Source organism: Helianthus annuus, chromosome 2 (assembly GCF_002127325.2).
Source record: "Helianthus annuus cultivar XRQ/B chromosome 2, HanXRQr2.0-SUNRISE, whole genome shotgun sequence".
NCBI lineage: Eukaryota > Viridiplantae > Streptophyta > Magnoliopsida > Asterales > Asteraceae > Helianthus > Helianthus annuus.
The window spans coordinates 16,770,635-16,842,723 of record NC_035434.2 but is presented as its reverse complement, the minus strand read 5'-3'; the positions used below and the strand labels follow the sequence as shown (position 1 = coordinate 16,842,723).

Sequence of the window (72,089 nt, the reverse complement as noted above, 5' to 3'; positions counted from 1 at the left end):
CGTCCCTTCCGTCGCCTCACCCACGTGAGTGACAAACCACTTTTCAAAATTATAGCCATTGTAACGGCTAGTTTTTATTAAAAAAAATAATTTTAACACTGTATATACATTATTTCATACCCATTTTTTACACCAACTCATTCAAACTCTCTCAATTTCTTATAAAATACTCGCCAACTTTTTAAAAGTCATGAATCCATACAATCCAAACAACTCAAATCCAAATCCAAACCCGAATCCAAAAATGTTCTCGGGTCGTCACCTGGCTACAATCCAACAAACGATCCGAATTGGTTGTTATCCCAATTTTCTTTTTTGGGTTACCAACGATCCCCCATTGCTTTCACCTAATTGAACCAAATGCATTTGGAGTTCTTAGGTTTTTTCAAGCAATCTTGTATTTATTTTAAGTTCAGGTTTTATTTTTTAGTGTAATGTAATCTATATTATTAATATTAGTATTTAACTTAATTTTACTTTTATATATGTTTAATATTAATTAACAAAAAAGATTGTAAAAAAAATAAAGTCTCATCACCACACCCGAGACTCATCGCATAGATGAGGAGATGACCCCTCGATGACGTGCCGCTTACGTAGCGGTCAGAACCACTAGCCTTAGTCCATCTGTAATGGGGCGGCACATCACGGGGAAAGTGGGCATGCGCCCCATAGTGCCTCGGAACACCGCTACAGGCGTCGCTATGGGGTTGTGAAAATTAATAATTAGCTAATGATGAGTAGGGGCTTTATCACTACGCGCTCTAGTGATATAACGCCCCATAAAACCCTTGTATGATGTTGTCACACCCCCAAAATCCACCTGCGGAGTACTACCGCTTGGAGGCGTGACATGACCAGGATCAAGCCACCAATCATATAGAACAACGTAAATAGTAAAAGTAAATGCAATTTAACCAAACCCATCCATGTGAAAGGTGTTCAAAACATAAATATAAATTCAACGTTTAGCGGAAGCATGTAAGTAAAAGCCCGACTTAAGTAAAGTATGAAATGTCAAATGTTTAATTAGAGCATTCACGATCCTTGTCCACAACGACCGCGCCTCCCAGTGCAAGCTCCATGTATACCTAACGACCTGCAAGGCATGTAACAGAGAGTCAACAACTAGTTGAGCGAGTTCACAGTAAGTAAGTTCGTAATAGTAAGTTCTTTTCGTAACATGTGGCTCTACTAGGCCGATAGTATGTTCTATTAGTGGGGGCTTCCCATATTTGTATATACACTAGACTATTCGTAACCATAAGTGTTCTTCTTAACCCGAGAACAGTAGTACGTACAAACTTTACGTAGGTTTTACGTAAGTGTCCTTCATAACCCTAGGACAGTAGTAGGTATGAGTTTACGTAGGTTTTACGTAAGTGTCCCTCGAACCCTGAGGACAGTGGTAAGCACAAGTATTACGTAGGTTTTACGTAAGGGTCCTTCACAACCGAGGACGATGGTAGATAGTCTAGTAACAGTGTAAATCCAAATAATTCGTCAATCCTTTTTCCTTCAATCCCATTCCCTACCCATTGGGAATCCCATGCCTTGGTAAGGGTGTGAACTCACCTTGGTTTGCTCGGTATGCTAAAGTAAGTGCTCACAAGTAATCAGTCAAGTCCTATAGTTACGCACGTATCTAATCAGTTTCAGTTCGTAATAATTTACATGCCATTTATGTCACATAGTGTATCCATGCCAGCATCATCAAGTAGCATATACAGTTAGTTCATGCTCATACAATCATACTCGATATAACTGAGTTCTTGGTAAATTCTAACATAGTTAATCAGTTATCATGCTTGATGGGGTTAACAAGCTTAACAAGGTTAATAATAAACTAACAGTGTTAAATAAACTAACAGAGTTGCACATTTAACGGAGTTCTTATTTAACAAGGTTACATGTATATCTTAACATCTAACAGAATAATTCAACTAAACAAACATAACAGTTGGGCCGAAATCCACCTTGTTGGCGAAAACACTTGGGCCGAAATCCCAAAGTGTTTTCGTCGAGGCCCATCAATCATCAACAGTTACACCCTACAATAACCCTAAGCATCGCTTACAGTTACATGACCAAGCATCACGAAATCACTCAATCAAATCATCGATGTATTTACAAAGCAGTGACACATAATCATACAACACTCAATTAACGAATTCCTCAACATGATCAGTGGCCTAAAATGCTTAGATCTATTCATAAAATCATTATTCAACAATATGTTTATCATCATTACCCACTAACAATTAATATTAAATCATCAATCATCATGCCAACCGAGTTGTCAGTTTATGTTTGCCACCCAAAACATGATAACTCTCAATAAATAATACTCAAAGACCAAGTGTGGATGGTTTTCATGATGCTATTGGACAAACACCAACTTACTACAATCCTATTGGACCAAGAGCTATTGTTACCTCACCTCCCCTTATACATCACAACCTAAGAATCATATATTAAAATAATAAATCATGGCCGACAAGTCCCATGTTGAAGCGATTCCATTGAACCGAAAATATCATGCCACCAAACCAAAGCATGCTATCCTGTGAATTACTAAATCATTAACTCATGCAGACAAGTTCGTTGCTTTGTGTAATGCCGCCCATTAATGTCCAATGAATCCAATAGTTGTCAGAATTATTAACCTTATCCAAACACCCCATCAATGGCCGACATATGCTATGCTTCCATGCTATTTATTGGACCGATTAAAATAGTGGACTGCAAGTTTATTCATGCAATGTATGTCACAATTATTCATAATGAATCAACCAGTTACCATTCTATTTAAATCCATTACTACTAAATCTATTCATACTAGGTTACCAGCTTTGTCATAAGAGCCCTAGTTCATCAGTTTGCGAATATGATAAAAAAAACAAACATGTAATCCACTTTTGCATAAAAGAATACACACAACAACCATCCAAGAATTTTAATTAATGGGTCGTCATACTTACCGGGATAAGGAGGGTGCGAACGGAAAGCCTCGGAGATGAAGGAGGAGGCTGCCGTCACCGATCAGAGAAGGAGGAAGTGGATTAGGGTTTTGGAGTTCTTGTGTGTGTGTGCAATATGTGATAAGTCACACACAAACGTGTGCACGTATACGCATAAAAGGACAGACCAAACCCAACATTCATTCGGGAAAATCTTGGGCTGCGACCGGTTTAGTGTTGCGGAGGGATTGGGCCGAGAGTCCATTAACTATCTAGATAGTTGTGTATAGTTACAAACGAAGTGTACGGTCCGAAAGTTTTTGTGTGATCCGAGATGAAGTGTGCGACTAAGGGTTTCGTGGACCTACATGATATTAAACACGTACTCTTTACCAACCAATTTCACGTATAATATTCCACATAAAACAATGTATAAACGTTCAAGCAAGTTACAGCAAAAACAAAAATAAGTTCTTAAATACGAGTTGTCACATTATCACCAACTTGAAAGAAATTTCGTCCCGAAATTTAGCATGCGGTTACTGAGGAAGCTAGTTGTGTTGTGTCGTTTACTGGTTTTCCTGGGGTGTCACATCATCCCCCCGTTGATTTGGAATTTCGTCCCGAAATTCTGTAGTAGCTTCAGCCTCAGTAGTAGTTGCATTGTTTACGAACAATTGGGGATACTTGAGTTTCATTTGGTCTTCTCCTCCCCAGGTGAACTCTGGGCCACGACGGGAGTTCCAACGAACTCGAACAAGAGGTATTCTGGTGTGCTTGAGGACCTTAACATCCCAGTCCGTGATTTCAACTGGTTCCTCGACGAAATGTAACTGTTCGTCGATAGTGAGTTCCTTCAAAGGAACTATGAGGGTCTCATCTGACAGACACTTCTTCAGATTTGACACGTGGAAAACGTTGTGAACTGCACCGAGTTCTGCTGGTAGGTTCAGTCTGTAGGCCACTTTGCCTATTCTTTCTGTGATTTCGAACGGTCCGACATACCGCGGATTGAGTTTGCCTCGTTTGCCAAAACGAACCACACCTTTCCAGGGTGAAACTTTGAGTAGCACTTGATCCCCAACCTGGAACTCGAGTGGTTTCCTGCGCTTATCAGCGTAGCTTTTCTGACGGTCGCGAGCTGCCGCCATGCGTTGTCGTGTATGTGCAATCCGTTCAGTAGCATCAACTGCAAATTCTGGACCTGTGATCTGACTATTGCCCACCTCTGCCCAACAGAGAGGTGATCGGCATTTACGTCCGTATAATTCCTCGAATGGAGCGGCTTGAATGCTGGTGTGGTAATTGTTATTGTACGAGAACTCCACTAATGGGAGATGCTTTTCCCAGCTGTTGCTGAAATCGTTAACACATGCCCGAACCTGGATGTACCGTGTAGCGAGACTTATGTGCTTCGTCCATTACTAGCTCGCGTAAATCTCCATAAAGTGGGACCCAAATGCGTCCTGTTACATAATAGGCGCCGTCTTCCTTTTGTTCTAATCGTTGTCTTGAGCCGCGTAAGGCTTCAGCCCTGACGTTTTCTGGTTTCAATGCTTCTACCTGAGCATCTCGTATCAGTGCAGGAAGACTAGACCGAATAGTAAGTTGTAGTACGCGCCTGGCGTAGTATCCTTTCGGCTGAGGGCTTCAGCCACAACATTGGCTTTGCCTGGATGATATTTGAATGGCGCATTCGTAATCATTAAGTAGCTCATCCCATCGACGTTGACACATGTTCAACTCCCTCTGCTTGAAGATATGCTCGAGACTCCTGTGATCGGTGTAGATAGTGCACTTGGTACCGTACAAGTAGTGTCGCCATATCTTAGGCGCGAAAACAACAGCTCCCAGCTCTAAATCGTGTGTGGTATAGTTCCGTTCGTGGACGTTAAGTTGGCACGAAGCGTAAGCAATGACTTTATCCCGTTGCATCAATACACAACCAAGACCCTGGATTGATGCGTCGCAGTAAACCACAAAATCGTTTGTGCCCTCTGGCAATGAAAGAATAAGTGCACTGCAAAGTCTATCCTTTAAGTGTTGAAAAGCGGTTTCTTGAGTATTACCCCAACGGTAGGTGACACCCTTCTGTGTCAGGAGAGTAAGTGGTTGTGCAATCTTTGAGAAGTCTTTGGTAAACCTCCTGTAATAACCCGCCAAACCCAAGAATTGGCGTATTTCCGTTGGTGTATGTGGTGCAGGCCAGTTCCTGGTCAAGTCTACCTTGGATGGATCAACGTGAATCCCATCCATGTTTACCCCATGGCCTAGAAAATGGACTTCACGAAGCCAGAAGTCGCATTCTGAAAACTTGGCGTACAGCTGATCTGATCGAAGAAGTTCCAAAATAAGCCGCAAATGCTGCTCGTGCTCCTCCGGACTCTTCGAATAGATCAGGGTAGCGGTTCTTCACTGTGACCTTGTTCAATTCGCGGTAGTCTATGCACATGCGGAAGGTACCGTCCTTCTTTTTCACGAATAATACTGGAGCTCCCCAAGGCGAAGAGTTAGGACGAATAAAGCCCTTATCCAAGAGCTCTTGCTTTGGCAGTTCTTCCAGTTCAGTTGAAGCTAATCGGTACGGTGCGCGAGCTATTGGTGCTGCTCCTGGAGCTAATTCGATTCGAAATTCGACCTAGCGGTGAGGCGGTAGCCCAGGTAAATCTTCAGGAAACACTTGAGGAAAATCGCGTACAATTGGGATATCCTCTAATCTCTTCTCTTTCGTTGATGCATCAGTAACAAGTGCCAAGATGGCAGTGTGACCCTTTCGTAAACACTTCTGGGCCTTCAGGAAGGAGATGATGCCAACCACTGCACCACTCTTGTCGCCTTGAACTTCGAGAGGTTCTTTACCAGAACGGGGAATACGAACTGTTTTCTCCTTGCATAAGATTCTCTGCTTGCTGTTGGGATAACCACTCCATCCCAATAACGATGTCGAATTACCCAGAACTATAGGAATGAGATCTATCGAGAAAGTCTGACCAGCGAGGATAGGATTACAACCCTAAACTATATGTGTGGCCTCTAGACTTTTACCATTAGCTAACTCTACGACATGCTTAATGTTCAGAGGTGTGGGGTGCGCTTGAGCATTTGACAAACTTTCAAAGACATATAACTAGTATCCGCACCCAAATCAAACAAGACAGTAACATAAAAGTCGTCGAGAAGAAACTTACCCATTATTACGTTAGGATCGTTCCTTGCGTCACCCTGACCAATCACGTACACGCGGCCCCGGCGTCATTGTTTCCATTGTTTCCATGGTCGTGGTTCTGAGTCTGGTCCTGGTTTATTTGTGGACAATGTCTCTTGTAGTGATCTTTAGCATCACACTGAAAACATCCTTTAAAACTCTGTTGTTGCTGCTGATTCTGTGGAGATTGAGGCGGCCGTTGCTGTTCTTGAGTTACAGGACGTGAGCTTCGACAATCCTTAGCTTCGTGACCTATCTTGAGACACCTCTGACGACGACCCTTGTTGCACTGACCGCTGTGGTGCCTATTGCATCTGTTACACTTTGGATGATTTCCTCGATATCCACTCTGCCCGCGACTACCAGAAAACTGCTGACTGGGACTCTGGTAGTCATCTATCTTTTGCTGCTGCGCCAGAGACTGAACCAGAATTAATCCCTTGCTCAGGTTTCCATCCCACTTGCGTTTGTTGTCACTAGAAGCACATGTAGTAGCAGCTTTAACACGTTTCGGTAGTTTGTTTTGTTCTACTGCCTGGTCTGTGAGACGATGAGCAAGCCGAGTGACTTGCTGGATAGTGCCAAGATTAGCTGCGGTCACATGACTCTGAATTTCTGGCACCAGACCCTTGAGATACAGCTCGATGCGTTTGGTGGGAGGGTCTACCATGTGACAACCCTCACTAAACCAGGTATCCGTACGACTTAAATAACTATTAATTGTTGCTTAATTACTGTGCTTAACTGAGATTACTGATAAACTGCTACTTGACTATTGATACTTGTACATATCTGCATCATACTTTGATTTCCGTCACTACATTATTTACTTACTGAACTCTAGTGACAAACATGAGGCACAAAAGCACAGTAGCATTTGAACGGATAACCTACTGAACATGCTGATATAGCCAGCATCAGGCAGACACTGCCTCTAAAGGCCTGTATGAGCCAGAAATATTTTACTACACCCATAGTGTGTGTAGGGATACAAGGGTTGTATAACTGCGTCTCTAGGAATAAGATGTAATGATTGGATGTGCCTAAAACGTACTCTAAGCACAAAACATAGCACTTTTATTAACATACTAGCTTTTAGCTAACTAATAAAGTGCCAAAACATGAGGAAATATTCCTGACACTTTGCAGAATAAGATGTGTCACTAAAAATATTATTAACGACGCTTAAAAGATTACTTAAGCACTTTAACGGATTACTATCCAACCGAACAACCGGACTATACCCGGAACATAAAAATATTGCCAGAAATATTATTGGTCTTTTTCTGAGCCAGTTAGGGTCCCTGATTACCCTAACACCCGTTTTATAACACATCATGCAACTAACGGGGTTAATCTCTAAAGTTAACCTACTTAACTAAACTAAACTCTAACTGAATGATTGAAAACGAACCGGATACCCCCCCCCCCTAATGGGATCGGCCAAACTAAGGTAACCAAGATGGACACCTTTTGATTATTTAAATGGTTTATGTCTAGTATCTAGTAGATTATGGCACAATGTTTATCTATAAATAACCTAGCTTAGCACAAGAGATAACACACCACATTTCACCAACTCAACTCTCTCCCTCTTGTCTCCCCATTCTCGGCCGAACACACCCATAGCCACCCACCCATTTTCGAGCTCTTGTTCATCCATTCCAATCATACACAAGGCTTACGGGTTACATACTAGGAGTCTTGAAGCAAGCGGAAGTAGAAGGACCTCGTTTCTTTGCTTTTATCCACCACATTTACGACTAGATTCTTCCCTAGCCCCGAGCTAGAGGTATAATGTTTAAAACTCACTCTCGATCGTATCTAAAGTGGTTAATATGATTTTTAACGGTTAAAAGTCGGAATCATGCGTTTTGAATCTTTAAAGTCTACTAAAACTTGATTTTGTTGGATAAAAGGTCATGTCTTGTGTAAAAGTTGTAGTATTTGAATATGTTGGTTATTGAGGCCCGATCTACGTTGTGGTGGCTCTTATCATCGTTTAACCCGACTTTGTTAAGATCATAGATCTTGACAGAAGCTTGCTTCTATCGGTACGAGGGTTAAAAGGTGAAACTCCACCACACGAGAAACATGAACTTGTGTAAAAGTATTATTACTAGTAAAATGGTGTTTAAAACTAGCGGATCTACGTATCCGCAAGTGGTATTTTCGTAGAACCAAGTGTCGAGAAAATCATGTTTTATAAAAGTCGGGTGACATACTAACAAAGGTGATTTTACAAACCACAAGTGTATAAACACTTGTGAAATAAGAAGTTTCGACAAAATAACAATCTTTGAGAAAGATGACGGGAAGTTGTAAAGGATGATTTATTCTAAAAACGGGGTTTTTACAAGATTAAACTATTTCACACATAGATCCACCAAATATAACGAGATCTACACAATAGTTTTCGGAAAAACTACAAGTTCATGTAATAATGCGATTTACATACTAATCGACAAGTTTGAGGTGCTGAAAATTAGTTTGATGTGTTGGAAATTGATTGGTTGATTTAAAGAAGTGTTGAAGTGATTTTGTAAAAGAAAATGATACGCTTGAAAGCGTGGCCACCTCCAGTTACAGGGGAAACTCTGGTGAAATTTTTCTAAAATCTAACACTTAGAATTATTTACAAGTGTTAGACTATTTTTGATATATTTTCAAATATATTTCGCCATGACTTTATTTATTAAATAATCGGAGGTGGGATTTTTCACAAAACTAAACGTGGTAAATATTTATTCGATAAATATATTTTTCACCACACTGTTTATAATTATTTTGTGAAAATATATAAATATTATTTTTAGAGTAAAAATAATATTTACAAACGTTGACGAACCCAAAATAATACAAACGCTTACACGACAAACGTATAAGTTACAACGGTAATTACTATTACCACTTAATCGTTAAAACGTAACTTACGCTTTATACGGAAATACTCATGAACGCTTATTTTGTTAATGTATTATTTTGGAAAGTATTAAGTGAAGAGAAAATATAATATTTTTGAGAAAAATATTTATATTTTGGAATGAGAAGTAAAAATATGTTAAGTGGGACTTAATGAGATGATACAAATACACATGTATTAAATCCCCCATCCTTGGGAAGGAAATTAATTACCTAGTATATACAAGGAACGGTTGTCTAACTGTTTCCCAAAACTTAAACTATAAAGCTAAGGCACGGCCATCCGTCTAATAGAATTAGCACATGTAGGTCGTTGCACAGCTGCCTGACATTCGGAGTACTTGGTATAGCGACGCACTGACTGTGAGTTCATGTCCCCCTTTTCTCTTAACTGTTTTCAGTTTTCTAAACTGCGGGGGTGAAATACATGTTACTATGATTACGAATATTTCTTACATGGTATGGTCAGCTAAGGAAGGAACTGTTCGGTTATGTGATTTGGGTAGGTGAAACCTTAAGAACATTAGTCCTTGTAGTACGATCGAGGGATACAAGTGATAGGCCTATTTGAGCATAATAAACCCCACCCATGCGCCCTAAGGTTGGACCATGTGGTGACCTTGTCTTAACACCACCCATGCGCCCGCAGGTTGGACCATGTGGTGACCTTATCGTAACACCACCCATGCGCCCGCAGGTTGGACCATGTGGTGACCTTGTCGTAACCCCACCCATGCGCCCGCAGGTTGGACCATGTGGTGACCTTGTCCTATCCCCTCCCATGCGCCCGCAGGTTGGACCATGTGGTTACACATTAACTGATATGTTTCCTTATTTGCTTTCATACCAGAGTTTACAAAATATTCACACTTACAATGGTTATAAAGGTTTATTCGCGCGCACATACTAAACGCATGAACTCGCTCAACATTATTGTTGATTTTTCAACTTACATGTATTTCAGGGAATTAAAGGATCCGGCACGGTATGGCACGTTTTCCTGCTGCACTAGTTTCCGAGGTCATCCGGGGTTTAGGGAATGTGACTCTTTCCTGGACAAGTCACAGTCCTTAAACTGTGTTTATGTTTTGTTTGTTTGTTGAACATGACTATGGTTGTTAGGGTGTATTTCCCGTTAATACAATGGTATTGTATTTGGTTTTCAAAACTTAATGGATGATCTTGCATGTTTTTAATTCATATAGCTTTGTTATGATTAAGCTAAGGTATTAAGAAGTCACACCAAATTAACCACGCTTCCGCAAAGCCAGGGTGTGACAGCTTGGTATCAGAGCTCTGATCATAGCGAACTAGGATTCCTTCTCGAGTCTAGACTATGATCACTAGGGCTCTCACGAAAACATTTTTACTGCATACCACTTAAAGTCCAGATCCAAAACGTTTTTACAAACAAATGTTGAGCACATTTTATTTATTATTTATAGGCTCGGTCTTGGAGGCCGAGGCTCGGTCTGGGAGATCGAGGTGGTTGGCTAGTGGGACTAGGAGAATTGGCTAGTGGGACTAGGAAGAGCAGTCTGAGAGGCTGGAAGGCTAGTGGGACTAGGAAGAGCAGTCTGAGAGGCTGGAAGGCTAGTGGGACTAGGAGAATTATTTGATTTCTTACTTGGTGACTAATATGTTTATATGATTATATGATTGATTGTTATACGTATGTGTCACAAACGCCATACCTTCATCATGTACTAGAAAGATGGACACTACGAATCCCATGGCCATAGTATCAGACGACATAGTTTCATCGGAGCACGAGGTGTACATTTCCGATACTACCGGCACAGGCGATGACGACTTTCAGCCCTTTTGCGCTGCCTGATGTCGTAACAGAGCCTACTGATGGCCATCTCGTTGGGAATTTGCCACTCACGGTGATCCCTGCTCCTGTGCCCCTTGCCGCATATCCCATTGTTGATATGCCCCCCCCTGACGTGGCCTCTGACGACGATAACGATCTACTAGAGGAGGACCCATTCGAGGGCGAGGCCCTATTGCTGCTGGTATTAGCCTACTGCTTGCGGACGCTCCTGCAGGGGAAACTCATGCCCATTCCCCTGTCCCAGACTCATTTGAGATCCTGACATCCGCATTTTCGCATATACAGGGAGTGCAGCACCATTCACACGACGCCGACCCTGGTACGGCATCATCAGCTGCACCGGTTCCCGCACATAGCTTTGAGTTTGATCACAGTATTGAGGGTGATCCTGTTCTTCCATCTGGTTTTGATCCAGACCATGACCTTGAGTTCATACACTCAGACCAGCCCTGGGAGGATCCTGCAACCCTCTGTGATGGTTGATCCAGCTGATTTTGAGATGGAGTTTGTTGATCCGGGGCCAGCCGTGGCCCCTAAGCCAGGCGTTGCTCCTAACACCGCATTGGAGCATGACCCTGTTCATGCCGATGCACCTGCTGTTGCTCCTTGATTGATCATCTGCTTGGACGGGAGAAAATTTGGGGTAACTGTGCAAGACAATTTATTATTACGGGGGCCCACGTAATAACAACTTGTAGTGCACAGAAATCCTGGTGGACTCTGCGGGTCAAGCTAATGAAAACCAATGTAGCAGGAAATAACTCGAACACGAATGACCAAGGCAATGAAGCCTCGAGTTCATCCTATTTCAAGCAACAAGCCAAAATTGGCAAGCCTATGTGAAGGCTCAGTAATTTTTTTCCCCACCCATACATTGAGTATATTTACGTGTAAAATTAGGTGAGTACATGATAGTTTATGGTGCTATGTATCTCATAGACAATTGGGAAGTTGTCTAACCCACTTCATGCCATTTCGGCAGAAGAGAATGTCACCCAGGCGTGACACAAACACCAGTATGTTGCCAAGGATAGAAGCGGAGCTACAAAAACGCATCTCACAGGCAATTGCATGACATGAAGCTCTCCGCTTTTAGCACAGCAATGGCACTACTGGAAATAACCCCCCCCCCCCAGTTGACTGCACCTATAAGCAGCACCTAAACTACAAGCCTTTGAACTTCGATGTAACAGGAGGCGCCGTTACATTTGTTCGTTGGTCCGAAAATATTGATTTCATACCAAGAATGACTAATTGTTCATCCCAACCGAGTGTTACCTTTACCTCGGGGTCATTTCTAGATGGCACACTCCCATGGTGGGACCATCAGGGTCAGGCCATGGAACAGAATGCTGCCTATGCATTGAGCTGGGACGAGCCCAAGGAAATGATTAAGGAGAAATATGGTTCTAAGACTGGAATAACAGAAGCTTGAGATGGAGTCCTGGAATTTGAAAATGGACGAATCAGAGATTCCTGAACATGACCAGCGATCGCACGACTTGCCTAGGGTCGTCACCTACTAAGTCATTGATGTTGTATGATACAGTTGGGTACCTGTAAACCTTACATTCTGGTCTCGATTTGTGGCAATACAATCGAAGTGATCTATTGTTTATGTCTATAACATGGGATGTTATGCGATTGATTTATTTATAACATGAGATGTTATATGTTGATATTGCTGTATACTTACGCACATTTTACTTACTATGACCTGACCCGTACGATCATCATAGGAAGATGCCTCCAAGACGGGATGTACGCATACCCACCAATGAGGCGGAACTTCAGGGAATCATTGCTGCAGTCATCGCACAATACGAGGCCCATCGCTCCGAGCGCAACGGAGGTACCTCAGGAAATAACCCACCCAACGGCTGCACCTACAAGCAGTTCTTAGGATGCCAGCCCCTACATTTCGACGGCAAAGGGGGTGCCGTAGCCTTCGTACGCTGGATTGAGAAGACGGACACTGTTTTGCGTGCGAGCAAATGCGCCCCAAGAGATCAGGTCACGTACATTTCCGGGCTGTTCCGAGATGGGGCTCTGTCATGATGGAAACTTCAGGTTCAGACAATGGGCGAGGCTGCTGCATATGCTCTATCGTGGGACGAGCTGAAAGAGCTAATGCATAAAAAGTACTGTTCGAGAGCAGAAAGCCAGAAGGTAGAAACTGAGTTCTGGAACTTGAAGATGGAAGGTCCAAAAATAGCTGAGTATGTGGAGAAGTTCCAAGTTCTATCACGTATCGTTCCTTACATGGTAGATCCGGAATTTAAAAGGATTGAGCGTTTCATTTGGGGATTGGCGCCCCAAATCATGAGCATGGTAACGGCATCAAAGCCTGCAACAATCACTGAGGCCATCAATCTAAGTGTAGCCCTGACGGAAGAGGCAATCAGGATGAACAAATTTTCAACCTCTGAGGAGAAGAAGGAGACTCATGTAGAGTCATCTGGGGACAACAAGAGGAAGTTGGCGAATTTCAAACAGGGTACCCAGTCGAGTAGCGACGACAAGGCCAAAAAGAGAAAAGAGTACACGGGTATCCTACCAAAGTGCGACAACTGTCGACGTCACCATAACGGGCGGTGTAGATATGGAAAATGTGGTAACTGTGGCAAGGTGGGACATGTCAAGGAAACGTGTCAGCAAGGTATTAAACATGGAAATAGAGGTCAAGATGGTAACGGAAATCGCGGAGGAAATAACGACGACGACAACTATCAAGGCAAGGATGGTGACGATCAAGGCTGTGGCCAAGCATGTTTTAATTGCGGTGATGTGGGGCATTTCCGGAAGTATTGCCCTAAGAACACTCAGGCACGTGGATGAAAGCTCAATAGCGGGGATAGAATCCAAGCGTGGATATCGGTACATCTCATAATAGTCAATGTCACGCTCTATTTGACAGTATTGTCAAATTTTAGCTTCAGAAAATATAGTTGTTTTAGTAGTAATTAACCTAGATACCCATTTCTCGATAGAACAAGCCTAATGGAAGCTTCGACGTGATAATTGGGATGGACTGGTTGTCGAACAACCCGGTGGAGATTGTCATCCGCACCCCGACGACGAACGGAGAAATGATTGTGATTCATGGAGCAGGATACGCTCCTACGGATTATCAGGCAGAGAAGACAGAAAAATTTTCGCACAAAGGATGTGTTGCATTCTTGGCTCATGTCGTGGAAAAAGAAGCCGAAGAACCAAAACCCGAAGACATCCCTGTGGTTGGAGAATACCCCGAAGTCTTCCTCGAAGACTTGCCGGAATCGTCTCCTCCACAATAAATTCCAGGCACTGCACCCGTAGTCAATGCATCGTAGCAACTTACATTTTCGGAGATGCAAGGAATGACAGAGAAGTTTTAGCAATGGGTAGAGAAGGAAGATAACAGACCAAAATTCCCTTTTGGGGTAACCCCATTACCACTCGTCAAAAAGAGGGATGATGGTTTTCAGATAAACATCATCTACCGGGAGCTGAACAAGCCGGCGATCAAGAATAGATACCCTCTGCCAAGAATTGATGATCTGTTTGATCAACTGCAAGGTTCAAGCTTTTACTCAAAGATAGACTTGCGATCTGGATACCATCAGTTAAGGATACAAGAGGAAAGTATCCCGAAGACAGCCTTCAGAACTCGTTATGGACACTACGAGTTCCTTGTTACGCCGTTTGGTTTGACAACGCACCTGCAGTGTTTATGGACTTGATAAATAGAGTTTGCAAGTCGTACTTGGACAAATTCGCGATTGTGTTATCAACGACATCTTGACTTATTCAAGAACAAAGGCTGAGCACGAACAACATCTAAGAGCTATTTTGGAACTCCTAAAGAAAGAGCAGTTGTATGCCAAATCCTCTAAGTGCGAGTTTTGGCTACACGAAGTCCAATTCCTTGGGCACGTGGTAAATGGAGATGGAATCCACGTGGATCCAACCAAGATCAAGGCGATCAAGGATTGGGAAACGCCAAAGACGCCAACCGAGATTCGGTAATTCTTGGGTTTGGCTGGCTATTATCGAAGGTTCATCGAGAACTTTTCAAAGATCGCTCAACCATTGACGCTCCTCACGCAGAAGGATAAGAAGTTTGATTGGGGAATCAAACAGGAGGAAGCATTTCAGATGTTGAAGGATAAGCTTTGCAACGCGCCAATCTTAGCTCTACCGGAAGGTACAGACGATTCTGTGGTATACTGCGACGCATCGCGTCGAGGATTGGGTTGTGTGTTGATGCAACGCCAAAAGGTTATTGCCTACGCGTCACGCCAACTGGAGGTACACGAAAAGAACTATACCACACACGATTTGGAGCTAGGCGCAGTAGTTTTTGCTTTAAAGATCTGGAGACACTACCTTTATGGTACGAAGTGCACAATCTTCACAGATCACAAGAGCCTCCAACACATATCCAACCAGAAGGAGTTGAACATGAGGCAAAGACGATGGGTAGAACTGTTGAATGAATATGACTGCGAGATTAAGTATCATCCAGGGAAGGCGAATGTGGTCGCCGATGCCCTAAGTCGAAAAGAGAGGATCAAGCCCATAAGGGTTAGGGCTTTGGAGATGGTTATTCGAACCGACTTTCCTCTGCGCATTCGTGCCGCGCAGAAGGAAGCTCTCAAAGAAAGAAACCTTGAAGAAGAGTATCTCCGTGGGATGGAGAAGTTATTAGAACCAAACAGGGAAGGAACGATGTGTTTTAAGGATATGGGTTCCTTTGTTTGGTGGTTTAAGGAAGGTTATTTTCGATGAAGCTCACAAGTCGCGGTACTCTATCCACCCTGGAGCGGATAAGATGTACCAAGATCTTAAAGATTATTATTGGTGGCCTAGGATGAAAGGCGATGTTGCTGTTTATGTGAGCAAATGTTTAACATGCGCCAAGGTTAAGGCGGAATACCAGAAGCCTTCGGGACTTCTGCAGCAACCAGAGATTCCCAAGTGGAAGTGGGAACAAATCTCCATGGATTTTGTTACAAAATTGCCAAGAACGCCAAGAGGCCATGACACTATCTGGGTGATAGTGGATCGATTGACGAAGTCAGCACACTTCTTGCCTATCCGCGAGAAGGATCATACAAGCAAGTTGGCTGAAATTTACATGAGAGAGATTGATACGCGCCATGGAGTACCTCTCTCGATTATCTCCGATAGAGACGGAAGGTTTGTATCGAGAATATGGCAATCCTTCCAGGAAGCTTTTGGCTCCAAGTTGAATCTGAGCACAGCTTTTCACCCGCAGACCGACGGACAAAGCGACTGGACGATTCAGACGTTAGAAGACATGCTGAGAGCATGTGTGATGGATTTGGGCGGTAGCTGGGATAAGCATTTACCCCTGGTTGAGTTTTCATACAACAACAGCTACCACACCAGTATTGGTGCCGCGCCGTTTGAAGCTTTATATGGGCGCAAGTGCAGATCGCCGCTTTATTGGGCTGACGCAGGTGATAGACAATTGGTTGGTCCTGAAATGGTACAGGAAACCACAGATAAGATCGCACAGATACGGGACCGCATCAGTGCGGCACGTGACAGGCAGAAAGCCTACGCGGATCGAAGCAGGAAACCTCTAGAGTTTGAGGTTGGTGAGATGGTTTTGTTGAAGGTATCACCCTGGAAGGGTGTGGCACGCTTTGGGAAACGTGGAAAGTTGAACCCGAGGTATATTGGACCATTCAAGATCTTGGAGAGAATCGGGTTAGTAGCTTACAAGTTGGACCTACCTGCCGAACTGAATGGTGTTCACGATACATTTCATGTATCCAATCTAAAGAGAAGTCCAACTCAAGATAACGTTGCCATTCCTACCGACGAAATTCATGTTGATGACACGCTCCACTTCGTTGAAGAACCTGTTGAGGTCACGGATTGGAAAGTAAACAAGACCCGCCGGAGCAGTGTCAAGCTCGTCAAAGTTCGTTGGAATGCTAGACATGGTCCTGAATTCACCTGGGAGCGTGAGGACCGAATGAAAGAGAAATACCCCCACTTATTTCCTAAGAACCCTGCTTCTACAAGCAGAACTTAAAATTTCGGGACGAAATTTTTCTAACGGGGGGAGAATGTGACAACCCTCACTAAACCAGGTATCCGTACGACTTAAATAACTATTAATTGTTGCTTAATTACTGTGCTTAACTGAGATTACTGATAAACTGCTACTTGACTATTGATACTTGTACATATCTGCATCATACTTTGATTTCCGTCACTACATTATTTACTTACTGAACTCTAGTGACAAACATGATGCACAAAAGCACAGTAGCATTTGAACGGATAACCTACTGAACATGCTGATATAGCCAGCATCAGGCAGACACTGCCTCTAAAGGCCTGTATGAGCCAGAAATATTTTACTACACCCATAGTGTGTGTAGGGATACAAGGGTTGTATAACTGCGTCTCTAGGAATAAGATGTAATGATTGGATGTGCCTAAAACGTACTCTAAGCACAAAACACAGCACTTTTATTAACATACTAGCTTTTAGCTAACTAATAAAGTGCCAAAACATGAGGAAATATTCCTGACACTTTGCAGAATAAGATGTGTCACTAAAAATATTATTAACGACGCTTAAAAGATTACTTAAGCACTTTAACGGATTACTATCCAACCGAACAACCGGACTATACCCGGAACATAAAAATATTGCCAGAAATATTATTGGTCTTTTTCTGAGCCAGTTAGAGTCCCTGATTACCCTAACACCCGTTTTATAACACATCATGCAACTAACGGGGTTAATCTCTAAAGTTAACCTACTTAACTAAACTAAACTCTAACTGAATGATTGAAAACGAACCGGATACCCCCCCCCCCTAATGGGATCGGCCAAACTAAGGTAACCAAGAAGGACACCTTTTGATTATTTAAATGGTTTATGTCTAGTATCTAGTAGACATAAAAACCTTTGGATTATGGCACAATGTTTATCTATAAATAACCTAGCTTAGCACAAGAGATAACACACCACATTTCACCAACTCAACTCTCTCCCTCTTGTCTCCCCATTCTCGGCCGAACACACCCATAGCCACCCACCCATTTTCGAGCTCTTGTTCATCCATTCCAATCATACACAAGGCTTACGGGTTACATACTAGGAGTCTTGAAGCAAGCGGAAGTAGAAGGACCTCGTTTCTTTGCTTTTATCCACCACATTTACGACTAGATTCTTCCCTAGCCCCGAGCTAGAGGTATAATGTTTAAAACTCACTCTCGATCGTATCTAAAGTGGTTAATATGATTTTTAACGGTTAAAAGTCGGAATCATGCGTTTTGAATCTTTAAAGTCTACTAAAACTTGATTTTGTTGGATAAAAGGTCATGTCTTGTGTAAAAGTTGTAGTATTTGAATATGTTGGTTATTGAGGCCCGATCTACGTTGTGGTGGCTCTTATCATCGTTTAACCCGACTTTGTTAAGATCATAGATCTTGACATAAGCTTGCTTCTATCGGTACGAGGGTTAAAAGGTGAAACTCCACCACACGAGAAACATGAACTTGTGTAAAAGTATTATTACTAGTAAAATGGTGTTTAAAACTAGCGGATCTACGTATCCGCAAGTGGTATTTTCGTAGAACCAAGTGTCGAGAAAATCATGTTTTATAAAAGTCGGGTGACATACTAACAAAGGTGATTTTACAAACCACAAGTGTATAAACACTTGTGAAATAAGAAGTTTCGACAAAATAACAATCTTTGAGAAAGATGACGGGAAGTTGTAAAGGATGATTTATTCTAAAAACGGGGTTTTTACAAGATTAAACTATTTCACACATAGATCCACCAAATATAACGAGATCTACACAATAGTTTTCGGAAAAACTACAAGTTCATGTAATAATGCGATTTACATACTAATCGACAAGTTTGAGGTGCTGAAAATTAGTTTGATGTGTTGGAAATTGATTGGTTGATTTAAAGAAGTGTTGAAGTGATTTTGTAAAAGAAAATGATACGCTTGAAAGCGTGGCCACCTCCAGTTACAGGGGAAACTCTGGCGAAATTTTTCTAAAATCTAACACTTAGAATTATTTACAAGTGTTAGACTATTTTTGATATATTTTCAAATATATTTCGCCATGACTTTATTTATTAAATAATCGGAGGTGGGATTTTTCACAAAACTAAACGTGGTAAATATTTATTCGATAAATATATTTTTCACCACACTGTTTATAATTATTTTGTGAAAATATATAAATATTATTTTTAGAGTAAAAATAATATTTACAAACGTTGACGAACCCAAAATAATACAAACGCTTACACGACAAACGTATAAGTTACAACGGTAATTACTATTACCACTTAATCGTTAAAACGTAACTTACGCTTTATACGGAAATACTCATGAACGCTTATTTTGTTAATGTATTATTTTGGAAAGTATTAAGTGAAGAGAAAATATAATATTTTTGAGAAAAATATTTATATTTTGGAATGAGAAGTAAAAATATGTTAAGTGGGACTTAATGAGATGATACAAATACACATGTATTAAATCCCCCATCCTTGGGAAGGAAATTAATTACCTAGTATATACAAGGAACGGTTGTCTAACTGTTTCCCAAAACTTAAACTATAAAGCCTTAGCTTTATAGTTTAAGTTTTGGGAAACAGTTAGACAACCGTTCCTTGTATATACTAGGTAATTAATTTCCTTCCCAAGGATGGGGGATTTAATACATGTGTATTTGTACAGCTGTAGGTTGGACCATGTGGTGACCTTGTCTTAACACCACCCATGCGCCCACAGGTTGGACCATGTGGTGACCTTATCGTAACACCACCCATGCGCCTGCAGGTTGGACCATGTGGTGACCTTGTCGTAACCCCACCCATGCGCCCGCAGGTTGGACCATGTGGTGACCTTGTCCTATCCCCTCCCATGCGCCCGGAGGTTGGACCATGTGGTTACACATTAACTGATATGTTTCCTTATTTGCTTTCATACCAGAGTTTACAAAATATTCACACTTACAATGGTTATAAAGGTTTATTCGCGCGCACATACTAAACGCATGAACTCGCTCAACATTATTGTTGATTTTTCAACTTACATGTATTTCAAGGAATTAAAGGATCTGGCACGGTATGGCACGTTTTCCCGCTGCACTAGTTTCCGAGGTCATCCGGGGTTTAGGGAATGTGACTCTTTCCTGGACAAGTCACAGTCCTTAAACTGTGTTTATGTTTTGTTTGTTTGTTGAACATGACTATGGTTGTTAGGGTGTATTTCCCGTTAATACAATGGTATTGTATTTGGTTTTCAAAACTTAATGGATGATCTTGCATGTTTTTAATTCATATAGCTTTGTTATGATTAAGCTAAGGTATTAAGAAGTCACACCAAATTAACCACGCTTCCGCAAAGCCAGGGTGTGACATACCATAGTGGGACAAAATGTGGCTAATTCATTTGATCTCTTCGTATAAGCCTCAATTTCAGACCCTGCCATCTGTAAGTTGAGGAACTCCACCTCTAGTTTGTGGATGTCTTCCCGACTGCAAAACTCTTCCTTAATTAGGTCCTTGAACTCGTTCCAGGGGGTGGCATTAGCAGCTGCAAGCCCTAACATTTGAACCTGTGCTTCCCACCAGGTTAATGCAGCACCTTCGAGTGTTCCAGTAGCAAACTTTACTCTACGAGACTCAGGGCAATCACGCACCTCAAAATCAGTTTCGAGCCTCTCGAACCAGTGGAGGAGGCCTATAACTCCCTCAGTACCACTGAAGGTACTAGGTCGGCAATCCTTGAGAATTTTGAAGGTGCAAACAGGTGTCTGAGCGTGTTGACCTATTGTGTATAAGAATAGGACAAGGTTAAACACAAAAGTTGGTTTAGGAGTGTAGGATCTAAAGATCCTAGTCTGAGTTACAACTGCAGGGTATACCTCCTGCTTGTGCGGCTGCAAGTGCCGCAGCAACTTGTTCTTTAATGAAAGCCGTCAACTGGGCTTGTGTCAAGTTAATGTGTCCAGCCATGATCTTCATAGCAAAGGTAACATAAATGAGAGAGTGTTCGCGAATAGTGCGATGACAAAAGAGAGTAAGCACTCAAGTGTTTTCAAGCAATAACGAATAGTAGGCAATGTAATCTAGGCATACCACGAGCAAAGTTCTATGTAATTCTAGCATGTAGGCAATAAACATAAACCATATTACCTAGGATGTTAAGTCTTGCACGTGGAGCGAGGCGTCGTTGTGGATCGTTGAGCACTGTACTGGTTATAGTCTGGTTTTAATAAAAACGTTTTTCCCTTATTAAAACCGAGTTCTCTATAACCAATGGATCTGATACCAATCTGTCACACCCCCAAAATCCACCCGCGGAGTACTACCGCTTGGAGGCGTGACATGACCAGGATCAAGCCACCAATCATATAGAACAACGTAAATAGTAAAAGTAAATGTAATGTAATTTAACCAAACCCATCCATGTGAAAGGTGTTCAAAACATAAATATAAATTCAACGTTTAGCGGAAGCATGTGAGTAAAAGCCCGACTTAAGTAAAGTATGAAATGTCAAATGTTTAATTAGAGCATTCACGATCCTTGTCCACAACGACCGCGCCTCCCAGTGCAAGCTCCATGTATACCTAACGACCTGCAAGGCATGTAACAGAGAGTCAACAACTAGTTGAGCGAGTTCACAGTAAGTAAGTTCGTAATAGTAAGTTCTTTTCGTAACATGTGGCTCTACTAGGCCGATAGTATGTTCTATTAGTGGGGGCTTCCCATATTTGTATATACACTAGACTATTCGTAACCATAAGTGTTCTTCTTAACCCGAGAACAGTAGTACGTACAAACTTTACGTAGGTTTTACGTAAGTGTCCTTCTTTACCCGAGGACAGTGGTACGCGTAGGGTTTACGTAGGTTTTACGTCAGTGTCCTTCATAACCCTAGGACAGTAGTAGGTATGAGTTTACGTAGGTTTTACGTAAGTGTCCCTCGAACCCTGAGGACAGTGGTAAGCACAAGTATTTGGTTTTACGTAAGGGTCCTTCACAACCGAGGACGATGGTAGATAGTCTAGTAACAGTGTAAATCCAAATAATTCGTCAATCCTTTTTCCTTGGTAAGGGTGTGAACTCACCTTGGTTTGCTCGGTATGCTAAAGTAAGTGCTCACAAGTAATCAGTCAAGTCCTATAGTTACGCACGTATCTAATCAGTTTCAGTTCGTAATAATTTACATGCCATTTATGTCACATAGTGTATCCATGCCAGCATCATCAAGTAGCATATACAGTTAGTTCATGCTCATACAATCATACTCGATATAACTGAGTTCTTAGTAAATTCTAACATAGTTAATCAGTTATCATGCTTGATGGGGTTAACAAGCTTAACAAGGTTAATAATAAACTAACAGTGTTAAATAAACTAACAGAGTTGCACATTTAACGGAGTTACTTATTTAACAAGGTTACATGTATATCTTAACATCTAACAGAATAATTCAACTAAACAAACATAACAGTTGGGCCGAAATCCACCTTGTTGGCGAAAACACTTGGGCCGAAATCCCAAAGTGTTTTCGTCGAGGCCCATCAATCATCAACAGTTACACCCTATAATAACCCTAAGCATCGCTTACAGTTACATGACCAAGCATCACGAAATCACTCAATCAAATCATCGATGTATTTACAAAGCAGTGACACATAATCATACAACACTCAATTAACGAATTCCTCAACATGATCAGTGGCCTAAAATGCTTAGATCTATTCATAAAATCATTATTCAACAATATGTTTATCATCATTACCCACTAACAGTTAATATTAAATCATCAATCATCATGCCAACTGAGTTGTCAGTTTATGTTTGCCACCCAAAACATGATAACTCTCAATAAATAATACTCAAAGACCAAGTGTGGATGGTTTTCATGATGCTATTGGACCAACACCAACTTACTACAATCCTATTGGACCAAGAGCAATTGTTACCTCACCTCCCCTTATACATCACAACTAAGAATCATATATTAAAATAATAAATCATGGCCGACAAGTCCCATGTTGAAGGGATTCCATTGAACCGAAAATATCATGCCACCAAACCAAAGCATGCTATCCTGTGAATTACTAAATCATTAACTCATGTAGACAAGTTCGTTGCTTTGTGTAATGCTGCCCATTAATGTCCAATGAATCCAATAGTTGTCAGAATTATTAACCTTATCCAAACACCCCATCAATGGCCGACATATGCTATGCTTCCATGCTATTTATTGGACCGATTAAAATAGTGGACTGCAAGTTTATTCATGCAATGTATGTCACAATTATTCATAATGAATCAACCAGTTACCATTCTATTTAAATCCATTACTACTAAATCTATTCATACTAGGTTACCAGCTTTGTCATAAGAGCCCTAATTCATCAGTTTGCGAATATGATAAAAAAACAAACATGTAATCCACTTTTGCATAAAAGAATACACAGAACAACCATCCAAGAATTTTAATTAATGGGTCGTCATACTTACCGGGATAGGAGGGTGCGAACGGAAAGCCTCGGAGATGAAGGAGGAGGCTGCCGTCACCGATCAGAGAAGGAGGAAGTGGATTAGGGTTTTGGAGTTCTTGTGTGTGTGTGCAATATGTGATAAGTCACACACAAACGTGTGCACGTATACGCATAAAAGGACAGACCAAACCCAACATTCATTCGGGAAAAATCTTGGGCTGTGACCAGTTTAGTGTTGCGGAGGGATTGGGCCGAGAGTCCATTAACTATCTAGATAGTTGTGTATAGTTACAAACGAAGTGTGCGGTCCGAAAGTTTTTGTGTGATCCGAGATGAAGTGTGCGACTAAGGGTTTCGTGGACCTACATGATATTAAACACGTACTCTTTACCAACCAATTTCACGTATAATATTCCACATAAAACAATGTATAAACGTTCAAGCAAGTTACAGCAAAAACAAAAATAAGTTCTTAAATACGAGTTGTCACAGATGTGGTGTACCACTTGTTGCATAACGTCCCAAATGAGCTTTATGACTATACATGGCATTATTTATCCTATGATGAAATCGTTTATTGCGGCGTACGGCCCAATGTGACTATTGGGCTTTTAATTGCCGCTCTCATTTTTTGAACTTCTTCGTTGACTTGTTTATTTAGTTGACAAGTAACCACATTACTGAAAAAGACCCTGAAGTTTGAGTTTAGAATGGTCAAGGACCTGAAGTTTAAAAGGACTATTCAATTTGTTTAAACGGGATGTTCATTAGGCCGGAGGGTATGGGGGCGCCACCCCCGCCAACTCAGCAAGTATAGCGCCCCGACGACCACACCCACGAAATTAAAGAGGGGCGCTATAGAGTGTGCGCCATGGTGTTAACAAGCAAGAAACGCATTGACCGAGGAGAGTTAATGCATTTGACCGTTTGAAACGGTCATATTCTAAAAAAAAAATTTCTTTTTTTTATAAATTAACATTATAAATACCCCACATTTCTTTCACTTTTTTATTCCATTCCCTTCACTTTCTCTATACTTTTTATACCATTCTCTACATTTTTTTAAACCATTCTCTACAATGTTTCCCAACAACCCATGGGACCCGAACAATCCGTTTTGGCAAACTTTGCAAAGCAACGAGCAAGACGACCGATATCGCCGAGACCCGCGTATGGGTGAGCTTGGATATTATCCAATGCCACCAAGCACCCCAACGTCTCCTCATCCCACCATTCAACCGATGCCCGGTTTTTTCGGGTATTATTCTCAACCCCCATTTTTTCCCACAAACATACCTCAAAACATACCTCAAAACATACCCCAAACCCAAAACATACCCGAAACCCAAAACACAACCAAAACCGAATCCGTTCCCGAAACCCAAATCGAACCCTCTTCTAGAAAAAAAAAGAAGTCATAAAAAGAAGGATGAGGCCGAAAAACGTACTACTAAGAAGGTCGAATTTTGGTCACCTAAGGAAGCGTTCGAGTTGGCAAAAGCATGGCTCGACGTATCGGAGGACGAGATTGTTGGTAAATTTTAATTCAAACATATTGTTTTGTAAATATAATTTTTAATTCAAACATATTGTTTAGTAAATATGTTTTTTTATAGAAAACGACCAAGACTTAAAGGTGTTTTGGGGTCGTATACGTGAAAAGTTTTCACCGCAATGGATCGTGGCGAATATCGAACACCCGACTCTTTTTATGGAAAGTGGAGTGCTATGAGGACAAAGGTTAGCAATTTCAACAACATATATACTAATCTCGTCAACAGTAGTCGAAAGAAAAGTGGTGCGAGCGACGTCGATGTCATGACATAAGCCCACAACGACTATAGATTGTACCATGGGCATGTTTTTACGTTGGTAACCATATGGGAGCTTCTTCGCAAATCTCCCAAGTGGCATCTTGTACCACCGTTCAACCCAACCCGCCCTAGATCTAAACGGCTCAAATCGACATCCACCACCGAACGATTTGGGTCCGATGCTTGTACAGTAATTAATCTAAACGACAATGCTGACGAATTTGAAGAACCAGAAGAGCAAGAGCTGCCTCGACCAACTGGTAGGGATAAAGTAAGGCAGCAGCACGTAGAAAGTCTACTACAACGCCATCAAATGGCCCGTCAAAGTTGAGCGACTTCGAGGCAATTCTCAACAAAATAATCTCCATTAGGGAAAAAGACCAACAAATGAGAATGGAGAAACAAATCCAAAAAGACATGGAGTTTCTCGTAAAAGATTTGTCAAATCTACCAGAGGAGGACCTATTCATTTTGGAGGCTCGTAAGGCACAACTTCTGGCAAAATATATGTAGTTTTTTTTTTCTAGTATGTTGTGTTTTTTTCTAGTACCTTGTGGTTTTTTTTAATGACTTTGTACTGTTTTTATTTTTTTTAATGAAATTATGTTTTTTTTTATTTTCTAGTTATTAAAATTGTCATTTAATTTAAAAGAATAAATATTTAAATAAATAAATAAATAGGTAATCATGACGAGGGCTCCATCCACGCCCTGCAAATTAAAGGGGGGCGTGATAAAGCCCCCAGGCTGACATGGCTCCTACGTGGCGCTTAGGTGGACTGATAAAGCCCCTAGGGGGCTCCAACCACACCTTCCAGCCTTACGGTGAACGGGGCACATGCGGCAAAGAAGGTGGTTGTCACACCCCAACCAATGGCGGAAACATCGGGATGAGACGAAGTGTGAAGATTGCTAGAGACATCATAACACTATTTGTGACAATATTTAAATAATCCCAATTTCATTTCATAACTTCAAATAGTCAACATTACATAAACTCAAATGACAACAAGTTCCAAAAGTAATACATAGCAACATAAGCAAAATTGATACAACATATTAAACTTAAACGTCTATATGTGTATCTAGGCATCAACGCTACTTCTTTTCATAGCATCGTCATCATCAACCTGTAACATGTTTAAAAATACAATTCAATGCAAAAGCAAAGGCGAGTATACAAGTTTGATACATACATAGCAAAAGATAAGTTGTGAACAATTCCTCATAGCAAGCATGTGATTCAAGATAAACATTTAAATATGGTATGTGTCTAACATATCAAACCAAGGAAACGCAATATGCTCATGACATAACCGAAGATAAAGAGGCGGGTCGTTAATCCTATAGCGCTACATATGTCACGGTTTGGCTCGTACGAAGTTAATGATAAATTCAACACATAAGATAAATCCAAGTTTAAAGCATCAAGCCATCACGTATACAAGCATGTTATAGGAATGTTCATGTGTTTAAGCAAAAGTTCATGTGTAAGTTTGTTGATAGATAAACATGTTACACCCCAAAAGTGATAAAAGTAAAAGGGGGAATACGAGTATACTCACAAAGTTTGCATACGCTTTCCGATTATCCAATTATTGACGAGTTGATGAATGTGTGGGGTTAAAGTTCAAGTATGCTTGGAGTCGAGATTCGGTATTTAAAACAACATAAAAGTAAGATATGAGAATAGCATGTGAAAATAATCATCTTGTATACATAACCATTGTTCTTGACACTATTAGAACTCAAGAGAGTTGGTATGATTTCATGGATTCAAAGGTCCATTAGAGTCGTAACAAGAGCATGGTCATAGATGATGTGACATATTCTTGACAAGTAACTATTAAGTTACCATCAAGTTTAGTTACTTAGGTATATATGTACGTACATAGAATAGCTTAGATATTATATTGGTTACGAGTCTTATGATTCAAGCATGAGGTAGGAGATCAATGTCTCCATTTAGGCACCTCTTTGTGTCATAGAGTTCATACATGAGGTAGGAAGAACAAGCTTCCATTTAGGCACCTCTATTGTTCACCACTACACTTGTTGTTATAAACAACAAGGAGGGTCATGAACATACAAGTATTATGGTATTAACAACAACTAAACTATAGCAAAACATCAAGTAATGAGTGGATTCTTATGAAGGATAGCCCAAGCTAGTCCAACCATCACACATTCATCAAGTTTCATACTTGAACACTACTTGTGGGTAAAACCCTAATTAAAAACAGAAAGTTTATGAGGTTTTAACCCCTGATTTAGATGTCTCAACCATGTTTTTAAGCTTAACCAACCATAAGAGGAGTTGTAAGCATTAGGACATTGGCTTGAGTTGTGTCAAACACAAGTTGGATGAAGTCTACATAAGTTTGTAACAAAATAGATGGATGTGGGCATTCACAAGAGGGAGTATTGTACACGTGAAGACATTCACAAGCTGGAAGACGAGCTGTATAATCTGAAAATGGTGGGGTCAGAGATCGAAGCGTATACTAAACGGTCGAATGAGCTGGCTGTGCTATGTCCAACTATGGTGGACCCTCCATACAAGCGCACCGAGATGTATCTCAAGGGGTTGGCACCAGAAATCCAGAGCCATGTTACTTCGGCTAATCTCGACAACATCCAGGAAATCCAGCGTCTCGCTCATCGCATCACCGACCAGGCAGTGGATCAGAATAAACTGCCTAAGCGTGTCAACGCTACTGCTACAGTCACTCCTTCAGCTACTCCTGCTACTACTAGCGAAAGCAAAAGAAAATGGGATGGAGATTCCAGCAGGGGTTCAGCAACTGTTCAGCCACAAGCTCAGCAACAGAAGATTGACCACTATCAGAGTCCCAGTCAGCAATCCTCTGGTGGTCACAGACAGAGGAGATATCAGGGAAGTCAACCTAAGTGCCACAATTGCCACAGACATCACAATGGCCCGTGTAACAAGGGTCGTTGTCAAAGGTGTCTTAAGATGGGTCACGAGGCCAAAGACTGTAGGAGTCCACGGCCTGCAAATCAGAATCAGCAGCCTATCAAGAGGGAGTATTGTACACGTGAAGACATTCACAAGCTGGAAGACGAGCTGTATAATCTGAAAATGGTGGGGTCAGAGATCGAAGCGTATACTAAACGGTCGGTGTGGCGTTAGCAGCTGCCAACCCAAGAATCTGCACCTGCGCGTTCCACCAGGTTAGCGCGATTCCTTCCAAGGTGCCGGTGGCAAACTTGACCTTGCGAGCCTCAGGGCACTCGCACATTTCGAATACTGATTCTAGCTTTTCAAACCAATGGAGGAGTCCCACCCCAAAATCCACCCGCGGAGTACCACCGCTTGGGAGCGTGACTGACCAGGATCAAGCCATCAATCATATCAAACATAGTATTTAATAATCAAAGTAATTAACGTAATTCATCATGACATGATTGATGTTTCAAAACCAAACATTGTTTAAGTAGCGGAAGCATAGTAATGTAAACTCAAAATAGTTATAAGTTCAGATATCGTTCATGATCCACATCCCACAACGACCTGCTCCTCCCTGTGCAAGCTCCATAAAGTACCTAAGGTCCTGCAAGGCATGCAGCAAATAATCAACAAACTAGTTGAGCGAGTTCACAGAAAGTAAGTTCATAACATAGTGCATAAGTATACTAGTGGGGGCTTCCCATACTAGTGTGTACTAAAGGTGGGGGCTTCCCAAACCTTGTGTTAATATTACCGGTGGGGGCTTCCCACGTTTATCCTTACTAATGAGGGCTTCTCATTAGTGGTACTTACTAGACTAACTTCCAACCATGTGTTCTTCTTTACCGAGAACAGGAATACGTACTGGGTCCCGTAGGCTTTACGTGACGTGCCCTTCCCCGAGGACAGTGGTACGCGTGGGGGCTACGTAGGCTTTACGCAGCGTGTCCTTCCGACCCGGAAGACAGTAGAAGGTATTGGGTTACGTAGGCTTTACGTAACGTGTCCTCCCGACCCGGGAGACAATTGGCAAATACTGGGTTACGTAGGCTTTACGTAACGTGTCCTGACTATCCTGAGGACGATGGTCTATAGTCTAGTGAATGCGTAAGTACGTGTAATCATTCCATATCCAACATATCCAACCCAATTCCCAACCCGGGAATCCCATGCCTTGGCTGTGTGAACTCACCTTGGTTTGCTCGGCAGATACACAAAGAATATAGTTAAGCTAGTAATTGGTCAACCACGCCCTATCATGGTTATTATACAAGTCAGGTTCGTATAAAGCACGTAGGTTACTTAACACGTATTGATCATGGCAACTTACACGTATCCAATAGCAGCCCAAAACAACAGTTAAACAAATGGCCAAGTGTCCGGCCCAAAACAGTTGGGCCTGAAATAGTAAAAGTCCAACAACGGTATGGTCCGTCTCGAGTCGCAACGAGGAGATCCCGAGTCGCAACGGGACTCGTAACGGTAATGTTCTCGAGTCGCAATCGGAGCTGGTCTCGAGTTGTTAAGGTCCGGTTACGAGTCGCAACGGGACTCGCAACCTTTGGTCTCGACTTGTCATGTGCTGGTTACGAGTCGCAACGGGACTCGCAACCTCGGTTTCGACAAATGCTGTTTGTGGTCTCGAGTCGAGACAATGGGTTTCCGACTCGCAATCTAGGTCGCAATCAAGGATGTAACAGTTTCCTTAAATCATGCATTGACTACCCGTGATTTTAGCTAACACTTTGGTCAGTTTCGGTAAACAGATCAAATCAGTTTTAATTCCAAAATCAACCACATTCAAACAGTTCATGTCATATTCAAGAACACATCTTAATATTCATTCGGATTTCCTAAATACCAACATATGCATTGCCGATTTTATATATATATTCGTTTGGTTTAAATCAGGCAAATCCAATTGACATAATACACAGCCGGTTAACAACATCATACCCGATTAGACTAGATCATGCATTCAAGAATCATATAAACGTATCCGATTAAACAATACAAAATAGCCGATCATCATACATTCATATATCCGATTCATAAACAATAATCATGTAATAATAAAAATCCCTAGATCATCATAATCATGTACTAACAAAACATATAAACACGTAATCAAGAGCTTGATACTAACCGAGATGAGAGAGAGTTTTCGATGCCTTTGGTTCCGAGTCGAGGAGGTGTGTGTGTGTGTTTTTGGTTGCAATGTTGTAAAACTAGAACCCTAAGGTGTGTGTGTGTATAAATACGTAGAGGGGATGTGGGCCGAAACCCCACATGGGTCTCGAGTCGGATGTATTTGGGTGTGGGCCGAATGGTTTATGTAGTCAAGTAGACTAGGTAAGATCGGGTCATGTAACATATAACCAAACATTTACAATATCACACAAGGAACATATAACATGTTATTCAAATAGTATTCACACAACGCTTAACGTTACACAAAGTCGGTCTAAAGTTCGAGTTGTCACATCGTTTATGGAATAAAACTCGAATAGTATAATATATTGTTGGAAAACCTTGTATTACAACTTTGTTTTATTTACCATTGCCCAAGTGATCTAGATAACGCAACGATATATAATGTATTAAAAGCACTTATATGTAGGAAGTACCAGCGGCGTATCCACCATGCTTTTAACACATTATACCCGCCCCGTTACCTAATCACTTCCCTATCCCATTGGTTCAAACAGGTTTCAACGGTTCATGTCAATCAATGGTTACAAACGGTTCACATAGTCAAGTAGTCACAAACGGTTCATATAGTCCAACGGTTCATCTAGTCAACGGTTGCAAACGGTTCACATAAGCAACGGTTACTAACGGTTCACATAGTCAAATGATTACAAACGGTTCACATGATCAAATGGTTACAACGGTTCAAATGATCAAATGGTTACAATGGTTCAAAATGTAAAACAATGTGTCCATATGCTGGATGAGCATATGCGACAAAATGTAGTATATGGAAATCAATGTGCTAGCATGTTAAGTGAACATACATAGCAAAACATAATGAAATCGTGTACTAATAATGTACTATTGAACATAGTAAGCATATGATATAAAAACATGGGAAACATGAAAGTATCAAGTAGGCACATGTGTTCCACCCCAAAACAGTTTGAAAACAGTAAAAGAGGGGACTATGTACTCACTTGGGATTGCTAATTAGTCTTGAGAATAAGACCAATTTAAGCTCCAAGGGTCACGGAATCAACCGGCACCTAGTATAGTAACTATGTTAATAAATCGGCTCCTAAATCGGGAGATAGGATAGAATGAGGTTCTATAAATCAAATGAGTAATTGAACTCATATGGTATGATTTAATAGTCCCAACATTCTGATTAGAAAGCATACCTAAGTGCTTTTGACCCGTTTCGACACATTATGGTAACATGAGTCACTATAAGGCGTCATTAGCGTAAAACTATGTTCGGATGGTTAACTATGTGCTATGCCAAGTCTTACATGCCCAATAATCCCTAAACATGTTACTAAATTAGGTTATATGTCAAAATTATGTTCACATATTCAAAATACGGATTTATGCTTCAAAAGGGCATTTTGGTCATTTCCTATGGGCATACAAGCTAACAAGCATATGACTAACCAATCCTATGTGATCATAAGGTATAACCTCAGTGGTTATTACCTATGTAACCATGATCACTAAGTGTGCTTGGTCGGATCCTAAAGATCGACCAAACGGGTCGGGTTCGGAAGTATAAGCGGTTGTTTAGACCGCTTACCTTACGACCCTAAACAAGCACAAACTAATAGTGTCGAGTTAAACATGTCAAAACATGTCTAACCTACTGATTTGGTATCAAAACGAAGTGTTTTGATACCCTAAAGTAGTTCCGAGGCAAAATGCGTGCTAAAACGCATTTTGACCGAAACTTTGAATCGACACTATAACTAGCTAACGTGGTAATCAGCGGCTATAATCACGAAGGATTATAACTATCGTGATTACAATCACGTTTCAAAGTTCAATTGAACTTTGACTTGACCAATTGATGGTCAAAACCGAAAGTCAAACTGTTGGCCAAACTGTTTGACTTTCTGCTTAAACATAAAGAACAAGCATGAAAGAAGACTTACAAAGGGTCCTAGCTATCTTTTCTACAAAGAATAAAGTTCCAAGCAGATTAGAAAGCTCCCAAATCAGATAAGAGATGAGAAATGAGAGGAATGAGCAAAGAATTGAGGAGTTTGGCCAACTATTTATACTTGTTGGTGATCAACAAGATCATGACATGTGGTTTGTTTAGCCATTAAGCAATGAATCACAACCATACAAGTGTTAGGAGCAGGTGCAAAGCCTTGGAGAGGTGGTAACTTGGCTACCACACAAAGAAATTGCAAGATTGGCCCCTGAATTTACAAACTGATGCTGAAAACAAACTTTCTACCCAGATGTGATCGTCGCGTAGCGCGACAGAATAGGCAGGGGATGGTCGCGCTACGCTACCATGTGTCTGATTCAGCAAAGTTTAAAAAATGACAGAAATGGTCCCTGCACGTGTTTAAGCTTGTTTTTGACGTTTTTAACCTCCGTTAAGCCATTTTCAAGGCTCCACAAGGTCGTTAAAGTGTAGGGGACCTAAAATATGCTCAAAAACATCTCGGATGTCGATTCCTTTGGTTGTACGGTCACGTTGTTCGGTTATTTACGACGAAACTCGAACGGACGCGAAAACGATCCAAATTAAGCGACGAATGGAATTTTTGCATGCCGATCACTAAAATAAAAATATTTTAGTGTGTACAAAAATTTTGGATGTCCAAATGTGGTCAGAACTAAGATATGCGCGAAAATGAAAACTTACGCCGTTTTTGACACTTTTAGTCCCTGTAAGATCAAATAAGCATGTTTTCGCACACCGAACCCCTCAAAGCTTATTTCTAAGCTATGTTTAGGTTATTTATGGTATGTTTAGCTTATGATCAAGTTCTGGACTATTCGACATCATACGAATCGGTATAGTTTCGCAGTTTGACACAAATAGTCCCTGCAATCGAACAAACTTGTTTTCGACACACCAAACCATCCAAAACTTATTTCTAAGTTATGTGAAGGTTATTTAAGGTATGTTAAGCCTATTTCACTATTCCGGAGTGTTTGTCGCGTTTAACTGATTGCGTTCACGCACCAGTTTGCGTATAACTTTCCAGAAAGCGATTTAAAGCCCGAAATCAAACAAGAATTGATATGTGTAAATGATACACATATTTTCACAATTCCCAAGTATGAAATACAAAATTTCATTGGTTTGGCATTTGTTTGACGGTCACAATAACACAGGTGTCACAGTTTTGGTGAGATTTGAGAGTGGTGAAAGTGTCCAAGTGCTTGGGGAAGCTTGGGTACTTATAGGGAGGTGTTTAGGGTTGATTAGAGGGGTTAACAAGTGCCAAAACTCGGTTTAAACTCGAAATCCCGCTCAAAAATGGAAGCTGGTCGCGACCATCCAACTTTCTGCAGATCAGGGACCTCACGCGGCCCGCCTGAGGTTTCAGGCTAACTCCACGCGGGCCGCGAGCCACTTGTGGTTCTGAAAAGTTTCATTTTTTACAATTTGGCCCCTGAAGTTGTGTAATTGATGCATTTTAGGGGTTTTAAGGGCCATTCTTGTCACAAAAGCACAGTTTGAGGTACATTTGAGTATGAGGAACATAATCAAGTATAATTAAGCGTACGAAGGTAGTATTCAAGTATCGTTTATGACCGAAATACGTTTTATGCGTAAGTTTCATGCATTTACAAGTTTAGCACCTAGTTTACAAGAATTATGAATAAGCATAATTTGTTCCACGAAATTGAACGTATGAGCATATATAAAGTATGCATAACATGTGATTAACAAAATACGAGTTTTATTCATGATCCAAGTCCCGGATTTTACATCGCTTTTAATGAGAGAACGATTTCAAGACTACGAAGTTTCCAAAAATAGTTTTACAAACGATGGTTTCTAATTTTAGGAAGTATGAAAACGCGGGGTGTTACAGTGGTGAACCCCTTCACCGCGCGGGGAACACCGCCGCCGCTCCTCTTTATCACGCGGGGTGAGTGAAAATCGGGGAGTCTTTACCGCATGCAAGTTATGAACGTTGGAGCCAAAATATGACCGTTGGAGGAGATTATGAACTTTGGGAGTTAACGGCTTCATAGCCGTTTGATTTAAAAAAAACAAATAAACACATTGTAAGTAATATCATTTTACATCTCATTTTTCACCCAATTCACATACTCTCATACTATGGATAGACAAAATAAGGGTCATGGCAAGAAAAAAGTTTCGGGTTCCGGTTCGAAGGCGAGGGGGCACGACTCACAAAGTAGAAGAGGCGGATCGAGTGGTTCAAGTGTGTCATTTCAATCACAACACGGTTATTCCCCACACTCTTAACCTCCATATTTTTATGCCCAAACTATACAACCAGGTTTTTACAACACCCAACCCCAACCCAATTATCCACCACAATTTTTTTCATTACCACAAGGTCCCACGATGGTTGCACCGGGTGTGTATGAATATCCTACGATGCCCAAAACGCTTTTGACTCATTTGCTTATCGGAGTCCACCGACTCAATCTCCAAGAGATAATGTTGAACACATGCTTCCAATATACGATGATAACGAAGATGAAGATTTGTAGCCGAGACTCAAGACTTAGATAAAGACGAAAATGAAGATGTCGAAGAAGAGGAAGAACTTGAAGTCGAAGAAGAAGAAGAAGCCGAAGATGAACCGAAAGGAAAGGGGGTAAGGCGGATCCACAAAGATGGACTAAGAAACAAGAAGAGGCGTTAGCGATGGCGTATGTGCATTGTAGTGTAAACAAGAAAAAAGACAATCAACAATAATCGGAAGGTTTTTGGGAAAAGTTCTCACACATTACAATGCAACCGTTGGAGGACGTTCCCGGACCGTTCATCAAGTCCATCCAAAATGGAAAGCTATGCAAGGAAAGTTGAACTTATTTAACGGCTTTTGGCATCAAGCGGTATAATTTTTTACGTTTGCATATTTTTTATTTTTGACCTTTATATATTGTTATTTTTTACCTTAATATAATTTATATTTTTATTATAGGATCGTTTACGTCCTAGAGGGGGTGACGATGCTCATGTTATGAAACAAACGCTATATTGAGGCATGGGAGGTCGTTAGAAAACATGAGATTATCGTCCATCAACAATAGAAATCAAGTATCATAACATCATGTCATACAATGCACATGGCAACAAAACACATAGGGAAAACACACCTGAATCTCAATCGGACAATGAACAGGCTTACTAACCGAGAGGTAGAGTGCCTAGAACAAGAGACTGAAGTGCTTCGAAGGTGATGATGATGATTGCCGCGAACTCAAGGAGAGATGAGAGAATATTAGGGTTTGTGTGTTGTGTTATGAGGGGACTAACACACACCCTTAGTATATGCGTACAAGAGATGAGCCGGGCTCATCTGTTTGGGCCGTAGGCCGAGCTGTGATGCGAGCGGGCTTTGGGCCGAGAACAGTGTACACGAGATGAGGAGTATGCAGCCCAAAGGTGTTGTGCGATCATGATCATCTTAAACAAATAACACTTAACGTTTAATCAACTGTTTACACAATTACACATTCAATTAAAATTAACACACTAACTATTCAAATAGCATACACACAAGTTCCATCGACATACAAGTTACATCGAGACACAAAGAAAGGGCTCTTGAAATACGAGTTGTCATATCATCCCCAACTTGAAAGAAATTGCGTCCCAAAATTTGACAAACGGTGATAAGGAATAGAATGGTAGTTCAAGATGATTGTGGATTCCCCTCGGGTGCCACATCATCCCCAACTTGAAAGGGAATTTCATCCCGAAATTCACCAGTCACATCAGGATTTGGTTCAGCAGTGTTGAACAGTTGAGGATACTTGAGTTTCATCTGATCTTCGCGTTCCCACGTGAACTCCGGTCCACGTCTTGAGTTCCAACGAACTCTCACGATTGGGATTCGACTATGCTTACGAACCTTAACTTCCCGATCCATGATTTCAATAGGTTCCTCGACAAACTGCAACTTGTCATCGATTTTTAGCTCTTGAAATGGTACCATAAGTGTTTCATCGAATAAACACTTCTTTATTTGCGAGACATGGAAGACATCATGAACGTTGCCCAGCTCAGCAGGCAACTCAAGCTTGTAGGCCACTTTACCAATTCATTCCAGAATTTTGAATGGTCCGACGTAACGCGGATTAAGTTTGCCTCGCTTCCCAAAGCGCACCACACCCTTCCAGGGTGAGACCTTCAGCATGACACGATCGCCTACAGCGAACTCAAAAGGTTTCCTACGCTTATCAGCGTAGCTTTTCTGGCGGTCATGCGCTGCTGCCATACGATTTCTGATCTGGACAATCTTTTCAGAGGTTTCAAGTACAAGTTCTGGACCTGTGATCTGGCTGTCACCCACCTCAGCCCAACAGAGATGAGAATGGCATTTCCGTCCGTACAATGCTTCGAACGGCTGCCTGGATACTGGAATGGTAGCTATTGTTATAAGAGAACTCTATCAAAGGCAAGTGTTTCTCCAAACCTTTACCAAAATCGATCACACATGCTCGCAGCATGTCTTCAAGTGTCTGGATGGTTCGTTCGCTTTGACCATCCGTCTGAGGGTGATAAGCAGTACTCATGTCGAGTCGTGAGCCAAATGATTTATGCATCGATTGCCATAAATCGGATATGAAACGCGGATCATGGTCAGAGATAATAGAGGTTGGCACCCCGTGCCTAGAAACCACCTCTTTCAAATATATTCCAGCAAGTTGAGAGAACTTATCAGTTTCCTTGATTGCAAGGAAATGTGCTGACTTCGTGAGACGGTGAACGATTACCCAGATGGTATCATTTCCGTTTTGAGTTCTTGGCAAGCAAGTGACGAAGTCCATAGCAATTTGCTCCCATTTCCATATGGGTATTTCTGGTTGTTGAAGCAATCCAGACGGTTTCTGATATTCCACCTTGACTTTCGAACAAGTCAAACACTTGCTCATATATACCGCTATGTAGGCTTTCAACTTCGGCCACCAATATAAGACTTTTAGGTCCTGGTACATCTTATCAGACCCCGGGTGAACAGAATAACGGGACTTGTGTGCTTCATCCATCACAAGATCTCTAAGGTTTCCATACAACGGGACCCATATTCGCTCCATGAAGTAGCAGATACCGTCAGATCTTTCCACAAGTTTCTTCTCCAAGCCTCGCAGTTCTTCAGCTCTAAGGTTTTCGTCTTTCAAGGCTTCAGTTTGGGCAGAACGAATCTGATCAGGTAGATTAGAATGGGTGGTGAGCTGCAGAGCGCGGACACGCTTGGGTTTCGTTTCCTTTCGACTAAGGGCATCAGCCACCACGTTGGCTTTACCTGGATGATACTTGATGGCACAATCGTAGTCGTTTAAGAGTTCTACCCAGCGACGCTGACGCATATTCAATTTCTTCTGATCAAAGATGTGTTGAAGGCTCTTGTGGTCGGTATAAATGGTGCATTTAGTACGTACAAGTAATGCCTCCAGATTTTTAACGCAAAAACCACGGCCCCCAACTCCAAGTCGTGAGTCGTGTAATTCTTTTCACGAATCTTCAATTTTCGAGAAGCGTAGGCTATTACTTTCTCGCGTTGCATTAGGACGCAACCGAGACCCTGAATAGAGGCATCACAGTACACTGCCAAATCTTCGGTACCCTTAGGCAAAGACAAAATCGGTGCACTGCAAAGTTTTTGCTTTAAAAGCTGGAAAGCATCCTCCTGCTTTGCTCCCCAAGAATATACGACGCCTTTTTGTGTTAATGCAGTGAGGGGTTGAGCGATCTTTGAGAAGTCTGGGATAAATCTACGATAGTACCCAGTGAGACCAAGAAATTGTCGCACATCCGAAGGGTTCTTTGGTGCCGCCCAATTCCTAATAGCATCAATCTTAGCAGGATCCACGTGTATTCCTGCTTCATTAACAATGTGGCCAAGGAAGTGTGCCTCTCGAATCTAGAAGTCACACTTTGAGAATTTTGCATAGAGTTGCTCCTCCCCCAGAAGCTCCAGAATAAGACTCAAGTGCCGCTCATGGTCCTCCTTGCTCTTAGAATAAATCAGGATGTCATCGATAAACACGATGACAAAATCGTCGAGATACGGTTTGCACACACGGTTCATGAGGTCCATGAATATCGCAGGTGCGTTGGTTAACCCGAATGGCATGACCAGGAACTCGTAATAGCCATAGCGTGTTCGAAAGGCTGTTTTAGAAACATCCTCCTCTCAGACTCTCATCTGATGATAGCCCGACCTTAAGTCGATCTTCGAATAGAAACTTGACCCTTGCAACTGGTCAAATAGATCGTCGATGCGTGGCAAAGGATAACAGTTCTTAACCTTCACTTTGTTGAGTTCACGATAATCTATGCACATACGAAAGGACCCGTCTTTCTTCTTCACGAATAGAACCGGGTCTCCCCAAGGCGAGGAACTGGGTCGGATAAAGCCTCTATCCAACAGTTCTTGGAGCTGACTAGACAGTTCTTGCAACTCTCCTGGTGCAAGATGATAAGAAGCACGAGCAATCGGGGCTGGTCCTGGCGTAAGGTCAATCTGGAATTCCACTTGACGATGTGGGGGTAAACCTGGAAGTTCCTCGGGAAACACATCGGGAAACACACAGACAACAGGTAAATCTTCGATCCTCCTTTCCTCAGGTTGGATGTCGGTGATGAGTGCTAGAATAGCAGGATAGCCCTTTCGTAAACATTTCTGGGCTTTGATAGCCGAAATGATGCTAACCAGTGCACCGCTTCGATGACCTTGGACAGACAGAGATTCTCCACTAGGAAGGGGTATACGTACGATCTTCTCTTTACAAAGTATGTTAGCATGGTGCTTGGACAACCAGTCCATACCAACCACTACGTCAAAACTACCCAGAGTAATAGGAAGAAGGTCAGTGTCAAACACTTGACCCACAAGATCGAGTTTTCATCCCATAAGAACGTGTGAGGCTTCAATTGACTTGCCATCAGCCAGTTCTACTACATGCTTGGTTTCTAGTTGTGATGGGGTTAACCCTAATCGTGTACTAAACTCCAAAGACACATAACTCCAATCGGCACCGGAATCAAATAACACAGAAGCAAAGAGATTGTTCACAGAAAACGTACCAGTCACGACATTGCCATCGTTCCTAGCATCACCAGCACCAATCGTAAACACCCTTCCGCAAGCACCATTGCCCCCATTGTTGCCGTTATGGTTGTTCCCAGCATTGTTATTGTTGTTCTGACGGTTGTTATCATTGACGTTCTGATTCAACTGAGGACAATCCCGCTTAATGTGACCTTCATCCCCACACTTGAAACATCCTTTCCTATTGCCTTGGTTCTGATGGGGCTACTGCCTTTGCTGATGTTGCAGCTGTTGTTGCTGCTGCTGATTCTGTTGTTGTTGTTACTTTGGAAACGGAGCCCTGCAGTCTTTTGCCATATGCCCCACCTTATCGCACCTATGGCAGGCTCGGACACATGGTCCACGATGATGGTAGTTACATTTGTTGCACTTTGGCTGCCTTCCCATGTAGGAGCCTTGGTTCGGATTGCTGCTCTAACCTTGGTTAACAGAGGACGACTGACTGAAACTACGACTCTTACTGTTGTCGGGCTTTTTCTACGATTGGCTTTCGCTGGTCGCTTTGTCAGCATCGTTCCATTTACGCTTGCTATCACTAGCAGGTGCGGTAGCTGTAGCAGCTGGGGTAGTAGCTGAAACACGGGGTGGTAACGAACCACGTTCGACCTCCTGATCAGTAATCTTGTGTGCTAAGCAAATGATTCGAGGCAGGTTGTCAAGGTTTGCAGCAGTAACCAAACCCTTGACTTGCGGTGCTAGGCCGTTGATGTACAGTTCAATCCTCCGGTGTGGTGGTCGTGATAAGTTAGGACACATGTTTGCCAGTTTGTGAGATCGTTTCGTATAAGCATTGATCTCGGACCCCACCATTTTCAAATTGTAGTACTCGTTCTCCAGTTTCTGAATTTCGTCACGAGGGCAGTACTCCTCTCGCATTAACTCCTTGAAATCATCCCATGTAGTTGCATTAGCCATTTCGATGCCCAACATCTGCACCTGAGCATTCCACCAAGTTAAGGCACCATCCTCCAGTGTGCCCGTAGCATACTTCACTCGGTCCCCCACGGGACAGTTACACATAGCGAAAAGAGACTCGGCCTTCTCAAACCAATGAAGTAACCCCACTGCTCCTTCGGTTCCACTAAAAGTCTGTGGCTTACAATCCATGAATGTCTTAAAAGTGCAAGCAGGTGGGTTATTCTGGTTCTGATTCACAGGTTGACCTAAAGACAAGAGGAAATACAACACACGGGTGAGAATCGAGTACACGACACAGGAGTAGAGAGCGTTTGGTACACATCGTACTAGCTTGCTGAGCTGCCAGGGCTTCAGCCACGCGAGTGTTGATCAAGTCAGTTAGTTCCGCCTGGGACATGACAATGTTGTCACGTCCGCCGCCGCGGCCACCACCACGTCCACCGTTACGTCCACCACGTCCACTCATGATTCTATATAAGAAAAGGGAAAAGGTTAAGAGTCGGGATGGAGTAGGAGTCAAACATTGCTATGACTTCTACGGATTACTGAGTCCTACCATTACGTCAGATAATGGAACAGAACCCCTTTCACACTCGTTAAGCCTCGCTGGGACTAACATGCACCCCACATTATTATTATGTGTGCCCCCATAATGATAATGTGATTTGCATGTTCATCTCAGCTCCTCTTAACTTGTGCCAACAGGTTCCTCGGATTCGAGTGGCAAGACAAAAGACATCACAGGACGCGAATCACAAAAGTCTAGGGAAAATGTCACACTAATCAATAACTAACACAGTCAACAACACAGGAATTCATGCTATGGTGCTAAGTTTGCAATCACATGACATGCCATACGTGTGGGTATACTAGTTATGCAATCCAATAAGTAACAAGAGACGAACCTTGCCATCTGGAGCTGAGTGTCATAGTCGATTTCAGAACTGTTCGGTTATAATCTGGTTTTATAAAAACGTTTTAAAACCTAGTTCACTATAACCAGTGGCTCTGATACCAAACTGTCACACCCCCAAAATACCACATGCGGGAACCACGCAGGAAGTGTGACGTACCAGGATCCAGCCACTAATCAAATTGAACTATAAGAAGATATTAAATAAAAGTTTCCATTTATTACTTAAGGTATTTCCAAAACATAACATAAACCAATACGTTCAGCGGAAGCATAAAGTAAATAGTTGATCAATTGTTAAGACCAATGTACGAAACCAATAAACATATCATGTGTAACTAAGAGACTTGACCCATGACCACTCCAGCTCTTCCAGATAGCAAGTCCTAAGTCCATGTACCTAACGTCCTGCAAGCATGCAGACAAGTGTATCAGCATAACGCTGGCGAGTTTCAAGTTTGTTAAAACGTTTAGTTACCCAGTATAAGATTAAAGCATTTCAAAATACAATGTTGTTAATAACTCGATTACCGTAAGATGGCTCCAGATAATTTGCCCTTCCCCAATGCTCTATCAAACGTTGGTCGAGTGATTAAGGTAATTAGTTCACGCCCGTCCTCCCCGGTATGGTGTGAGGGTGCCAAACCTAATAGCGCTATCAACTAATAACCCCGTTACCTCCCCGGAAACTAATTTGGTAGTAGATGGGACTTGGGTGATAGAAAGTGAGTGTATTAATCAACATCCAGTTTAACATTCCAGTTAAACCCAATAACCCAATATTCCTCCCCAGAATATTTACCAGATGTCCCTCCTCGGGACGCATGCTTGAAAAAGAGCAGTGAACTCACCTTAGATTTGCTCGGTAAGATAAATTACACGTTCAAGTTAATCAATCAAGCCCTATAACGTTTACACATACTCAATCAGTTTGTATGCAAACTACCTATCCATGCACATAGTCTAGCATTTATACCAAGTACACATGTTTCACCTTCCATACGCATATAAACAAACAGATAGCATATAATCCAACCCAACACCCTGCGGCCCATTTGATATAACAGGGCCCACGCGACATGAGGCCCAAAGAACTTGTGCGATCAGCTTGGTCTTGTGCGATCAGACCCTGATTCGCGGCCTAAGACCATTCAGGCCCAACGCACTTGTGCGATACAGGACCCCTTGTGCGATCCATGAACTCTTGTGCGATTGCGTTTGGGCCGTGCATTTGGTGTGCGGCCCAAACAACCCGTGAAGCCCAACTGCTTATGCGATTGGAGCGGTATTGTGCGATCACGCACTCTTGTGCGATCCTAGTCCGGTTGTGCGATCCAACTCGTGTGGTCGGATCACTCAACTATTTTCCTTAATTTTAGCAAACATAATTTCCCACTCATCCCACCCCAATCATGGATTAAAACCGTTACACATCCCTATCATTATACAAACCCTAATCACACCTTCAATGATTAACAACAAATATTTACACAGTCAATATCATCATCATCGCACAATAACAACATCAATTTGCACACCCAGACATTAACAGATTACTTCCAATTCGTTACAATCGAACCTCAATTATTGTGAAACCCTAGTTCATGATCATAAGGAATGTAATTCATATCAACCCTCTAATTCCGTAACCATCAATCGTTTGATCCACACCAATCATTAACATGTTACTTATCACTGTCTAGATTTAGGTATGATCATCCATCAACATCAGAAATCAAGTATCATAACATCATGTCATACAATTCACATGGCAACAAAACACATAGGGAAAACACACTTGAATCTCAATCATACAATGAACAAGTTTACTAACCGAGAGGTAGAGTGCCTAGAACAAGAGACTGAAGTGCTTCGAAGGTGATGATGATGACTGCCGCGAACTCAGGAGAGAGGAGAGAATATTAAGGTTTGTGTGTTGTGTTATGAGGGAATTATGAGGGGACTAACATACACCCTTAGTGTATGCGTACAAGAGATGAGCCGGGCTCATCTGTTTGGGACGTAGGCCAAGCTGCGATGCGAGCGGGCTTTGGGCCGAGAACAGTGTACACGAGATGAGGAGTATGCAGCCCAAAGGTGTTGTGCGATCATGATCATCTTAAACAAATAACACTTAACATTTAATCAACCGTTTACACAATTAAACATTCAATTAAAATTAACACACCAACTATTCAAATAGCATACACACAAGTTACATCGACATACAAGTTACATCGAGACACAAAGAAAGGGCTCTTGAAATACGAGTTGTCACATAAATACCCATAAGGTATCGGGTACACTCGAGGGTTTCGTGTAACCCATTAATTTAAAAGATATATATCCGTTGGGTATAGCCAACCCAAAACTCATCGGGTATCTATTAGATAATTACCATTCCGTTACCTTTAGTATCATCGTTATAAAGTATATCAAATAGCAACAATGCATATGGTATAAAACACCTGTATGTATAAAAAATGGATGTATCATATATATACATATGTAAAAATATAAAAGAAATTATATCGGGTATACAATCGGGCAACACCTTATCGGGTAAACGGGTATATCACGAAATCCCAAACCGGTCCCAAACCCATGAAAAAAAAAACTAGTCCCAAACCCAATTAACCGACCCTAAACCCGTTTAGCCGACCCCAGACCCGTCCCAAATGTGTCGGGTTTTGGGTTTACCCATAAAGATCAAGTTCGATTTTCATCCCTACCACATATAACTCAATGTCAAAGGCTAGAAATCTAATGAGCATGTTTTAGAAATGCCTCGAGCGACTCACGAGCTACACGAGATGGGCTCACTAAAAACTCAAATGGAGCTTAAATGAGAACAAGCTTTATTAAGGCCCATTTGATAAACGAGCTTGAGGTCATGGTTTAAGCTCGATCCCAAGGTACGCGTATGAAGCTCAAGCCATGCTTCGCGTATCAAGCTCAAGCCAGTTTGCAAGAGTGAAAAAGCTTTTTATATGTAACTTTTATATGATATTTTAAATATATATTTATATGTGAATAGTTATTATATATAAAACTATGATAAAAAATAATTCAGTATGTTAATAAACTAGTTGACAAACCAACTCAAGTTTTGAAATATACCCATAACCAAAAAAAATAATAAACTAGTCGACAAACCAGCTCAAGTTTTGAAAAACTACCCATAAGCCAAGCTCAATCTTTGTAAATAAAATTTCAAACGAGACCTCAAGCTCCTCTAAATTAAATGAGACAAGCTCTTTTTTAATTAAACTAGCTCAAACTCGCCTCATTAACACCTCTAGAAGCCACCACCAGGATGTTTAGGTTTTTTAACTTTGGTATTTACACATATCACATGTTTAACACAATGTCTCATAAAAATCTAGCAACCCATTCAAAGCAATGTTTAATTACAACACATGGTTTACCGAAACAAAACTACTTAATTTTTTAAAACAAATAAAGGCATTTTCATTCCAATCATCAGGCCACATTACATAAGGATAGCAGGTAGACGAGCAACAAACTGCGCAATAAAAAACCCTAATCTACTAAAAAGTTACTAGTAAATTATATGTTCCACACTTTCAGCATCCTGATAATGTGTTAGCTACAACAATTACCAATGGCCTGGTTTAGAAGTTGGATTTTTTTTTTCATTTTTGTCGATCCTTACCGGTCCGTTCCGGTTTTAGGCACATGAACAACCCTCCACACATCCTTGTTAAAAAAATAAGTGGCCTAATAGGGTTTTTTTTTTTAGAACGAAGACACTTCACAAATTGGAGAGTCTCGTTGTCCCCTCCGGCCAGACTATATTGTCTTAACCAGGCTTACACTAGGCTCACACTAGCTTCAGAGTTTGGCTTGAGCGTTTTCTCGGAAAACCATACCGCCAACTGTCACTTAATAGACATTGTGCCACTACAAAAGCTGAACACTCTCTGACGTAACACATTAGGCCACAAGTGATGGATTAAGTGGCTTAATAGTTTTTTTTTTAAGGTGTGAATTATTCGCGAATGTCGGGAGGTCTAGCATACGTTGTCTTAACCGGGTCCGCGCTAGAGAGCCCCTCGCACAATAGATCCCCAATTTAAACCCCTCAATGAGAAACCCCTATCACCCAGACTCGAACTTGAGATCAAGAGGAAAAACTCATTCAAACCAACCATAGGTGGAATTTAAATACACGTGGCCACCACTAGAGCACTAGTGCTGGTTAAGTGGCTTAATAGTTAATACAAGTTTTGGTGATTCTCATAAAAACATTCTAGCTAATTTCACAAAGTAGTTAAAACCTAAGGGCATATTTTGACTACTCATCAAACCACAAGCCCAAAAATGAAAACTCTAAAACAATACTTTCTTTTTATTTCTCTCTCTACTCGATTAACTCCATTTTCGGCTATCACTACCAGACGTTAACGGAACGCCGGAGACTCACCTAACGGCGACGGTAACGGCGGCAGAAAAGCAAATTAGTGACCGGAGGTTTTTCAATTCGAGGTATCAGTTTTCACTTCTTCTGACACTCAACACTTTGATTTGTATAGTTTTGTTTAGGTTTTTGTTATGTTAAATCTAAAAAAATAAGAGCTTAGATCTTTCAGTTTAGGCGATAAGACCGGTACCGGACCGAACTGGTGCTGTCCTGCATAGTACGGATAAAGAAATTTAGCTAAAACCAAAACTGAATACCTTACCATTTAAGTACGGTGAGTACTACCGTTAAAAGTATGGAACCTTTACGGTACCGTATAGTACGGTTACATAAATTTAGCTATGACCAAAACTGAATATTGTACGTCCTTACCGTATATGTTCAGTTGGTACTAGTATGGTATCGTACCGCATAGTATAGTTACATAATTTAGTTGAAACTAGGGTTGTAAATGAACAGAATATCTCGTTTGTTCAGTTATGTTTGTGAACGTTCGGTAATGTGTTGGTGAAGATTCGTTCATGTTCGTTTGTTTGTGTTATTTATTAAAGATTTTTTAGCATTTATTTTAGGAAAAATTACAAGTTTTGTCCTTTATCTTTATACCACTTTTCAAGCAGTGTCCTTTTTAACGAATGTTGACAGACTGTGTCCTTTACTAGGTATTTTGTTGCAAGTTTAGTCCTTTACACCCAACCCAGTTAAAAAACCCTGTTAATTGTTGGGTGTAAAGGACTAAACTTGCAACAAAATACCTAGGTAAAGGACGCAACAAAATACCTAGTAAAGGACACCGCCTGTCAACAATTAACAGGGTTTTTTAACTGGGTTGGGTGTAAAGGACTAAACTTGCAACAAAATACCTAGTAAAGGACACCGTCTGTCAACATTCGTTAAAAAGGACACCGCCTGAAAAGTAGTATAAAGATAAAGGACAAAACTTGTAATTTTTCCTTTATTTTATCTAAGCTTTTTATATTCTTTAATTCTTATTTATCTCATTACCCAAACAAATAAAATAGGAAACCCGATCTTCACCTTGTTTTTGCACCACTCCATTTTCCTTCTCATTATTCACATATAAATATACTATTGACCTTCATTCAACGATTAGGGCTTCAAGGTCTAGCACAGCTCCATATCACCATCCACCTCTAGCCACCGTCGTCTTTGCCGATTTTACCTATGTTCGTGAACCGTTCGTGAACACGTTCCTTTCCTTAATGAACGAACACGAATAGAAAATCTTGTTCGGTAAGTGTTCATGAACCGTTCGTGAACACATTATATCCTTAACGAACATTGTTCGTGTTCGTTCGGTTCGTTTACAGCCCTAGTTGAAACCAAAACTGAACACCGTACCGTCTATGTTCGGTCGGTATTGGTATGGTACTGTTAAAAGTATAGAACCTTTACCGTACGGTATAGTACGGTTACCTTGGTTTTAAAAAGCGAGAGGCGCACAAAAGCGACGAGGTCTAAAATTGAGGCACGAAGCACAAAGCGCAAAAGGGATGGGCTTTTCGTACCCGAGGCGGAAGATGTTTATATAATTTTTTTATATATCCCATACATATCCCATAGGTTTTTAGCTTCCTTTAACCAAAATATAGCAATAAGTAAGGCTTTTATACCATTTTACTTATATGTACAAGTCAAAAAACCCAAGGTACAACTTTTTTCTGCAGTAAAACCACAGGGACCATCCTTGGAAAAGTTGGGGACTAAATGTGTTACAAAGTGCAAACCACAGGGACCATCCGTGTACTTTTGAAAAGCTAGGGACCAAATCCAAAATTTTGGTAAACCACAGGGACCATTCGTGGACTTTACTCTAATTAGTATTACACTGCAGACAACTTTTGACCCGTTTGAACCGTTCAACCCATTTTAGTAATGTTTTTTTGTTTTACTTGTTTAACTTAAGGAGGCAATGCAAGTGGAGAGTGCTACTAGAAAACCGAGAATTCTGCTTGCCGCAAGTGGAAGTGTGGCTGCGATAAAGTTCGGGATCCTGTGCGGCTGTTTTTCAGATTGGGCGGATGTAAAAGTTGTTGCAACGCAGGCGGCTTTACATTTTATTGATAGAACAACACTCCCAAAAGATGTGGTTCTATATACAGATGAGCATGAATGGTCAACTTGGTCAAAGATCGGAGATACGGTGCTTCACATTGAGCTTCGTCAATGGGCTGATATTATGGTAATCGCACCATTGTCGGCAAATACACTCGGCAAGGTAATATGTGTTGCAACTTTTTTACCCTTTTTGTCCATTTTGTCTTTTTTTTTTATAAATAGTTAATGTAATATGATAAAGAAACAGCATGTTATAGTTTATAACAATAATAATGTAATGAGTAAAATGCCATTTTCGTCCTTGAGGTTTGGCCAGTTTTGCAACTTTCGTCTAAAGGTATGTTTTTCCGCATCTGTATCCAAAAGGTTTGAAATCTTGCCATTTTCATCCAGCTCGTTAACTATATCCATTTTAATACCATTAATTCGTGGGTAATTTTGTCTTTTTTGTTAACTTAAAGGGCAATTCGATCTTTTTCACTTTATGTAAAAAGACCGAATACCCCTGAACAAGACTGAATTGCCCTTTAAGTTGACAAAAAAGACGGAAATACCCCTGACTTAACAGAGAAAAATGGATGGAGTTAACAGCTAGATGAAAATGGCAAAATTTTAAACCTTTTGGATCCAGGTGCGGAAAAAAAACTTTTGGACGAAAGTCGCAAAACTGGCCAAACCTGATGGACGAAAGTGACATTTTACTCTAATGTAATTTATAGAAGTTTTTATGCATATTGGCACATTTAACATGACCTAAACCAGCCCATTTGATATGGTGAACCAGATAGCAGGTGGACTATGTGACAACTTGCTGACAAGCATAATTCGAGCGTGGGATTATGAAAAACCGATATTCGTAGCGCCAGCTATGAACACGTATATGTGGACGAATCCTTTCACTGAACGGCATCTTATGACGGTTGATGAACTTGGAATTATTCTTATACCCCCAGTGTCGAAAAGGCTTGCTTGTGGAGACTACGGAACCGGTGCAATGGCCGAGCCTTCACTCATCTTCAATACTGTAAGACTCTTCATGGAATCCCGACAAAATGCAAGTGGTGGTAGAACACAATGAGTTTCGTTTCGGTTTTAGTGTGATGAAATAGCTTTAATGACTTTATTATGAACATCGTTTTTAAGGATCTAGATTATGTTTCTTGAAGCATTTGAAAAATATGGATGTCCAAAGTATCATAGAGTAAGCCTTACAAAAAAGGCGGGTCGGATAATGGGTTGAAATAGGTTGTTTTAGAAAAGAAGTATCAAAATGGATTCACCGGCTATATTTGTATCGATAGCAACTAGTGCTAACGGCGGAGGCTGGTTGATGATAGGGGTTTTCATAAACAGACTCAACCGCCTAACCCGAAGCAAATTGGCCCATTTAGATGGTTTGAGATCCAAACATCTGGTCTACGGCTCGGTTTGGTTTTCAACTTGATATCATTGTGAAAACCAAACCGGCCATTTAACCCTTATTTGCTGTGTATTTTTTTCAGTGTTTGGAAAATGTGGTTATGCATGTGTTATAAATTATAATCATGAATATTAGACCAACCCACCCAGCTCGGCCGGTTCATTTTGGATCTACTTCATGGCCTACTGAAAGGAAGCCTAGTAGAGTAAAAATATGTAGATTCTAAAAGAAAAGTGATCACTGATCAGGCATCAGGGCTAAGCGTGTTCATTGTTCAATAATCGAATCGGATTCTGATGAAACACTGGTTAACACTAGGCTAACCATCGTGAATATGGGTTCAATCTCTTCCTCCACTCGCCGACTTCTGGACTCCTGCAAACAGAACACCGGTGACTCGCCACAAGGAGGGGAATAGGGGGGTTCTCCTTGTGACCACCCTCCGGCGTGAGAATAAGTATTGTTCTGAAGAGAATAGTGTGTGTTGTAGGTGAGATAGAGAGAGAGAGAGAGAGCAGAATGTTAAACCTGAAGGAGGAGTCTCCTATTTATAGCAGAAGGATGAAGGGGGGAAGGAAGGCCTTGCCAGCTGCAGCTGCTGTTGGATGCCAGCTGTCCGACCAAGAGGAATATCCTCTTGGTCTCCTCTGTCGTACTCAGAGTAGTAGATGACGTGGCGCACCTCTATTCGTCCAGATAGGAGAATTCTAGCAGGGGTTGTCAGCCTGCCCTAGGATTATCTTACAGGTCCAGCTGGCGTCCGTCAACTGATGACACGTGTTGTCATTTTTGTCTGGGGAGCATCTTTGGTGTCACCTGCGGTTTCTTCCAGAAGCTTCTGGATATGTTCTGCTGATGTAGGCGCCATGCTAGATAAAAGTGGTGTGGTCCCTGCCATGTATGCATGGACTTGGGACCATACCTCTTCAGATTCGAAAAATTCAAAATTCGACTCAATTCAAATTCGATTACCAAGGCTCAAATTCGGTTTCCAAAAGTTCAAATTAGATTCAAATTTGAGTTCACTATTCGATTTCGAAGCGAAACGAATTCATGATTTTCAATTCGATTTGGTTCGAGAGTCAAATTCAAAGTATACATATATATTTTTATACTTCTATAAACATGATATATACACATGATAAAAAAAAAAAAAAAAAAAAAAAAAAAAAAAAAACCTTTAAATTTTTTGCTGAACGCTCCCTACCACTTTTACCATCCTGTATGTTACATATTTAAATCCCAAACCTCTAAAAGTCCATAGTCCCTACCACTTCTATCATTCCCGTATTTTAAATATTTACAACACATTTATAAATTGCAAACCCTTAGGCCAGAGGGTGTGGGGGCGCCACCCAGACCATGTCATCGTCTATAGCGCCCCTAGGTGCCATACCTCCACACCGAGCAATTCAAGAGGGGGCACTATAGGTGAGGCTCCATCATGGTAACGAGGAAGAAGGGCTTTATCAGGTGGAGCCCACATCATTTCAGCCAATATTTTTTTTTAAAAATTTTGTTTAATAGGGGGCTCCATCCCACACCATGCAAGTTAAAGGGGGACGTGATAAAGCACTCTAGCTGACGTGGATCCTAGGTGGCGCTGACGTGTCTTGGCGCTATACCTCCACACCCTCCAGCCGCCACATCGCAAAGAGAGATAAGGCCGAAATTGACCTTCGTTCTTGATGGTTATATCAGATCAAGGCAAAGAACTGAAGGAATCCGTTTGTGGTTAGCTAGTTCCTCAAGAATATTCAGAACATGGAATCCGTTTGTTGTTTTGAATGTTAGATTATTCGTACTTTATTTGAAATATGTTCTGTTTAAGCCAATGACCATTGTATATTTTGGTTAAACTCAAGAGTCAATAAATTCTTACTATTTTTTGCAAAAATTATAACACACGTCTTGAATTTGACCACCATTCACTTCGTATGTACCACAATCCTTTCTTCAAATTCCAACGACACTTTCTTCAAATTCCAAATAATTTCCAATACCACGGGCGGACCTAGGTTAAGTCGTGTGTGGACGGACGCACCCCTTGAAAGAAAAAAGAAGTTAGTGTAACTTTTAAACAAAAATCCCGATTGCACCCGTTAGAAAATTTGAAATCACACCCCTTGAACTTGACTCTAATGAAGAATATGTGAAGCCAAAGAAAAAAAAGGTAAAAAAAAAAATGTTAACATGAAGTTGCAGGTGGAGCTGTGAAAGAGATAAACATCAAAATGAAGAAGATGAAGTTTTTTAAATCTATAACTGTCATCTTTAATTAATATATAATATTTTATTTCCTTTTCCAAAGCTAGTACATTGTTGATTGGTGTAGAGACGTATAGGCAAAAAGCATCTTACTTGTTTAATTTTCAAATAAATAAATATGGTAAACTCATGAGCTAGATTTTAGCTTCTTTGACTACTTCTTTATCCATGTATCTATTTTTATTAGTCTATTTGATTTGTTTTGTTTTATGTACATATATCAATTAGGTTACCACCACACCCTCACTTCTTCTTCTACCTCCTTTTCTCTCTGCCTCCAATTTGCCCTAAATCTAACCCCTACACAACACATCATCGCACCTCTATCATCGCTCCTCCACCTCCACCGTCACACCATGTCCACCGTCACATAGCCATCACCGTAGCACAAGTGCACAACCTCCACCGGCGCACCACCTATGGCTTATTGAAGAAAGCTCACGATCTCCGTACGATTTCTCACTCCACTTTTCTAATTTTGCCCTAATTTGTTCGTAATATCTGTTAGTATTAATTCGATTATGTTTGTAATGTTCATCTTATGATATTTTGAAGAATTTTATTCCTGATTGAAAGTGTTCAGGTTCTTATTGATTTCAGTGTTGTGTATATATAATTGTTTGGTGATTTGGGTGTGACGTTGAGCAGTGGTGGAGATGGAGATAGATGATGGCGGTGGTGGTGGAGATTGATGGTGGTGGAGCTGGTGGAGGTGGTGATGGATGGTGGTTGTTATGGCATGAGAGAGACAGAGAGAGGAGGTAGAAGAAGAAGTGGGGGGTTTGGTGAGAACCACAAAAGATTATTGTTTTAATAAAAGCTTTAAATAAAAATAAAAAAATGACCATATTGCCCCTGAGAAAAAGGACAAAATACCAGGATTTAATTTGAGAAATATGACCTGATTTATTTTTGGACCAAAATGACAATAAAAGTAAAACCACAGGACCCAGATGCAAAAGGTTTCATATTTGGACTAAAGTAGCAAAGTGACCAAACTTCAGGGACCAAAATGGCAGTTTACTAACATATAAAAGATAAGATTTAATGGTTGCCACGCTCAAAAAGGTCGCCTAGGCGAGTGCTTTTGATAACAGTGATTCCAACTCAATCTCTCTCTCTCTCTCTCTCTCAACTTTATAAATTTCTTCGTCTTTTTTTATAAATTTAGCCATGGATCCGTACAATCGAAACAACCCAAACCCGAACCCAAACCCAAACGTTTTCTCGGTACCTGGCTACTATCCAACAATGGATTCGAGTTGGTCGGCAAAGCCCTAACGCTTTCACTCAAATGAACGTTTTCACTCAAATGAACGTTTTCAATCAAATGAACCAAATGCAATCCATGCAACAAATGTTAATGCGAAATCCGTTCAACTCGCATTTTCATTCTCAACCACAACCTTCACCGCCACCGGTAGAATCGTCTCAACCCGTAGAAGATGAAGTTGAAGAATATGTGCCGGAGACGCAACCCCAAACCTCCAAACAAAAAAAAGGAAGCACGTGGCGCATCTAGCCGGTGATCAACCTTCGAGAGCGAAGGCAAAGATCGAGGAGGAGGCGTTAGCTAAGGCGTGGATTAGCACGTCAAAATGCCCAATGGATGGTATGTAAAAATATATACATTTTCTACTTTTTTTAATATATAAACTTTAAACTTTCTAATATATAAATATGAGTTAATTACACAGATGAGTCATGTGGTTTATACCTAGTTTCACATTTGGGTACTATTTTTTTAACACGTTAAGATTACGTGGTTTAAGTTTTGTAACACATTAAGGGTCTAAGCCTAACGGCTGTTAAAAACAAACGGAACACACCCTCACGTGCAAATCACGTGAAGGCATTTGTGTCTTTTCGTCCAAAGCCTCTAATTTAAAACCCCTGGACCCTTCTTTATTCTTGTTCAAATTAAACACCTTGTACAGACGTTTATATCATCTGCTCCTGTTCAATCCAAGATGGTGTTGTGTGCTTGTGGGATTTCGGCTACAATACGAACCTCATGAACAGAGAATAATCCCGGGCATAGATTTTATAGTTGTCCCCAGCCGGTATGTTCCGTTTGTTTTTAACAGCCGGACGAAAAAGACATAAATGTCCTCACGTGAGGGTGTGTTCCCTTTGTTTTTAACAGTCGTTAGGCTTAGACCCTTAATGTGTTACAAAACTTAAACCACGTAACCTTAACATGTTAAAAAAAAGTTGGTACCCAAATGCGAAACTAGGTATAAACCACAAGACTCATATGTTTAATTAACTCTATAAATTTTGTTACATTTTAAAAATATAGGAAACAACCAAATCGGCGATGGTTTCTGGAAAGAAACACCAGCAAAATTCCTTGCGATTTGGAACAAGGTCCGTCTCGCGATCTCTTCGAAGTGGCGAAAGATGCATCCGGTCGTGAACCGATTTTGCGGGTATTATAATAATTTATATGTTAATCGTCCAAGTGGGTGGAGTGACAAAAGTGTTTTTAAAGAGGTGATGCGTAGATACGAAGATGAGCATCGGCAGATTTTCCCACACGTCCGGGCATGGGAGATTATGCGAACAAATAAGAAGTGGGTGCCGGTTCCAAACGAAGTTTCAAGCACTAAACAGACGAAAACCTGACTGGAAGTTATTGTGCGAGGGGCTTGGACGCATGATGTCTTAGAATTTTTTTATTTTTAGCAATCTAGTATTTTTTTTTTTTTTTAGTTATGTACTTTTTTTAAGTTATGTAATTTTTTTTAATATTAATGATTTTATTTTATAAGTTACTTAATATTTAAATATATGTTGAATTTAAAAAAAAAAATGGGAGGAGGCTCATCCTCCACCCCCTTGGTCCATCCCTGGAGGGGCATCCTCCTTGGATGTTGACGTGGAGGGACATCCTCCGAGGATTACCATCCCCCACACCCCCATAGTCTTAAAACCTTGCTAAGATGGGTAGAGGTGGCTAAGATGGGTGGAGGTGGCTATTGGCAGTTGAATATGGTTTCACAAGCTACCATCAATGGTGCCCATGTTAACGAGGCCAGCCTATGAAAAATGAGCTTGGTCTAGTGTTCCACCCACAACACAAGGCTACTGGCTACATGCAAAATACCCAGATGGATCTCAGATCAACCCAATGAATTGATCTATCGGATCTCTTATTTGATTACAGGATCACCTTTTGTAATCTGTTTAGTCATGCGGATGAATCAGATCTGAGCAAATCCAAATCAAAACCCCACCTGTTTATATACCCTTTAAAAAGCCTTTCAACCTCTTTGACTTGTTCATCCCAACAGCCCATAATCGACCCCTTTACTTGTAAAGGGGTCAAAAATTGTCACCTTTAATCATGAATGAAGCACAAGGTGCTAAGCTACTATGGGAAATTGAGCCAAAGGAAACCATAATCAACACAATAAAAAGACATTTATACGTTCTTGCTACCAAAAAGACAAGTATGTGCTAAAAAAACAAGCCAAAATACGAGTTTTTACGTACACGTAAATATATTTGAAAATTCTTTATTCTAACCCTAGCCATGAACCTCAGCTTAATCATCCTTGGGAATATCTTTCTTTGGAAGCTCCTTGGGTTTTGCCTTCTCTACTTCCCTGCAAATTTGGCCAAACTTGGTGTAAGATGATACATTGAAACTATGACATATGAACAAAGTAGGTTAAAACAACTTAATATTATTTTCTATTTAGAAAAAAAAAAAAAGTACACTTGATGCAACCTAAATGAAGTGATGCATAATAAGAAGTCAAAAAATATATATTTAAAAAAACAAGTAGAGGTACAGGTTGGAATAGGGCTAGGTAAGTAGGTAGTCAAAGGCTCAAGTAGTCAAGGCGCAAGAGGTGAGCATGTCACTTAGGCGCGAGGCACTTTAAAAGCGCAAGCCCAAAACCGCAAGGCACATGCGTATTCCAGACTATTTTTAGCTGGTTTAAGGGGCTGTTTGTTTAGCTCTTAATGGGGCTCTTAATAGTTCAGACCTCTTACTGGTTCAGCACTTAATGATTCAGATTGTTTGTTTCGCGAGCAGATGTCTGAATGGTTCAGACATTTGCCTCTGAATGGTTAAGCAATATACAAAGTCTGAATGGTTAAGACCCTAATCTGAATTGGTCAGACATTTGTCTCTGAACGGTTAAGCATTATACTACCTCTTAATGGTTCAAACCTCTTACTGGTTCAGCACTTAATGATTCAGACCTCTTACTGGTTCAGCACTTAACCATTCAGAAGTTGCCAAACGGCCCCTAAGCCAGTTTAGCAAATCACACCTTTTCCCACACTGGCTGCCCAAAAATTAACAAAAGAAAAGCAAATGAAAGTACTATTACTAATAACTATGCCTATTATCTAAAATACCATTTCTGTTTCTCGGTTTGAGTATAAATGATATAGCGATTTCATAAGCCTATAGCAAAAACTGTAGTCTAAAAAAAGTTCGTGATCTAAGGTATTCTAATCATCGAGTATTCTCCAAATATTATTTGTACCTTTACTCTTCATGAATAGAGTTGTGATCTCAAATTCTCAATGTTTCATTTATTGAATTTAAGGGAAAAAAAGTATGATAAAAAAAATCCACCCTATCATATTAAGATTACACTCAACTACTCAAGCATCTTACAGTGATATAAGACCCTCGGGTTTCAATGGGACACTAGTGTTTTACTATTTTGCCAATTATGTCTATATAACTTGTCCTCCCTCGATAAGCTACACTGCCTAAAGTATCATATTTATTTACTTTCAACGACAAAAGGGGAGAGTGAGAATCAAACTCAACAACTACACACTCATTTTAGCTCACTTCAGACTAGTTTGCATATGTTATTGTTGTACGGATTGCTAAGGAATGAAACTCTAGCAAAGTGCTCTTGAGTGAAAAATTTGAATAAACCAAATCAGGTTCATAAATCCCCAACACACTTATTACACCTTATGAGATAGGTGCATTGTTTATCAATAAAGTAAAAATGTATTAATGAGGTATACAAATGATCAAGGGTGCAGATAAAATTTCATAAAATCAACTTCTACCGAAGTTCTTACATTTGGAACAAAAAAAAAACCGAGGATCTTCTAAGTCATGGTTAAGTCACAACTTCATTTTCGGAAAAAATATCATGCAGGCTTCAATTCATTCAAATGAATGATCAATGTCAAATATTAAACATCATTCTTGTTAGCTCAATATTTACCACTCTCTCATCTTCATCATCATCATCATACTCAGTAAATCCCACCAATAGCAAAGCTAAGGGAGGGTCTGAGGAGGAGGGTAGATGTAGACAGCCTTACCTCTACCCCGTATGAACAGAGAGGCTGCTTCCAGTGAGACCCCCGGCTCGAATTTACCGCTCTCTCATCTAAACTAGCAAACTGATGTCTCCAAGTGTGACAATTACCGATAAATGTCGCTGCGAATATAACTCCTATTTTGGAAACTTAACTTTCTACGAAGTAAATTCTAATCGCCAAACAAAAGGATAATTACTTACTTTCTACAGCAAATAACATCTATTCTGCATAAATTTCAAAACCTATAAACCTATAATTCAAGCAACAAACACTCAAATCTACAAATCATATACATATTGTAAACATACTTCGCAGCTGATTTAGATTCTTCTTCAAACCAGTGACGAAGATCTAACAAAAGTTGCATTTGAAAATGGAAGCAGACTAAATACGTGAAGATTATCAATAAATGTCACTGCAAATAGAACTCCTATTTTGAAACCCTAACTTTCTACAAACTGAATTCTAATCGCAAAACAAAAGTAGAATCACTCAATTTCTACAGCGAACAACATCTACTACGGATAAATTAACCTATAAATCAAGCAACAAATACTCAAAAACACGAATTATATATGTATTGTAAACATACTTTGCAGCTGATTTAGATTCTTCCTCAAGCCAGTGACGAATCTGACGAACGTTACGTTTGAATATAGAAGCAGACTGTTTGACATCGCTCCGCATGAGTAGAATCACCGCGCTAACTCCGGCAACGGTGAGTATAAAATTCGTTAACGCCATTGGCTGTACGAAATCCGATCTAGAAAAAAAGTAGTTGACCGAATGGAAACCTTCGTCTCGGTTGTTAATATTATTGTAACGGTGGCTGTACGGTGGAAACTGGCGGTGGTCGCCGGAGATTGATGACGGGGATAGGGTTTTGAGTGGTGGTAATGGGACGGCGGTTTAAGAGTTAAGACCACCAGAATATGGAAAGTGAAATTTGACAATAGAGCCCTTTAACTATGTATTTTTATTAGTTGTGTCATGGTTGTTGTTGAATTGTTAGAAGGGTCAAAGTAGTAAATTTGAGTAACTTTAAGGGCATATGTTAAATAGTATTAGCTAAAGTTTTGAGGTAGATTTGAGTGGGGTTGAGCTCGGTATCGGATTTCGGAAAATATTGGTACCGATACCGAAAATGTTCAGTACGGTACGGTACCGATATTTAGGGATGAGCATTTGGTACTGGGTACTGAATTTCCCGTACCGAATTTTTTCGGTATCGGTAGCCACTTTTTGGCATTTTCGGTATCGGTACCGGTTCGGTACGATACCGGTAAAATCCCGAATTTTACCTTCAAATATTGGTCTCGTATCGGTACCCAGTTTTGACGAATTTCGGTACCTGTATTTTCGGTACACGTACCACGTTCATCCCTACCGGTATTTAAGGTAAAATTCGGTAAAACACTGATACCGAAAATGCCAAAAAATGGGTATCGATTTGGTACCGAAAAAATAGGTACAGGAAATTCGGTACTGGTACCAAGTACCAAATGCTCATCATCCCTAGTTGAGGGCTCATGTCTAGCTCGAGTTTGATAGTTTTCAAACATTGGCTTATGCGCGTGTTTGGGGCAAGGTAGATTTGAGTTTTTAATTTGAATATGTATTACGACTACTAAGTGCAAACAATCAGCCATTTTGATCAACAACTTTGCTTTCAAAAATGCTAGGAGAGTCTCACAATTCGTTTAAAATATGTAAATAGAATTTTTTGCTACAATAATTGCGTTTTCTTTATTACTATTCCAACTAGTGTCATATTGTTTATTTTTTATATGTATATAAGTTTAAATTCTAAGGGGTATGATATTCTCTGTGTTTTTATGGTAAAATCCCGACACATGTTTTTGGTGGAGCTTTAGGTGAGCTCGTTGTGTGAAACATAAGTTAGGTGTATAAGGCCATGTGTTATCGAGCGGTGGAAGAGGCGTGGTTGTGTTCACATCCGTCAGGCGCTGCTGCTGAAAACCGTCCCACACTGGCGTTGAGGGCGAGGGCGGACCACGAGCGCGAGGGAGAGGGAAATAGACGTTGGGGAGCATAGGAAATCTCTCATTTCGTTTCATGTGACCGTTAGACCCAAAAAAGAGAGAGTAAATGAGGAATATTTATTATCGAGTGTTGAAGACTATACTTAATATCTGAGAGTAATTGAATGCAAATATTAGACCATCTATATTGTTTTTTTATTCAGCAGTTATCATGGACAACAGACGTGACAAAAGGAGATTTTGCATTTGTAGCCATGTCTCCGCGAACACGTCCATCAAAAGCAGTCGCAAACCCCCGCAAAAGGTCATTCGGGCAAATCCATACGTCGCCTCCATCTAAGCATCTTCAAAAATTCACAGGTTTCCATTGACATGTGACAATGGCAAAATGGTTTAATAAACAGTATTCAAGTAATTTTGTAATCATACCATACACATTAATTATAAAACTCAAGAAAAACAATAAACACTTAGGTTGGAGAGCGAGTGACTTCGGTATGGAGCAGAACGGGAGTGGCTTCGCCTAAGATGGAGCTTCCGGCACCGACAGGAAGCCAATTTCACAGCTGGTGTAAACTATGTGAGATGTAGAAGCCCTATGCTGAGCGGGATTGATGTCCCAAATTAGCGATGCTAGCCTGCTGCAAAGAAGAGTGAAGGTGTTGCGAGATGGACAATAAAAGACAGGAAGCGGGAACACCTGCCACCACCTCTGGTACCAGCAGGGCATACCCACCTGTCGATTTAACCACCTCTAGATATAACTTGCAGTTGCTAGGCCAAAAGCGTAGTAAGATCCAACAAGTAACTTGGCACACAAGCAAACTTCCATTCCTGCAGATCTATCTAATTTTCTGAACCTTTCTAAAAAATGCAAACAAAAACTGGTCGAATACAAACACTAGTATCTTATAAAACTGCATATTGTGTAATAACTTGTTATACAAGGTGCTTCATCATATACGGGCCTTCGAGCTCGTAACCCAACTTCCTGTAGTAATGCCGTGTTCCGACACCCGAAATAACAGCTATCTTCGTTGACCTGTGCTCCCTACTAGCAATCCGCTCAGCTTCCTCCATAAGCAGGGTACCATACCCCTGCCAAAATCGAACACAAGTTATATTGACAAAGTTGCAAATACTAGACTTCACAAATTCAACCAGAATATTATTAGTAGTAAACAACGAGGTTTAAAAAACTTAAACCACTCACAAAGATACAGTTACACATTTTTTTAAAGGGTAAAATGTGATTTTCGTCGGTTTGGCCAGTTTTGCGACTTTCATCTAAAAGTTTGTTTTTGCGCATTTGAATCCAAAAGGTTCAAAATTTTGCCATTTTCATCCGGTTCGTTAACCCCATCAATTTTTTTCGTTAAGTCAGGGGTATTTTAGTCTTTTTTGTTAACTTAAAAGCAATTTGGCCTTTTGAATACTTGTACATAAATGAAAAAGACCGAATTGCCTTTTAAGTTAACAAAAAAGACGGAAATACCCCTGACTTAACCGAGAAAATGGATGAAGTTAACAAGCCGGATGAAAATGGCAAGATTTCAAACCTTTTGGATGCAGATGTGGAAAAACAAACCTTTGGACGAAAGTCGCAAAACTGGTCAAACCTTAGGGACAAAAATGACATTTTACTCTTTTTTAAATTAAAAAAAAGGTGGTTAGAGTACTCCCGACACACTTTGAGTGGAACCCGTTACCCAACAGCCCAACTCACATGATAAAACTTGCTAAATAATGACTCATTTCGACCTAAACCCGTTGACTAGTTACCCAACCCGACCATTTTAATAAAAAAAGTACCTGATGTTGCAGTTTATCAGCATCACGACCATGTACTGGAACAGCAGTTCCATAAACGTGAAGTTCACGTACAATAGAGCATCTTCCAACAAGTTCTGGGCAAGTAACATTTTTGCCGCATTTTCGCAGGCGTAGTAATCCAACAAGAATATCCTGTGTTCAATAAAAAATAAAGTTAAAAACAATTTATTCAAAATAACACGAGTAATAAAAGTTTAGAGCGGCAAAAAGGTTACAAAAACAAAATGATCAACAATGAACAGCAAGCATATATCCATATCGAAGATAAATCACATTATATATGTGATAAATAAATAACAAAATATATACAACATGATTAATTTGCAATTTTTTCCCTGTTCAGCAGGGCAGTGTGGATGAAGTTTATAGTGAAAGCAAAACATAAAGAATTAATTCCATTTTACCTGTCGAGTGTCTTCGTATGATAAAAATGTTTCCCATCCCTGATTTGCAGTATAATCTCGCCGAACAAGCTGTACTTCATCTGGCCTGATCTTGTGATGAATATCCTAGATGTAACACAATAGAGACATGTTACGTGTGAATCCAACCATTGTAGATAAACAGATCAGAATACAACAAAATTAGATTTTTAATGTACAAAATCTCCCAAATTTTTTTTATTCAGAATAATAAACTTTTCATTATTCAAATAATAATATTTTAATATTAGAACTTGACAGCAGTAATTTATATAAAACTTAAGCATTTTGAAAGAGAAGTTGGTTCGGCTCAAACCAGCTCGTTTTGACTTCCAACTCGTACAAAAAATTACCCAGTTTGACACATAACTCAACCCTACTAAATCATTTATTCAATATTTTATATTATTATTAAATAATACAATTTTAGTGATGACATTTGAAACAAATTATTTACAGAAAAGCTAAAAAGCTAGACAAAAAAAAATCGAGTCAGCCCAATCTTTTTCAACCAGCATGAAAAAGCTGTGATGCCATACAAAAAAAATATACCAATTTGACACATCACCCAACCCAATGACAAATTTATTAAAAATAAGAGCAATTTTCAGTAATGTATATAAAAAATCAATATTGCTTACTTGAATTCCAGCTTCACGTGTACGAACATCCCTGCATTTTAAGCCTAGATCATCCATACGGGCTAAAGCAAGTTCACGAAGATTCCCTTTTTCAACACCGGAAGTAACCAAAGGCATAGGGATATCCCTTTGAACCCTGTAAACACGAGTCCATGGGGGCACCATGGCTAGAATCCGAGCTACAATGTCAACAAGCTGCTCTGGAGGGTAATTTCTATACCTGAAAATATAAAAACAAATTATATTCAGTCAACACAAATAAAACCGGACATACAAAACTGAAGAAAAGAACTGGTACCAACTTCACTCAGTCCAGTTTTCGGGTCCAGAGTTTTAAAAGAAAAAAAAAATCTAGGTTTAAGATAGCTGCAAACTGAAGAACAGAACCGGTACCAGCTACACTCGGGGTCCAGTTTCGACCGATCCGCAACCGATTTTGTTTTTTTTAGAAATTTTTTTTCAAACGTGAAACACAATCATCGTACAATCATATTTTAAGGTTACTCCATTGTCCCAAAAATATTGTCCACGTTGTCTTTTAATGTCTTATAAATTGTCCACTTTCAAAATTGGAGTCATAAAAATTATGATTTACCAATTTTCCCATTTTATACCCTTTAACTCGCAGGATTCCCCGCGCTACGCGGCGGGAAATTGTTCGGTATCGGTTTGGTTCGTTACAATACTTGCACTCATCATAGAGACCGAAAGAGAAACCCAAAAAACAAAGGTGTGATATGTTCAGAAGGATATCAACATGTATTTTACATTGATCGAAATCCATAAAACCGAATATTGGTACAAGTACCAACGTTGTTCGGTCAGAATTGGTTCGGTTCATGACGGTATTGGTACGGTACCAACACTCGCATAGCTTACGTTACGAATTAAACTCCATATTGAATGTAAATTTATACTGAAATGTCGAGGAAAAAATATTAAACGCCGCTGCGTATTCAACTTTATTAGAAAAGTTAACAAACACAAGTTATTAGGAAAAAAATAAAAATTAAATGTGTTAAAAGCGTATATAACGAATATTGGTACTAGTATCGATAGTACCGATAGTCCGATACCAGTACCGCATCATGTGATGTGCGCATCATAGAATCGCTTCACACGATGCGATCTCACCACCGCATCATGTGATGCGCGCATTTTAAAACCAAGATTATCTGAATCAATAAATCTTGATTTTTCTTAAAAGCGTTAAGGGTAAAATTGGCACTCGCTACAAGCCTACAATCTGCACTAATTTCATGTATCCTGAAAATTAAATTAAGCTTTTTGTTTGTTGACAACAAGTGTATAAAACTGCGAACGTGTAGATTCGGTCCCTTTTCAGTTCCATGATTCTTAACTTTCAAGTTTGAGCCTGGGTTCGAGACAACAAAGACCCCTATGAAAGAATGCTACATTCACGTAAAGAACATGATACCTGCCAGTTTTCCAGAGCTCATAAAGACCAGTTCCACGAATAACAAGTGTTGGATAAATCTTGAGCCCGTCAGCTCTAAAAGAAGGGTTTTCAAAAAACTCCTTAAAGCTTTCCATATCCCGCTCGACACCAACATTTGGAAGATCAGGCATCATATGAGCAACCACCTAAAACCACCCGAAAATGTTAGAACAGCTTGAATAAGAAAACAAATCCAAAAATCAGATATTTATTTAACAAAGGGATTACTTTTACGTAAAATCAACCTACTGATGTTTGATTGGGAATGCATCAACTGATCAACATATATAGATAAAATAATCACCTTAAAACCAGCGTCTTTTGCCAAAGAAAAGCAATCGGCAACAGCTGCTACTGTGTGCCCTCTATTGGTGTCACGAGCAACATCTTCGTATGTACTTTGAACTCCGATTTCCAAACGTGTACAACCATATGAAAGCATTTGCCTCAAATGAGGCCCAAGACAGTAATCTGGCCTCCTAAAAAGAAAAACATTCATGTTAAGAGTGAAACTAATGTATAAATTAAACCATTAATTATCCCATATCTACTACCTAATAAATGAATACAAAGTTGGACACGTGTCACCACCATATTTCACCTAACTAATTTTTCCCAGCCCAAATTCCTCCATGACCCTAAATAATGATATGTTTTATAAAGTATTAAAGAGTAACTTAATCCTATTTTAATATTATTAATTTCTCTTTTTTACTCATTTCTGACGTAATAAATTAACCATTATTATGATAATATTTTATTCCCATATAATGGCATATATAAACCGTTAACTTAGATCATAATTTTATAATAACTAATTATTAATTAAATCTGCATAACAATTTTTAATAAGAATAACAAATCTATTTTACGACACATCAATAAAATAATTTTCATATACTTTAAATAAAAATCGTATATTTTCAGTATTTAACACGTGTAATACACGGACTATTATAGTATTACAGTGTTACTAATTAACAATTTAACATAAGCCAGTTTTGTGATAAATTCAAGTTAGTTGTGTAAAATTTCATATTGGTAATAAAAACACGTCAGTTATATGAAGTTTTTTACATATCATATAATTATACCGTTTCTATCGTACAATCGTGTGTATTACAAAGGTCTATGACCTAGTTATAACATAAAGTAGATGCTCATAGCCATGGTTTAAAAAGGCTTTCCGAGGCCCGCCTCGAGGCTTACGCCTCAGCTGAGGCTATAAAAAAACGCCTTAAAGGCTTAGCCTCATAGGGGTCAACTGAAACCTAAGCCTCAGTCATCCGAGGCTTTCCGAGGCTTTTCGAGGCGCCGAGGCGGTGAGGCGAGGCGGTGAGGCTTAAGCCTCACTAGACCTTGTGAAAATTGAAAATTTTTAGGTTTTCTGGACTTTATGTTAGACCCATTTAGTGTTTATTGGGCTTAATTGGTGGGCCAACCCAATAGTTCACTTAAAAACATCTATTAGGCTAAAAAAAACCTAATTGGATGATGAGTGGATAGCCAACCCGAGTTGGGATGAAGATGGCATTGGTGGAGTTGGCGGGTCAAATGAGGAAGAAGGTGATAGTTCATAATCTAGGAGGAAATAAGGAAAAGAGTTATTAATTTGGTTGATGAAGATGACGATCTAAACACGCCAGATGAAAACTTTGAGGATGATGATGTGGAGGAAAACGAGTTCTATGATATTTAGATGTCATAACATTACTAATTTAAGTTGTTCGAACTATTTTATACTATTTTATGATGTTTGTTTTATGTTAAACCTTATTTGTTGAACTATTTTCTATTTATGATGTTTGTTATGTGTTACTTTGTGATTTTTATGAGAGATATATATATATTTTTAATATTTTTAATAATGTTTCGAGGCTTACGCCTCAACCTGCCTCGAGGCTTACGCCTCGTGAGGCTAAGGGAAAACGCCTCGATACCCATTTCCGCCTTTTTAAACCTTGCTCATAGCTAATTCTTGACTACAAGTGACAATCAGTTTTACTTACGTCTCAATAGTCATTCCAATACATTTTGTTGCACCATGCTCGGAATAGGCAACTGCCTCTTCAACGTTTGCGGAAGTGTGCCCTGATAAAGCATCGTGAAGATTCCTTATAAAGTAGTCCCGGTATTCAGCAGGCAATGACATGAACGTGCCGCCCATTAGAATAAACTCAACCTGGATCAAGCAGATGAAATTTTCTAATCGATGATTTTTTATAATTCAATAATAAGATACTAGAAGTACACATGATGGCATTGTGTCACACCTTATCTACACTATGACCCAATCGCTTCAGCTGGTCAATCCTGCTTCTGGCTTGGACATATGGGTTATATCTACAAAAGTAAATATAAACACACTTTTTTTAGTAGATTGCAATCTAGTGTGATTATCTTAAGATCTTGATAGCTGATACATATACGATAAACACTGATAGTCAAATCACAATAAAGATAGTAAGATACAATTCCAAGTAAAATGAAAACATGCCTTCCTTTCATAGTGAGCACAGATTGAAAAGACATTAAACAAATTGACACTTCAGTGTCAACTTTCACAAAATAAATAAATAAATAAATATTAAGGCTGCCAAATCTTACCTTTAAACCAGCTATTCCAAGCTAAAGGTATAACTTAAACCAAATGATATCAAAACATTGACCGCTAAATTGTTGGCTAAAATCGATATTAAAAACCAAATCAAATTTAGTTGATAAACACGTTTTAACAATTTAAACATCTCTTGATCATATACTATTAGAAACAATGAGCCCAAGCTTGTCCAAGCTCACGCTCAGCTTGCTTAACTTAAGCTCGAGCTCTGCTCGTTTGGAGCACATTTTTAAAGCTCAAACTAGGTTGTGAGTTTTAATTAAATTTATCATAAATGTATAAATAATACTATAACTGTTGTATAAATATATATTTAACAAAACTTGTAAAAATAAGAGGCTCATTTAAGCTCACGAGCCTAGCGCCCTAGTCAAGCTTGATATGTGAAGCTCGAGCTCGTCTATTAAAAGAGTTTAACCATTAGCTCGAGCTCGCTTAAACTTGGCTCAAATCAAGCTTTTAGCAAGCCAATCTCGAGTAGCTCACAACAATCACAATTACACGTGTTATACTGAACCTATGTGGGCAATATCCCGATATATCAGTGCTATATCGGTCAGAATATCGGTACCGATAATATCAGTGATATTGACCGATATTTGACTAATATATCACCAATATTCCCGATATCAATACCTTTCTTCTTATTTCTACCATTTGTCCTTCTTCTTATTGTTGCTATTAGTATTTTAAGTCTTAATGTTAGTGTTTTAAGTCTTAGTCAGTTCCTACTTGCTACAATTGTTAGTGTTTTGCAAGTTGCAAAAGGCAAATTTATTAATGGTCGAAGAGCATACTGAATTGTTAGCGTTAAACTGCTATATATATAAATTTAGCATGATATTAGAGTTACCGATATCCCACCGCAATAACCGATATCTCAAATATCAGTCCTTGACCGATATCCGATATTTTACCGCATTAACTACTTTGTACTAAACTAAACCATTTAGAATATAACATGTATACTCAAATTGACCAAAATACAAGCATGTTTTCCAATTCAGTTGGTAACACTCACTAACTCATATGTCAAGTACCTTCATATAAGTCTAAACACACATTGACAAACAATTCTAGAACTTATTAAATTAAATGAGACACTAACGAACTTAATCTGTGAGGCATGCTAAACCTAAATGTAGCCTAGGGTTTCTGATTTGTATCTGCTGCAAATAAAACTATTCAAAACAAATTCAAACAAAACAAACAAACAATCGGCAACAACAAGCTCACCTCGCACGAATCGCTCGCATACTAGTCGGTTCATAACCAGTATACGATTGCGTACTATACTCAAAATCCGAATCAGGTCCACCAGGACAATACACACATATATTTCCAGTCGTCGCTATATGCGGACACCGATGCGGCTTCGACATAACCGCCACAACCGCTATACCTGAAGCCGTTCGAACCGGTTTCGCTCGAAGCTTCGGCAACAGAGCCTCACGTTCAGTATCCGGAAGAGCAGCAATCATTTCTACGAGCTTCGGAGCACGCGATAGACCGTATTTGCGGCATGCGGCGGATTTTAGGGCGTTTAGGTCGACGTTTTCGCCGTTACGAGAGAGTTCTACCATGTTGTTGACGATTTCGGCGATTGCTCTGACGCGTGATTCTTCTTCTGTGAGGTTTTGTGATACTACGCCGCCGCGGCCTGGCCGTGGGAGCTTTCTGGTGTCGGTTACAACCGCCGCGGATGCCATGGTGGAGTGATGGAGAAGGGAGGTGCGGCGGCGGAATGACGGTTTTGAGGGTTTATGTGACTGGCAAGTTGGAGAGTGTTTGTGTATCGACTATCAGGCCCTGAAACGATGTCGTATTAACTTATAACCAGAGTTGAGTTCAGGATTGGTCAAGTCTAGACTCGGTTTGATTCGGATAAAAATAGAACCATGAAGCATCTTAGCGTAAAAGTTTCATACTTGGTCTGTTAAATACCCGAAGACGGGCCCATCATGTGGCACCCAACTGACTTCGCAATCCTGTTTTTACAATTTGCTTTACGTGTTGTCGGTGCAGTTATCTGGATGATTAGTGATTGTGTGTAATGCCTGACTGATATTTGTGTAGTGTTACGTATAGCTTAATTAGGGTTTTTATCGCTTCACTCCTCTGTGTTTGCTTATTAAATTTCGGGACGAAATTTCTTTCAAGTTGGGGATGATGTGACAACCCGAACTCTCAAGGCTAGTATCGTTGAATCTTGTGATCTTCACTCAATGTTATCCCTCTTCTTGGTGTTAACGTTCTGTTCGTATAACTCTGTTAAATCTATTTGTACGATAACTCGTTAAATAACGTATTGACATTTTGGGCGGCACATCTTTTGGGCCGCATTTTTCACACGTTAAAACCTGACAATGTGTCGGCCCACAGCATGGGCCACCTGAGCCCATTGCACACTTGTATGCTCTCACTTTTTGTAGATTTTGACTTCGGCCCAACTCTTGTAATCTTGGCCCAACTTTGGTACGTGACATGATCACCGGCCCACTAATTGTTTTATTTGGCATTACAATTGTGTGTACGTAACATCCTGATATCTCACAATTTACTACATAACAAAATCCTATTCCCCTTTCTTGTTGTGCGACAGCCCAAGTGGATGGGCTTGAGCCCACTTTGGCTAATAATGTGAACTGCCCAAAAGCAAAACCTTCACACTAATTGTATACGTAATATGTTTCCTTCTTGGATTAAACTTAAAACACAAAAACTCAAATAAAACCCTACTCCCCTCCCCAAGGTTGCGTACAGAAGGATATTCCCCCCCCCCCCCCTTTTATGTTATATGTATTTTATAAGAGGTGCCTCATAATTTTCGTAACATATCAACCCTAAGTTATTCTTCTTCTCTCAAATCACTACGGCATCAGTCCCTGTCAAGGAATCATATCCCTCCGTCAAGTCTTCTGGTTAGTAGATTAATCCCTGGGCTACCTCATAACTGTTTGTTCTTGTTCATGTGATTAGTATGATCTTCTTGGTTTAGTGCAAGAACTCTATTGTTGTTGATTTATTTTAATTATATACATGCTGTAAGTAATGATAACACGGGGAGGAATAGATACGTGTGATAACTTGAGTTTGATAAACATAAACTGTTATGTTAATATGGATGGTTGAGTAATGATTCGATGATATGATGAATGCCATGTGATTGACACCATAATGATCATTGAAATTCCGACACCGATTAGTATAGATCACGGACCCGTACGAAGTAATGATTCGATGACGATAGTGTAATACATTCATACATGGAAACAGTTATGTGATGGTAGGATAGATGGTGTATCATGATAGTATGAGGAATCTGTCAATGGGTGATTAAATAATGATTCATAACAAGAACTAGTTCATGATTTCAAGATCACTCGATGATGACTATGTGCTTAGAATAAACTGAATAATGATTAGAATGATTATGGAAATTGTCTTGAATTACGGTACCGCGTAACCGATACCGTGCAAATGAGAGATCGCACACTGTATGGGTGAATTCATGTGATATCGGTCAAAAGCACAAGGTGGGTCGCACACCTCCTCCGGAGTTGCACACTCGTATGAGGGACCCTTAAACCGATTTGGGCTTTACATGTTGATCGGCCCGCGGGATGACCGCACACCGGTTCACGAACAAAATAGGATTTGCATGTTTACGTGGATAACAAACCAACTGATATGTAAATATGTGAAATATAAATTTGTGATGTGGACTTTGGTGACCCGAACACCTGTCATGAGACTTCATGATGACAAGGGCCACTATGTTGCATGATCAAACTATGTTGCATGGTCAACCATTATAACGTGCATGATATTATGTGTGTAGTATTTGTGTAATATGTATAAATGAACCAACTACCTACTACGTGTAAATATGATGATAATGGATTGGTGTGTTACATGAATTACCATTGTGACTTGCATAACGATATGTGTAATCTGTGTACGCTAAAAGTGTAGTATGTGTAGAGAATACGTGTTCTATGTGCATATGAAACTGACTGTTATTGGTAAACACCCTAGGGTCTGATTGATCAATTTGAAACGGGTAGTGTAACGTAGCATACCGAGCAATCTAAGGTGAGTTCATCTCTCTCTTGAGCATGCGTCCCGGTGGTTGGGACAGTCAGTGGGTATCCCGAGGAGGGATAAGTCTTTTGGGTAAAAACGGGAATGTTGGATAATATACTCTTCCTATCACCTTTAAAGTCCCTCCGTGTTGTTTGGTTACCTGGGAGGTAACATGGTATTAGTTAGTAGCGCTACTTAGGTTTGGCAACCTCACCCCGTTCCTGGGAGGATGGGTGTTGAACTAATGACCTAGTCATGACCAATGCTTTGATAGGAGCATTGGAGAAAGGGCAAAATAATCAGAAGCCGTCTTGTATTGGGGTATTATCAACATTGTTTTCAACATTACTTTCAGAATTAAATCCAATGGATTAACTAAACACTTGGTAATCAACGTTTTCGTAAAACTATGAACTCACCAGCGTTGTCTGATACACTTGTTGCATGCTCGCAGGTCGTTAGATATCTTGGATTTGGGAACTTGCTGTCTGGAGTAGCCGAAGTGGTCATGGGTCGACAGGAAGGATTTATGTGACTGATTTCTTGATACTATACTTTGGGTTGAAACAGTTTAACTTCGTTTACTATTTGCTTCCGCTGAACTTATTGATTTTCGTTTAAACTTGTTGAAGATGTTTTTATTAATAATGGGGATTTTATTTATAACTTGTATGGGTTCAATGTAATTGGTGGCTCGTTATTGGTATGTCACACGCCTAACAGGGACACTCCCTATGTGGTAATTTGGGGGTGTGACAGTTTGGTATCAGAGCCATTGGTTATAGTGAACTTGGTTTTAAAACGTTTTCATAAAACCAGACTATAACCGAACAGTACCGAAATCGACCATGACACTCAGCTCCAGACTGCAAGGTTCGTTTCTCATTTACGATTGCATAGTATATCTAGTGTACACTTATGTATGACATTGCACGTGAATGCACACTTGGCACAACAGCATGAGCCCTTATATTACCAACCCCTGTTATTTGAACTGTTAGTGTGACACTACCCTTCGACTATTGTGATTCTTGATCATATAAAACCTTCGCTTGCTATTTGAATGTGGGAAACCTTTTAGCGCAAGTTAAGAGGCACTGAGATAAGCATGCAAATCGCCTTATTATTATGGGTGCACACATAATAATAACGCGAGGTGCATGCAAGTCCCAGTGAGGCTTAACGAGCGTGGGAAGGGTTCTGCCCTATTGTGTGTAAACTTGGTAGTTTGTAAATTTCAATGTGATACTCGACTTTTACCTCATTTCGACCCTTAAGATTGCTCCCTTCTCTTATATAGAACCATGAGTGGACGTGGAGGAGGCCGAGGTGGTGGACGTGGTCACATTGCTATGACCCAGGCCGAATTAACCGACTTGATCAACACTCGTGTAGCTGAAGCCCTAGCGGCTTACCAGGCTGGTACGATATGTTGCCAATTACTCTCTATTCTTACGACGTATACTCGAATCTTACTTGTGTGTTGCATGTCCCTTCGTTTTAGGCCAACCTGCGAATCAAAACAATCCGCCTGCCTGCACGTTTAAGACCTTCATGGATTGTAAGCCACAGACCTTCAGTGGGACTGAAGGGGCTGTGGGACTCTTGCGTTGGTTCGAGAAGGCTGAATCAGTATTTGCTATGTGCAACTGTCCCGTGGGGGACCGTGTGAAGTATGCTACAGGCACTTTGGAGGATGGTGCCTTAACCTGGTGGAATGCCCAAGTACAAATGTTGGGTATTGAGATGGCGAATGCCACTACCTGGGATGATTTCAAGGAGTTGATGCGAGAGGAGTATTGTCCTCGTGATGAGGTTCAGAAACTGGAGAACGAGTTCTACAATCTGAAAATGGAGGGATCTGAGATTGAAGCATACACTACGAGGTCTAATGATTTAGCAACTTTGTGCCCTAACATGTCTCGACCCCCACCTCGGCGGATTGAGTTGTATCTCAAGGGCTTAGCACCAGCTGTTAAGGGGTACGTTACTGCTGCAAACTTAGACAATCTGCCCCGTATCGTCCGTCTGGCACATAAGATTACTGACCAAGAGGTCGAACGTGGCAACTTGCCACCACGTGTTTCTGCTACTACCTCGACTGCTACAGCTACCACACCTGTTAGTGATCACAAGCGAAAATGGAACGATACTGACAAAGCAACCAGTGCCAGCCA

At 40.4% G+C, this 72,089-nt stretch overlaps 3 protein-coding genes and 1 long non-coding RNA gene across 5 annotated transcripts; 2 read left to right on the top strand and 2 right to left on the bottom strand.

Annotated features, from left to right (window-relative positions):
- The first annotated feature begins 45,683 nt into the window (after positions 1–45,683).
- On the top strand, positions 45,684–49,107 carry LOC110911714 (phosphopantothenoylcysteine decarboxylase). 2 transcript variants are annotated; one of them, XM_035979525.1, is made up of 3 exons: positions 45,684–45,830; positions 47,693–48,004; positions 48,629–49,107. In XM_035979525.1, exons 2-3 carry the CDS (start codon positions 47,699–47,701, stop codon positions 48,920–48,922), a joined length of 600 nt encoding a protein of 199 aa, XP_035835418.1. In that variant the 5' UTR covers positions 45,684–45,830; positions 47,693–47,698; the 3' UTR covers positions 48,923–49,107. The 2 variants fall into 2 exon arrangements, with proteins under 2 accessions (XP_035835418.1, XP_022012037.1); XM_022156345.2 differs by having other exon boundaries at positions 45,700–45,830; positions 47,696–48,004.
- A 2,560-nt stretch (positions 49,108–51,667) lies between these two features.
- Positions 51,668–54,222, top strand: LOC118483864. Its single transcript, XR_004871948.1, has 3 exons — positions 51,668–51,981; positions 52,181–53,144; positions 53,835–54,222. It is a non-coding gene; the product is annotated as an uncharacterized LOC118483864 (long non-coding RNA).
- A 696-nt stretch (positions 54,223–54,918) lies between these two features.
- Positions 54,919–57,835, bottom strand: LOC110911727. The gene is made up of 2 exons (XM_022156357.2): positions 57,441–57,835; positions 54,919–55,143 (listed from the first exon to the last, which is right to left on the bottom strand). Exons 1-2 carry the CDS (start codon positions 57,590–57,592, stop codon positions 55,083–55,085), a joined length of 213 nt encoding a protein of 70 aa, XP_022012049.1. The 5' UTR covers positions 57,593–57,835; the 3' UTR covers positions 54,919–55,082.
- Positions 57,836–59,204: 1,369 nt separating this feature from the next.
- LOC110911737 (elongator complex protein 3) lies at positions 59,205–67,617 on the bottom strand. Its single transcript, XM_022156369.2, has 9 exons — positions 67,063–67,617; positions 65,480–65,549; positions 65,216–65,388; positions 63,511–63,685; positions 63,186–63,352; positions 61,748–61,967; positions 61,089–61,193; positions 60,664–60,816; positions 59,205–59,949 (listed from the first exon to the last, which is right to left on the bottom strand). The coding sequence occupies exons 1-9, from the start codon at positions 67,533–67,535 to the stop codon at positions 59,791–59,793; spliced, it is 1,695 nt and encodes a 564-aa protein (XP_022012061.1). The 5' UTR covers positions 67,536–67,617; the 3' UTR covers positions 59,205–59,790.
- Positions 67,618–72,089: the final 4,472 nt, after the last annotated feature.

What these genes read in the sequence shown, in the direction of transcription:
- LOC110911714 (XM_035979525.1), top strand. Translation starts at nt 47,699, where the DNA reads ATGCAAGTGGAGAGTGCTACTAGAAAACCGAGAATTCTGCTTGCCGCA. An exon ending in CGGCAAATACACTCGGCAAG is followed by an intron (nt 48,005 to 48,628) that starts GTAATATGTGTT and finishes ATGGTGAACCAG; the next exon opens with ATAGCAGGTGGACTATGTGA.
- LOC110911727 (XM_022156357.2), bottom strand. Translation starts at nt 57,592, where the DNA reads ATGGCGTTAACGAATTTTATACTCACCGTTGCCGGAGTTAGCGCGGTG. An exon ending in GAATCTAAATCAGCTGCAAA is followed by an intron (nt 55,144 to 57,440) that starts GTATGTTTACAA and finishes CCAAATTTGCAG; the next exon opens with GGAAGTAGAGAAGGCAAAAC.
- LOC110911737 (XM_022156369.2), bottom strand. Translation starts at nt 67,535, where the DNA reads ATGGCATCCGCGGCGGTTGTAACCGACACCAGAAAGCTCCCACGGCCA. An exon ending in CAAAAGACGCTGGTTTTAAG is followed by an intron (nt 63,353 to 63,510) that starts GTGATTATTTTA and finishes GGGTGGTTTTAG; the next exon opens with GTGGTTGCTCATATGATGCC. An exon ending in GAGCTCTGGAAAACTGGCAG is followed by an intron (nt 61,968 to 63,185) that starts GTATCATGTTCT and finishes TTATATTTTCAG; the next exon opens with GTATAGAAATTACCCTCCAG.